The sequence below is a fragment of the Peromyscus eremicus genome, chromosome 16_21, assembly GCF_949786415.1.
Source record: "Peromyscus eremicus chromosome 16_21, PerEre_H2_v1, whole genome shotgun sequence".
Classification (NCBI taxonomy): Eukaryota; Metazoa; Chordata; class Mammalia; order Rodentia; family Cricetidae; genus Peromyscus; species Peromyscus eremicus.
This window is the reverse complement of record NC_081432.1, coordinates 977,991-1,038,938: the sequence shown is the minus strand read 5'-3', so window position 1 is coordinate 1,038,938 and position 60,948 is coordinate 977,991. Positions and strand designations below refer to the sequence as shown.

The 60,948-nt window shown below is 46.7% G+C and overlaps 4 protein-coding genes across 6 annotated transcripts; 2 read left to right on the top strand and 2 right to left on the bottom strand.

Moving 5' to 3' along the window:
- Positions 1 to 2,773: 2,773 nt before the first annotated feature.
- Positions 2,774 to 16,180, top strand: Trim31 (tripartite motif containing 31). Its single transcript, XM_059243853.1, is given in 10 exon segments — positions 2,774 to 2,811; positions 3,738 to 4,144; positions 4,964 to 5,058; positions 8,020 to 8,253; positions 9,432 to 9,454; positions 10,188 to 10,303; positions 11,636 to 11,710; positions 14,117 to 14,236; positions 15,677 to 15,925; positions 16,122 to 16,180. Coding segments are annotated over 10 exon segments (1,416 nt in total).
- A 28,666-nt stretch (positions 16,181 to 44,846) lies between these two features.
- On the top strand, positions 44,847 to 50,981 carry Rnf39 (ring finger protein 39). The gene is made up of 4 exons (XM_059281398.1): positions 44,847 to 45,633; positions 47,389 to 47,411; positions 47,634 to 47,725; positions 49,635 to 50,981. The coding sequence occupies exons 1-4, from the start codon at positions 45,271 to 45,273 to the stop codon at positions 50,213 to 50,215; spliced, it is 1,059 nt and encodes a 352-aa protein (XP_059137381.1). The 5' UTR covers positions 44,847 to 45,270; the 3' UTR covers positions 50,216 to 50,981.
- An 868-nt stretch (positions 50,982 to 51,849) lies between these two features.
- Positions 51,850 to 54,371, bottom strand: Ppp1r11 (protein phosphatase 1 regulatory inhibitor subunit 11). 3 transcript variants are annotated; one of them, XM_059281399.1, is made up of 3 exons: positions 54,084 to 54,371; positions 52,503 to 52,611; positions 51,850 to 52,118 (listed from the first exon to the last, which is right to left on the bottom strand). In XM_059281399.1, exons 1-3 carry the CDS (start codon positions 54,150 to 54,152, stop codon positions 51,916 to 51,918), a joined length of 381 nt encoding a protein of 126 aa, XP_059137382.1. In that variant the 5' UTR covers positions 54,153 to 54,371; the 3' UTR covers positions 51,850 to 51,915. The 3 variants fall into 3 exon arrangements, with proteins under 3 accessions (XP_059137382.1, XP_059137384.1, XP_059137383.1); XM_059281401.1 differs by lacking the exon at positions 54,084 to 54,371 and adding an exon at positions 53,716 to 53,841; XM_059281400.1 differs by lacking the exon at positions 54,084 to 54,371 and adding an exon at positions 52,722 to 52,775.
- Positions 54,372 to 56,174: 1,803 nt separating this feature from the next.
- Polr1h (RNA polymerase I subunit H) lies at positions 56,175 to 59,996 on the bottom strand. The gene is made up of 5 exons (XM_059281403.1): positions 59,940 to 59,996; positions 59,711 to 59,858; positions 59,377 to 59,477; positions 59,107 to 59,216; positions 56,175 to 56,368 (listed from the first exon to the last, which is right to left on the bottom strand). The coding sequence occupies exons 2-5, from the start codon at positions 59,844 to 59,846 to the stop codon at positions 56,344 to 56,346; spliced, it is 372 nt and encodes a 123-aa protein (XP_059137386.1). The 5' UTR covers positions 59,847 to 59,858; positions 59,940 to 59,996; the 3' UTR covers positions 56,175 to 56,343.
- Between the last annotated feature and the right edge of the window lie 952 nt (positions 59,997 to 60,948).

The following is a 60,948-nucleotide window of genomic DNA, read 5'->3' as shown; positions in this document are numbered from 1 at the left end:
CCCCCACACCTCCACTCCCTTCCCCACCATTCTCTTACCCAGAGATGGGACTGCAGATGGGTTCCACCACGAAGTAACCCAGTGCTGGGAACAGACCTCAGATCTTCATGCATACAATGCAAGCTCTTTACTAACTGAGCTACACTCTTCCTAGCCTTTATATTTCCCTTTTAAAATAAACATATCAACCAAGACCTAAGAAGAAGTTATAGATAAGGGTTGGAGAGATGTCTCCGTGGTTTAGAATGCTTCATGCTCTTGAATAATGCCCAACTTTGGTTCCCAGCACTCACATCAGGTGTTTCACAACTGCTTGTAACTCTGTCTCCAGGGTGATCTGATGTCCCTGGCCATCACAGGCACCCACACTCATGTGTGTATACTCACACATGTACATACAGTTTTAAAAAATAATAAAATAAATCTTAAGGAAAACACTAGATGGAACTTAGTCTTTCCAACACGTGGATTCTTTTGTGTATTTGGCTTTGAGTTTATATAAATACTTCACATCATCTTATAGCAAAATTAAATTATTCAGAGAGAGGGGCTGTCTTGTGGGTAGAGAAATGAGACAAAATGAACCTGTCTAGGTAGCTGGCAGTTTACTACATACCACAGAGAAGTTATTTTAACTGGCTCTGTGGTGTCAGCATGTAGTCCTAGCTAATCAAGTAGCTTCAGACAGGAGGTTCTATTGAGTCTTCAAGTTCGAGACTGGCATGGTTAGCAAAGTGAGACTCCATCTACAAACAAGCAAACAAACAAACAAACAAACTGGACTCAGTGGCTCACTCCTTAATTCCAGTACTCAGGAGACTCAGTCAGGGAGCTCTCTATCTGTGAGTTCAAGGACAACCTGTTCAAAATGGGGGAATTCCAGGCCAGCAAGGGCTACATAGTGAAACCCTATCTCAACAAACAAATAAAAAATCGCTTTAAAATGCAGTGATTGACTCCATATCTTTAATGGAATAAGGACAAAAACTTACAAATCCTACCTTTCAGTGATATCAGTAATGATATCAGTGTGTTCTATGGATCTATATGTTATGGGCACATGTATGGCAAGATAAAGCAAAGGATGGCCTGTTAGGGTTACTAAGAACCAAGAGATCTGTCATTTTAAAAAAAATTGCTGGGGAACAATACAGACTAGAGGGGAACAATACCAACTAATGCAGTAACAGACTTGTTTTGCTTCTGTCGTGAACGAATGATGCTAACTCAGTTTTAAAAGTCCAAGACAGAACAGGTGAGTGTCAGCTGTACACTTCTGGGAAGGAACTGTGCATCTTTAAGTATAGCAGTTGTTGGGCTGGAGAGATGACCCAGAAATTAAAAGCACACGCTGCTCTTTCAGAAGACCTGGGTTCTGTTTCCAGTATCCACATGGTGTCTCCTAATGAGCTATAATGGCCTCCATGAACACTAGGCACTCATGTGATATATACACATGCATGCAGGCAAAATACCTATACATGAAAAGATAAAAAAAACCTTAAAAATTATGATTGAACTTTTTTAAAAGAATTTTTTAATTTAAAATTTATTTTATCATTTTGCCTGCGTGGATATCCATGTACACATGTGCCTGGTGGCCAAGGAGGCCAGAAAAATAGTGTGAGATTTGTTGGTGCTGGAGTTACAGATGGTTGTGAGCTACCATGTGTGTCTCAGTCCTCTGGAACACAACCAGTGCTCTTTATTTTATTTATTCTATGTGCCTTTTACATCATGTATCTTGATCCCATTCATTTCCCTGTCCCTTCACATCCACCCTCTACCCCTGCACATACCCTAAATAAAACAAAATTTAAGAGAAAAAAAAGAGAAGAGAAAAAAATAAAATAAAAAGAGAAAAACTTAAAAACTGTGTCATGTCGCAGTGTGACACCATGAGTCACGCTGTGTACACCTTTGTCCATTTATCTTTACTTGCAAGTGTTCATTGCAGAGAGTCGCTGGTCTGGTTTGAGGTCGTCTGCTGCCCTATCAATGCTGGGCACTCACTAGGGCTCCTCCTGGATACCCTGTTGTTGCCCTGTGTTGTGTGTTGTGGGGTTCCTGCAGCTTTGGGTCTGCAGGTCAGGTCCCTTCATGTGCTCCAGCAGATCATAGATGGGGTGGATGATGGGGTGGGCCAAGTCATATCCTTGGATCTGGGTCTGGGCAGCTGTAGGGTTGGTCTCCAGATGTGAAATGGGGACAGCTCTCCCATGCTTCCAACTTTGGGACTGGCTTACCCACACCTGCACTAACAGGGCTGGCTCTCCCACTCCATGCTGCCACAAGACAGATCACCAGTGCTCTTAACTGCAGAGCCATTCTTCAGCCCTGTCTTAGTTAAGTTTTCTATTTCTGTGAAAAGACACCACGACCACAGCAACCCTGATAAGGAAAACATTTAATTGGGGTGGCTCACAGTTTCAGAGGTTCAGTCCACTGTCATCATGGCCAGGAGCATGGTGGCATGCAGGCAGACATGGCTGAGAGTCCTATACCTTGCAGGCAACTGCAGTTGACTGAGACACTGAGTGTTATCCTGAGCATAAGAAACCTCAGAGCCTGCTCCCCATAGTGACACACTTCCTCCAACAAAGCCACACCTCCTAATTAGTGCCACTCCCTATGACATTATGGGGGCCAATTACATTCAAACTACCATAAGCCCCTTTAAAAAATACTTTGCTTTCACTTTTAATTCTATGTATTTGTCTCTGTCCAGGTGCTGTTATGTGAACCTGTGAGTTCAGTGCCTACACAGCCCAGAATGGGCTTTGAGTCCACTGGAGCTGGAGTTACATGCAGGTGAGTCTAATAATGTGGAATGATGGGAACCAAGCTTGTTCCCTGTGTAAGAGCAAGTCGTGCTCTTAGCTGCTGAACCGTCACTCTAGACCCAGTTGTAGATTTTTTTAAAGGTTTTTGTTTGTTTTTGAGACTGGATCTCATGTAATCTAGGCTGCTCTTGAACTTCTTATCCTTAGATCTAAAATATTAATGGTTTGCTTAGTAAGGTGTAGTGGCAGAAGCAGGAAAGGAGGTGAAGGGAGAGTTGGGAAAGGAGGAAAGATTAAAACGTGAAGGTCTGGAGCTAAAGATGGGAGTGTGAGTGACAGAGTGACTTTCTCTGATATTTTCTTTCTCTAGACAAAGGCCACAGGCCAGGCAAACCAAGGCTCTGGAAAGTACCGACACAGGAAGAAACAAACCAAACAACAAAGGATGGCATAGAGATGCTGGGGTACTGACTGATGACTGACAGACAGGAAACTCAGCAGAAGACAGAATGTTCAAGGGGCTTTGAGGGGACTTCCAACAGAGTCAAGAACGCTTTTGCAGCTGCCAGTCAGTGGCTCCACTCCTGACCTGCAGCTGCTGGAAAATTCTTTTTAAGTGGACTTCAACCACCTACACTCCTGTTCTCTGTTGCCTTGTAAAGATATGCTTAATTCAAGGTTCAGGAACCTTCCCCCATTTCTATAGACAGCATATATTCACCATATCTGTTCTTGAGAGTCGCTTGGGTAAGGCTAGCTGTCTCTCTCCTCTCTACAACATTCCCTACATTTGAGTTTTATTCTTTTCTAATAATTATTTAATCCCCACCCTCTTAATCATTTCCTCCCTTTGCCTTCTAATTGACAGAATCTTTGACTTCAGTTTCCTCTTTCTTTCTCCTTCCTATAGCCAGCGACCCCAACAGACAACTAGGCTTCCATCTCTGGGAGTAGCCTGGCAGACCAACAGAATATCAGCAAGGTGCAGGAGGATGTGACCTGCCCCATCTCCATGGACTTTCTTCAGAATCCTGTCACCATTGACTGTGGGCACAATTTCTGCCTGAAATTCATCAGTCAGGTTGCAGAAGCTTCAGCCAGCTTTCTTGAATGCCCACTCTGCCATGCTTTAGTCAGAAGGAACACACTCAGGCCCAGCTGCCTGTTAGCCACTCTGGAGCTGAAAATCCAAGCTATGGAAGCAGAAGAGAAAGAGCTGAGGTGTCTGAGGCATGGGGAAAGGCTACATTACTTCTGTGAGCATGATGGGGGATTCCTTTGTGTGGTGTGTCGTGACTCTAAGGACCATAAATCCCACAATGCCATCTTGATAGAAGAGGCGGCCCAGAGCTACCAGGTAGGCACCCGGACCCTTCTCTGTCCACAGCCCAACAGATAGCGTTCCTTGGGGATTCGGAACTGCCGCCTGCTCTAGCTGGCTGGCACCGACTCCCTTACTCCTGGCACTTGTTTTGGCAGTTTGTAGCCCGGCCTAGTGGGCTTCAAGAACAGGATTCTTGGGTGTAATAATCTGTAATCCACGGCGGATGGAAAATAGTTAGAATTGGAACTGTGACACCTGGATTTACTGATGACCTTCAGGGAATGATTTTCCCTCTCCTGCCAGCCACTGCCACCTTGCTGGAGATATAAAGCATAGAGTGGGACACCTAAACATACATCTGGGCCTTGCCTTGCTTCTCTGTGAGACAGACAAAAATCTATCTCTTAAAGTTGATGGTAAAGGTTAGAAAAATGTCTCAACTGGCTGCCCTTTCATAGGGTTCAGTTTCAATTCCCAGCATCCACACACTGGCTCACAACCACCTACAACTCCAATTCCAGAGGATACTTCACCATGTTCCTGCCTCTATGGGCACCAGGAACAAACGTGCCCAGACATACATATAGCCAAAACACGCATACACATGAGATAATTTTTTAAAAGGCTTTGAGATGTTGGAGGGACAGAGGAGGGCAAGTTGTCCCTGACAGCACCAAGGCACTGTCCAAACAAGTAGTCTTCAGTAATGCTGTTTTCTTAGCTCTCTGTAGAGGTCTGGATTTCTCCCTTCCCCTCACTGTTTGCCTCAGCATGAGAAGGGAAGGGGGCTATTAACTGATTCCAGAACCCCAAGAGAGCTTGCCCAGCTCTTCTGAGAGGCAGAGTCTTCCCTAAGCACAGATTCAGTCCCACGTTGAAGTCTTGGAACAGAAAGAGAAGGAGACAGTGCAAGTGACAGCGTAAGGCAAACAAATGATCTGGATCTTTAGGGTAAAAAAACACTTCCTGCTCCTAGGAAGCAGCAGCATCTTCAGGCCACTACAGTTCCTGGCCTGTTACACTGAGACCTGACTTGAAACAGGACACAGTCCTGGTGACATGGTGACCAGGACACCATCTGGGAAAGGGGAAGGAGGTGCCAGGCTGAGTTGAGCTTACACGGGGCTCCTGCTGCTCTGTCGTCGGTGGAGCACGAGTGCTGTTCTGCTCCTCCACCCACCACAGCTTTGCAAGGAAATCCACGCTGGCCTGAAAATCCAAATTACAGGTCTGTAAAATGTTCTGCCCTTCCCAGGTATCAACTAAAGACATTCCCCAGTAGAAAAGGGAGACATCCAATGCCTCTGGCCTCCAAGGACACCTGCTCTCACAGGCCTACATACTAAGGAACAGACACACGTACACATGCTTAAAAATAATAAAAACAAATCTTAAAAAGAAAAGAAAAGATATACATTGTAATACCATCCAACATCCTCCGGCATTTGTGGGGAGGAGTTGTTGGTTTTCGTTGTTGTTTTGGTATGCCCAAGAAAACTGGATGTAAAGGCAGACTTTAAGTTGAGAAGCCTTCTGGAAATAAGAAGGGGCTGTGTTGTTGTTTTAAATGGTCCCATATAGCTCAAGCTGCCTGGAAATCATTGTGTAGCTAAAGATGACCTTGAACTTCAGATCCTCCTGCCTCTGCCACTGGACTCCTGGTACTGTGAGACCAAAACAGAAAAAAATATGCCTTGCAGGTTTAGAGTTTGGTTTGCAGTTAAGAGTAAGTTCCTGTTTGTCCTGTGTTCATTTGACCCATCTCCACCAGATGTGCTTGATGTGGGCAGGAGGCACATGGGCTGGAAATACATCTGGATGTAAGCTTGCCCGATTGGATATAGGTGGGAGGTATGTGGACAGGAAGTAAGTCAGAATATATGCTCACCCCAGATTGGATCTAATGGGAAATGCAATGAATGTGGGTTTTGCCTTTTTAAGCCTCTGCAAAATGTGACTTGTGACCATTTCCTGGGAATCCAGGAGTGGACCTGGTCAGAGTTTATCAAACTGGTCAGTATTTAGTTAAAGCTTGCTTCAAATTTGGCTTTAAATTATGGTAATTTATAGTAATGGTCTTACTGGTTGAGAGACTGGTGGGATTAACAGAACCACAGGTTTGTGGCATAAGTCTAAGTCAGCTTTATGGAATGCTGGGGATCAAACTGAGGAATTCACATACAAGGAGCAAGCATTCTACCAACCGAGCTATGTTTCCAGCCTTGTTTTATTTTTTTAAAGATTATTTTATTTTATGTGTATGAGTGTTTTGCCTGGTGTATGTATGTGTATATATCATGTATATGACTACAGATGGTTGTAAGCCACCATGTGGAAGCTGGGAACTGGATCCTGATCCATTGTAAGAACAGCAAGTGCTCTTAACCACTGAGCCATCTCTCCAATCCTCAGAATTCTCTCCCCTCCCCCCCCCCCCCCGTGTGTGTGTGTGTGTGTGTGTGTGTGTGTGTGTGTGTGTGTGTGTGTGTGTGTCTTTGGTGGCTCATCTGCCTGTCATATACATAAAACTGAGAATTGAATCTTTAAGCTGTTTTAATTAGAGAACCAGCAATCTTAGAAGATACTGATGTAGCATCCTAAAGATCTCATCTTGGGGAGGACATATAAAGTCAGTCACTTTAAATGATTTGACCTTCTAGTCAGGTGGTCTACTTAGGGTTTCTATTGCTGTAGCGAAACACCATCCATGACCAAAGAGCAAGTTGAGGAGGAAAGGGTTTATTTGGCTTACACGTCCAGATCATAGTGCATTGCTGAAGGAAGTCAGGACAGGAACTCAGGCAGGGCTGGAACCTGGAGGCAGGAGCTGATACAGAGGTCATGGCGGGGTGCTGCTTACTGGCTTGCTTCTCCTGGCTTGCTCAGCCTGCTTTCTTATAGAACCCAAGACCACCAATTCAGGGACGGCACCACCCACCATGGGCTGGGCCCTTCCTCATTGATCACTAATTGAGAAAATGCCTTACAGCTGGATCTTATCAAGGCATGTCCTCGAGGCTCCTTCCTCTCTGATGACTCTAGCTTGTGTCAAGTTGACACACAAAACCAGCCAGTACAGGTGGTCTCTCTTGCCTCTGAGATTTTGGGTGTTGGTGCCTTTCTCCTTACAGTCTCTTTTGTAGCAAGATGACAGAAGGAATTCCCAAACACCAAGACCCTGAGTCTTGCATTCCTCCTGAGCCAGTTCTTTGGATGACCTCTGAACTGAAGATGTACTCAGAACAAAGAAACCCTTAGCAGTGTGCTTCCTACAGAATGAAGAAGGGCTGTCTTCTAACAGGGGTCAGGCAGTGCCCCTGTCATTGAACCCCAGCAGCTGTTGTTTCTAGCATAGGCAGGTCCAGAATTGGAGGCTGGCCTTGAACTCTAGTCTTCCTACATCCACTTCCCAAGTGCTGGGATTACAAGTGTGTGTACCTCTGCACATGACCAAAATGTGAGTTTTAGACACTGGAGTCCTTGATGGTAAGATGATAAAACATCACTTATCCTGAATCTGAGAACAGAGGAAATGCTTGGAAGTAGGGTTCTCCTCCCCTGTTCTTGCCTGCAATTGTGACCCAGGTTGACCTATTGCTACTTAGTATAAGCTTTATTGACTTTTTAAAGATTTATTTTTATTTATGTGTATGTATCTGTGTATATCAGACTGTCTAGATAACAGTGAAGGGAATTCAGAGGGCATTGGATTCTCAGGAACTGGTGTTACAGGTTGTGATTCAGCTGAACTGGGTACTAGGGTCCCAACTTGTGTCCAGTGCAAGAACAGCAAGTTCTCTTAACCACTGAGACATCTCTTCAGCTGCTCAGTATAAGCTTTACACAATGAAAAAGCAAACTGTGCTCTTCGAGGATCAAGCTCATCTCTGGATCCCTCTTCCTTGTCGGCAGATCCGGGTGCATTTAGAGAAACTAAAGATCCTTGAGGAATTCAAGAGCCTGAGACAGAGCCTAGAGGAGGAAGAGAGATTCCTACTGTCAAGGCTGGGCTCGCTGGAGCAAGAAGGAGCCAAGCAGATGGAACAGTATGTCACCATCACAGAGGGGCAGCTGACCTCCCTCAGGAAGCTCAGTGAGTCCCTAAAGGCTAAGTTGCAAGCCATGCAGCCCAGAAAGCTGCTGGAGGTAAGTCCCTTCAGAGCAGAACTGTGGGTGGCTACTATCCATCCTGGTGTCAAACCAGAGTGTGAATTACCTGGAAAGGTGCCTGGAATTGTCTAGATGAACCCAGCACTAGCCCAATGCTGTCCAGTTGAAAGTCTCTCACGGCGGTATGCACCAGTAATTCCAGCAGTCAGGACACTGAGGCAGGAGGATGACTGCCAGTTTGAACCCAGCCAGGACTAAAGAAACCACAAACAGCCAGCATGGGGGCTCCTACCTGTAATCCTAGAAAATAGGAGAATCACCTAGAGTTGGAGGCCAGCCTGGGCTACAGTGGAAAGCACCTGACTCTAGAAACCTCGACAAAAATATAAATAGTGAGGCACGTATACAACTTAGAATTCTGACCTGACCAACAGATCATTCTTCAGCGACAGGTTCTTGAGAGGGAGGACCAGGGGATGAGAAATAATAAACCAAACAGGGAAGCCGGAGTCAGATGTCTTACACAGGCTCTGTCTTATGCCTAACAAGTTTATTAAGAATTACAGCATCTCACATATACTTGGCAGGGGAAAAATAGGATAGTCAGCAGAAAGCTATCAACAATAGGATAAAGTCAGCAAGAAGCTCATTATGCAATGTTGCACAAAAGGAACGCAAGACAACTCAAGAGACAGAGCACACGGTGGACTGAGACTCACAATCACAGCCCCCTTAAGGGAAAAGACTTGTGTTCACAGGATATGAAATCAAAGCTCTCCCCCCACCCTGCCCCCAGGCCTTTATTGGCCTAGCCAAGCATGTTATTGGTTTTAGACAAGGAACTATGTTCCTTCTCCATGTATCAAGGCCTCAGAAAAAAGCTTGTCCAAAGCTCTGGCTCCCAATAGAACTTCATTGTTTTGTTTTGGTCCCTGGTTCTATATCAGAGGCAAAATTCCTCTTTAGAATGCCACGTTTTCTTTTGTCTTCATTCAGTTCCTCTTGAGATCTAACCACTGAGCACTGGCAAGTCAAGTGCTTTTGGAGCAGCCTTCCAGTGTGGGAGTGTGGATGGAGACAGAGAGAGAGAGAGAGAGAGAGAGAGAGAGAGAGAGAGAGAGAGAGAGAGAGAGAGAGAGAGAGAGAGAGAATCTGAACCCCTTCTAGACGCCTGTGACTCAGGCAAGTTCTGACGTTTTCTCTTTCTCTCCTAGGACATCAAAGACACTTTGCGCAGGTATGATGGGCATCCCGACTGACTGTGCTTTCTGTTCACTGTTGCATACAATAGGCAACACTTACCCAAAACACTCCGTGTCTTCCCCCAACCTCCATTCACACTCTGATTCAGCTGTAATCTGTTTAGGCTGTAGGTGGGAACGACTAAACTATGCATCATAGCACATAGCCCAGTGGGTAAAGAGACAAGCTCCTTGGCCTAGAGAGTTGGCTCAGCAGTTAAGAGCACTTGCTGCTCTGGTAAAGGACCTGTGTTTGGTTTCCAGCACACACATCACACACAGATCCCTGCAACTCCAGCTCCAGACAGTCTGACATCCTCTTCTTGTCTCTGTGGGCACTCACATGCAGGTACACACACACACACACACACACACACACACACACACACACAAATATTCTTTTTAAGAGAAAGAGATAAGTTATTTTATTCAGCTTCAGGACTCTTTGCTGGCACTCTGCATGTGCCCTCTAGCACAACTGAGTGGATCCTCTGTTTCTTGCTTCTCTCTATCCCCTCTCCATTCTCTCTTTTCTCCATCTATGCCCCATTCTTATTTCTGTATCTCCTCATGCCTGGCATCACTTAGCCCTATATCTCTAGTCCTTACACGCAGCTTATGAGCCCTTGATTTGTGCCCAACTCTCTGCTTCCACCCCATGCGTTCACCTCACAGGCCCTTTTCCCTGCACTCCTGAATTCATCACCTGGCTTGGCCATTTCTCCGCAGGAGTGAGGAATTTCAATTTATCAACCCAACCCCAGTTCCTCTGGACTTGGCAAAAATTATCAATGAAGCAAAATCAAGACATGTGTCCATCACAGAAAGCCTGAAAAAATTCAAAGGTGAGGAATGGGCCACTATTTTCTGCACTCACCAGCCTCTGATGGTTCTCTCCATCACTCTGAGGACTGCCACATACACAGCACTGACTGCAGATGTCAGGAGATGGGATTTCTCTCTTCTTTTCAGTGGAAGGCACCGAAGAGGAGAGTGCCCTATGGCCTCCCCACAGTGGCTCTCCAGTGCAGCTTCGCCCAGAACAAATATACTGGAAGCCACAAAAAGCCACTTTTAGATTTTCTAGTGGTCGATTTAAAAAAGTAACAAGGTGAGCAAGGTAAGGTGTCACTCATAAAGCTGAGGCAGAGGTTGTCAAGTTTGGGGCCAGACCATACTACTTAGTGAGTTTAACGACAGACTGGACTAAACACACAGTGAGACAGTGTCTCAAAAGAAAATAAAAGACGGGTGGGTGGATAAAATTAATTTTAGTGATTCATTTTCTTTATCTTAGTATTAAAACAACAACATTATTTCAGCGTGTAAAATAAAGACTTTTTGCCAAATGTGGTGGTTCATATCTGTTGTCCAGTGCAAGCTCAAATACTTAGTATCATTTGAGCTCAGCAGAAAGGGCAACATGGTCTGATTGTCTAAAATCAGGAGGGTGCTTCTTGTTAGATCACAGATGCTGGCTTTGCAGAGGGGATCAACCCTGCCCCTCTGCAGCTTCCTTCCTACCTCAGGGGCAGCAGAGAAGCTTCCCACTGTGACAGTGAGAACCTAGCTGCTCCCAGGGAGGGCAGGGCAGAATCTGCTTACTGCTACACATGCTCTCTAACCTTCACGGAGCTCCAAACATACACCAGCCTTAATTTGCCTCATAGTAAAAATTTATTTCCCGCACTTTGAAAGCCTATGAAAGGGAGGAATTTCCTTTGTTCCAGGGGCAGTTGTAGGAGCTCCTATGCCAGTGAATTCCCCTGTGGTGGCCAGTAATTACCAAAGGATATTTCACCTGGAATCTGAGTCAGTGATTCTCTACAGAAACTGAAGATATTCTTTATTACTGAAAACATTGGATGCTGGATTTGGCACTCAGGAGATAGGTTGACAGGTTTTTTTGGGGAGGCTCTATTATTTAGTGACACAGCTGCCCACATACCCACGTCCTCTCTGGACTTTTGCTCTATTAATGTTTTTCCCCCCTACTGCTGATATTTTTGTGGCCTCTTCTTTTTACTGGACTCTTTCCTTTCCCCCAGGGTTTCTGGTCCTTGTTCATCCACCCCTGCCCTTACCAGAGCCCCTGCTCCCCCTTTCATTTCCTACGTGGCTCTGGTCCCCTGCTTAATGTCTGTGCACTGTCCATTTTCTTCACTTTCTCCCCACAGACGACCTGCAGGCTGGAGGGAAGGCAGATAGAAGCACGTTTCTGGACAGGCTGAATGAAGAGGAACTCCAGAGCTGTGAGTGAGCTGGGCTGAGTCTGCCTTTAGGGGAAAGTGAGAAATGCAAAGGGAGACAAAGAGCAGACAAAATCCAGTGCGTGCGAAGAACATGCTTATAGGCTATTGTTTTATTATTTTTTAAATATTTATTTTATTTTTAATTATGTGCATATGTGCATGTATCTGAGTGTGTCTGTGCATGCAGTACCCTCAGAGGCCAAGAGGATGTTGAAGCCCTCTAGAGCTGGAGTTACAGGCAGAGTGAGTTCCAGGATAGGCAGGGCTACACACAGAAATCTTGTCTCAAAAATACCAAAAAACAAAACAAAATGTTCAAAAGGAACACAGATTTACAAATCTATTTCTGGTTGCACAAGGTGCAGGAGACTGAATCTCAGTCTTGTCTGAACTGATCTACTTGGCCCCGCTGGCTCAGCACAGCTGTGGTGTGGACCCACTGTCAGAAAGCCCCAGATGATGTCATCAGAAATGATTCTGTTACCAGAGTCGTTAGGGTAAAAGCCTGGCTCTAGCAGTCTCCACAAGGCAGGCTCAGCTGCCATCTCCTACATACCAATTAAAGAGACAGTCGCAACTGGAAGCAGAGAAAGACTTGTTCAGTGGGGTCACACTGGGAGGGGAACAAAGGGGTACAGTGACTCCACAGTCCATCACAGGCCCCTGATGTGAGGTTTAAGTTTAAGTAGAGGGCAAGTGATGTTTACAGTTAAGCCCATCACTGAACCATCACGGTCTCAGCTCTGGTCTGTCCTGCTAGGTGGTCTGATGAACTGTCAGAAACATGTGAAATCTCTTCCAGATTCCGCTGGTGAGAACCAAGGCTTCAAGTCTTTCCTCAGCATGGGATTCTGGGGAATTTTAATTCTTTGAGATCTACTTAGAAGTCTTTGAGGCCAACAGTCTGATGACCAAAGGGAGAGATATAAGTGTTTGTCTTTAGCCTATTTCTGTCCTCCTAGGACAGCTTAGTCCTGTCATCTGGTGATAACACCGGAAGTGCTATTTCCTAGGGGTCTCCAGTGAGCTGAGCACCCCACACCCAATAGCAAAACCCCACAACTGACCTCTAAGGTAGATCCTGCTATCAACTGTTCATAGTGAACCTTTCGTAGCTCTAGTGACGAGAGGAACATCTCTCAGGTTGTAGGGTGTTTAGATATCACCAGAACTTATTTATCTAGTCTTGCAGGCTTGGTGCTACATGGCCTGTTATCCCAGCACTTAGAAGGAAGAGGATTGCCACAGTTTTAAGGCCAACCTGGTCTACATAGCAGCGTCTAGGGCAGCTAAAGCTAGAGAGAGCCTGTCTCGAAAGAAAGAAAGGAAGGGAGAGAGAGAGAGAGAGAGAGAGAGGAAGGAAGAGAGAAAGAAGGAAAGAAAGAAAGACAAGACTAAATAAATGGATCAAAACAAAATAGGAAATCACTTATCCCGTAGCTGGAAACTTTATCTGCTTTGTAGAGGAAGTAGACAGGATTCAGGGCTTCTATCCCTCCAGCAGCCTTTCTGTGCATGGGGAGCTGCTGGAGGTTCTTTGTTCCTTCATTTCCCTTCTGTGGAAGGTTTACTTTCCTAAGTCTCAGTATTGTGAACCTACAGGGAATCCCCTTCACCAGTCACACACACACACACACACACACACACACACACACACACACACATACACACACACACACACAGCCAAACAATTTTCTACCCTTCCCAGTGGGTGGGGGATGGTCCCCACCTGGATCCATTGACCTGTGTTGTTCATGGTGCCTGATGTTCCTTTAGCTTCTAACTTATGCTTATCAAGACCAAAATTTGTTTTCTCTCTCCAATTCTTAGGGTGCCTGCTAGAAAAACTAATCCTGAGTCACCCACCTCAGGTAAGGGTTCTGCCTAGCACACTGGTCTTCCTGCAGAGAAGTGAGGGGACCTCTGGGTTTGCAGGTCAACATGCTCTGTCCACGCACAGCACTGGCACAGCAGAGGAAATGCGAAGGCCAGACTGAAGTGATGTCTTCCTAGCATGTGGGACACCCTCTCCCAGAACTGAATGACTGCTCTCAGTTCCCATCCCACCTGAGATGGACAGGACCAAGAATGAGGAAACAAAGAGGGATTAGAGACCTGAGTGAGGGGAACCTGGAGGAGGGGCTGCATAATCTTGCAGAATCAGGTGACAGAGATGGGAGACAAGGATTGGGGGCAGGTATCTCACATCCTCTGCTCAAAAACATGATCTCCTCCAGGAAGTGCCAGAGCTGGCTGATTGCTGATGATGGGTCCTACTCATCCCTGACCTCTCTTTTTTCCCTTTCCTTCTCCCTCCAATGGTGAGGGACCAACTAAACTGAGGTGGCCAATGCGACCTGCTCCGTGTCCTACTTCATTCTGACCCTCTTCGGGACTCTTCTGCAGGTGCACCCACTCCTTTGGCATTGCTCCAGGACCGAAGCAAGGCTTCTCATGGGGAGGGTCCAGAGGTTAGAGATTACCATGAGGCCGCCCCCCACACTGATGATCAGTTTGTGGCAGTTGGTAAGTGAGCAAGATCAGGGTGAAGGTAGTGAAGACTAGGGAGGAACTCTTTATTATTTCTTGGTTTTGTTTTTAAAAATGACACTTATTTACTTTTAATGTGTGTGTGTGTGTGTGTGTGTGTGTGTGTGTGTGTGTGTGTTATGCAGGAGCCAGCTCTCTCCTACCCCCATGATTATAACTCTGGTTATCAGGCTTTGTTCTCTACCTGCTGAACTGCCCTGCCGCCCTCCCCCCATTTTTTGTTTATTTGTTTGTTTGATCCAGACAGGGTCCCACTTTGTAGTTCTACCTAGAACTTACTATGCAGACCAGGCTGGTCTTGAACTCAGAGAGATCTGCCTGCCTCCCTAGTGCTGGGATTAGGGTGTGAGCCACCATGCCTCTCCCAACTTTTTGAGACAGGGTCTCATATGACCCAGGCTGGCCTTGAAGTCCCTGAAGAAAGGAGTAAGACATGCATAGAACATGACCCTAGCCTACCCCAGTGACAGTGACCCTGACCACTGGCTCTAATAATACACACTCCCACATCCCCCATCTTTCCCCCACCCTCCCCCCACAATCAAGGAGAACTATCATTGCAGCAAAAACTGAGACGGAACAACAAACGAGGAGCTGGAGTGAGCACGAGGAGCTAGAGTGAGCACGAGGAGCTAGAGTGAGCACGAGGAGCTAGAGTGAGCACGAGGAGCTAGAGTGAGCACGAGGAGCTAGAGTGAGCACGAGGAGCTAGAGTGAGCACGAGGAGCTAGAGTGAGCACGAGGAGCTAGAGTGAGCCCCCTTTCTAAACTTCAGCAGAACCGGGAGCGCGGCTGCTGCAGCCTTTGTAAGGGACATAGGGAGCCTCCTGGCCCTTCCAGTGTCTGAGCCGTAATACAAGGGTGGCGCAGGGTAGCAAGTTCTGAATACTCTTCTGTGTATTCCACTCCTCCTCCCCTCATTCTTATGTTTGAGGGACTTCATTTTAGAAAACTAGGTCAAGCCTTGACCTCTCCTAGTATTCTCAATCCTTGTTTGTGGTCAAGGGCAGCGGGTGAGGAAGGCATCTTGACCCACTACCACCAGGGGGAGCTGTCATCTACATGCAGAACAGCGAGGTAAAGTCAGGGGTTAATTTTAAGACAGGGAGTGGGGATAGAGCGTGGTGGCCCACACCTATAATCCCAGAACTTGGGTGGAACGACCTGAGGACAAAGAGTTCAAGGTCATCTCTAGCTGTGTAGCAGGTTCCAGGTCATTTTGGCCTAACGGGGACCAGGTCTCAGAAAACAAAACTTTAAGACTGGGAAAGGGGGCAATGCTTCCCTGGGACTTGGGTTGTGACTTAAAACAAACAAACAAACAAAAACCCGCCCCCACCCCCAGCTACAACACGGAAAGCTCAAAGGCAGGAAACTAGAGACTTGACTGTCCCTCTTTTTTTTATATCTCCACAGCCCCTGTTTCCCTGGATGTAGCCTCTGCCCATCCAGACCTCATCCTTTCTCAGGACCTAAAGACAGTCCGTCGGGGTGATTCGGCGAAGAACTTAGACCCCCAACACTTATGCCCTTTGCCCTTCGTGCTGGGCTCCCCTGGCATCTCCTCTGGCCACAGGATCTGGGAGACAGAGCTTAGGGGGTCCAGGGAAGGAAGGGTAGGAGGGCGTGGCCTCAGAGAAGGCTGTCAGAAGTCTTTATCTGAAGGTGAGGCCCATGAATGGCTTCTGGGCTCTTCGAATCATTGGCTCCAGATGTCAGCCGCTCACAGACAGCAATACCCGGGAGAATCTACTGGTCAGTTGGAGAAAAGTTGGCATCTATGTGGATCATGACTTCGGGGAGGTAGTCTACGATGTCACCCTGAACAAACACATTTACACCTTTCACTGCTCTTTCACAGGGTGGGTCTTCCCCTTTTTTCAGCTCCTTGCTCCAAATACTCAGATCACCCTGAGCTGATAGAGTTGGTCCCTTGACATTCCCTCCATCCTTTCCTCATGATGAGATGTGCTGCAGGTGATCGTGGTTCTAGGATTGAGTTGACAGAGGCCTGATGTTTCCTCTTTCCCTGAGGTGAGAAGGAAACATAATGCCCGAATATCCCCCAAAGGCTGAACATAAGGTGCTTCTTCTTCTTCTTCTTCTTCTTCTTCTTCTTCTTCTTTTTCTTCTTCTTCTTCTTCTTCTTCTTCTTCTTCTCCCCCCCCTTTTTTTAAAAAAAAAAAAAACAAAACAAAAAACAGAGTCTCTATTATGTAGCTCTGGCTGTCCTGGTACTCACAATGTAAACCAGGCTGCCCTTCAACTCACAGAGATCCACCTGCCTCTGCTTCCTGAGAGCTGGGATTAGAGGCTTGTACCACTATGTCCATTACCTACACACACACCCCTTTAAAACAAGGGCTCCCTAAGTCAGTGGTTCTCAACATGATGAGATTTGAAGAAGGGGGTTTTAAACTCAGGGTGAATGTTGTAGATGATAACCCTTTCACATTGCTAATTGTTGTTATCATCTACAACATTCACCCTGAGTTTAAAACCCCCTTCTTCAAATCTCATCATGTTTTCAGAAACTTTATGATTTTTTGTTGTTGAGTGTAGGCCTTTGGCCTTGGGGTGGCCACACCTAAGAGACAACTTCCAAGGATAATTTAAAAAGTCAGGCCATGGAGACAGCTCAGCATTTTACACATTTCACACAAGAAGAACGATACACACGGCATGTTGTTTGTGTCTGTTGTAGTTTAGGTTGGCCTTGCGGTGAGTGCATGGCTGTAGCCCATCCTCCTGGACGGCTGGGATTACAGATGTGCAGTACCATGCTCAGTCAGTGATCATTGTTAGGGATCCAAACCCAGGATTTTGTGCACACTACAAAAGCACTCTATTAACAGAGGTACAGCCCTTCCCAGTCTTATTTTAAGTAGAAGGATAAACCAAAACCTAATAAGTTACCCATAGGAAATATTAAACTAGATGGAAGGGATGAAAATTTATCTTTTCTGTATGTGTCTTCTTTGGTATTTTAAACTTTAATTCCATGTAAATATTTTTAAGTATTTTATTTTTAATTGTTGCATGTCCGTGTGCCAGTGTGGGTATGTGCACATGAGTGCAGTTTTTTCTTTTTTTACAGAGACCAGGGACATTGGATCTCATAGGGTTGGAGTTACAGGTGATTGTGAGGCCCAAACTGAGTTCTGGGAACAGAACCCAGGTCTTCTGGAAGAGCAGCATTCACTCTTAACTGCTGATCCATCTTTCCAGCCCTGATTTAATGTAAACATTTTACATCATTAAAACAAATTAAATTAGAAAAAAATTAAATGAGACAAACCCTAACCCCTAGTCCTAAATTTTTAAAGATGTATTTATTTTTATTTTTTTGTGTATATGAGAGCTGTCTTAGTCATTGTTCTATTGCCTTGACACCATGACCAAGGCAAGTCATAAAAATAAAGCATTTAATTGGAGGCTTGCTTATAGTTTTAGGAGGTTAATCCGTGATCATCGTGGAGGGATGGAGACAGGCCTGGCACTGGAGCAGTAGCTGAGAACTTTACCTCCTGATCTGCAGGCAGCAGGCAGAGAGGGAGCTAGACTAGGTCTGGGCAGGCTTCTGAAACCTCAAAGCCCACCAACACACCACCTCGAACAGGCCACACCTCCCAGGCCTTCCCAAACAGTTCCAATCCTTGGTGACCAAGCATTCAAATATATGAGTTTATGGAGACCATTCTCATTCAAACCACCCTGAGTGTTTTATATATAACGTGCATGCAGTGCCGGAGGAGACCAGAAGAGGGCGCTGGAGTTAGAGTTAAAAGGCCGTTGTGAACCGTCATGTGGGTGCAGTGAACCTAACTTGGGTTCTCCCCAAGAGCAGCAAGCCCTCTTGACTGTTCTCTCCTTGTATAGAGAAATTTTGAAAATTTCCATAATGGAAATGCACACACATGTACACACACACACTGAGTGTAGTCTCCCAGAGTCAATATTTGGAATTGAATTTGAGCCAGAACCCAGACATCTTTTCAGAGATGCTGACACAATTTTGACTGTCGTCAAAGCTTGCTTTTCACTTAGAGTGGATTAGACTTTTCATTTTCAAATACAAACCCACCTGCCGTCTCCCTTCTCATACTAGAACCCAGTGACTATCCCAGGACTGTGTGTGTTCTCCCCTGAACTCTCACAATCATCCCCAAAGCCTGTAATACTTATAGCATTGTCGTGTGGGTCTGGAAGTTGAATTTAAAAACTGTCCTGTTTTCTGGGTGACCCCCCAAAAAGGTAAAATGGGCTTGTAAACAAGGGAACCAGAGATAGTTTTTTGTATGTTTTTCTTGTTTGTTTCTGTAGTATTTGGGATCAAACTCAGGACCTCATGCCTCCTAGGCATGATTCTACCACTGATCTACAACCACCCGCAAATCAAGGGGGTTGGGGAACAACCCCCGAAATCGCAGGACTCGAGGCTTCCTTCCGCCTAGATTCCCAGCGGCAGGCTGTGAGGGGCGGGCTAATGGGCGGCCCCAGGCTCTCACCGGCGGGTTGGGTTGGTGGCTGGCCTGTGGTGGGGTGTGGTCGGCCGACCTCACGCGGCTGCCCGGCGCGTGTCTGCACCGAGGCCGGCCCTGTGTCCGCCCGACCTGAGCGCGGATTCCAGCAGGCGTAGTCAGCCCGGGCCGGCTCCTCTGTCCAGTTCCCCAAGTTGCCCGCAAGGCGCGGTGATTACATAAGCTGCAGAGGCCTGCTTGCCGAAGGGACAGTCTTGGGCTGGGGACACGTAGGCCCGAACTGGCAAACAACTCTTCCTGACTTTCAACCCCGCCCCCTGGACAGTCCAGATTCCCAGGCAAGGACTCAGGGTCGCAGTTCAGAACTGCAGCCTCCCTGCTGGCAGCAGAGACTCACTCGGCCAGTTTACCCTGAGCTCTGCTTCTTCCCCTCCCGACCCCGGGAATGAGGCGGTTGATTAACATTTATGACAGTGAAACCATCCACCAATTCTCTGCTACTAATGACCAAGCTCTTCGAAATCCCGCTCGATTATCCTGGGCCAGAAAACCCTCCCCAGGAAGGAGTCTTCCCTCCTCCCGGAGTAAGTGTGCAGCTCCCAAGCTCTAGAGCCAAGCCCCTCACAGCGCAGGACAGCCTGGAGAGACTGTTGCGGACTTGAAGACAGAGGCAACCTCTTCTTTTCGCTCCCCACCTTTCTTGGGCAACGGAGGGTCTGGGCCAGAGAGAATGTGAGGACACCTTATGACAAGTTTTAAATGTAAGTCTTCCAAGCAGGACCTGGACAAAGACCTGTCTGTATGAGTTCCTTTTTTGCTTGTTCATTTTTGTTATTTTTAACATTTTTATTATATTTTAAAGTTTGTATATATGTGTGCCACAGGGCACACGTGCAGGTCAGAAGACGACTTGTGGTTGTTGGTTCTTTCCTTTCATCATGTGGGTCCAACAGATCAAACTCAGGTAGTCAGGCTTGGTGGCCTTTACCCATTAAGCCATCTTGACAGCCCAGTTGGTTTTGAGGTAGGGTCTCTAGTCAAGGCTGGCCTCTAGCCTCCAATGTAGGCGAGGAAGACTTTGAAGTTCTGATCCTCCTCCTGTCTTTGTTTCCTGGGTGCTGGGATCACAGACCTGCAACCCATGCCCGGCTTGTGCAGTGCTGGGGAACCAACTCCGGACCTTATGCATGCTAGGCAAACACTACTAATTGAGCTACATTCCTGGCTCTGTATTGTTTACTGTGATTATCTCTGTGACCAAACTATCTGTCAGAAACAACCTCATACAGGAAAGGTTCATTTGGTCCAGGGCTTCAGAAGTTTCTGTTCATTGTGGTGGTGAGACAGAGCAGCTCACATCTGCAGACCAGGAGACAGAGGGAAGGGAGTGCTGGCTGTCAGGTTCACTTCTTCCGAGCTACCTTTTATTCAGTCCTGAACCCCAGGCCACCGGAGGGTGCCACTCACATTTGACATAGGTCAACCCCATCTCAGTTAGTTTCCTCTTGCAAATGTCCTCACAGACACACCCCTGGGTGTCCCTCCATAATCTCCCAGGTGACTCTAAAGTCAACAAAGCTGAGAATAAAGATGAACCACGATACCCATCTGGGTGAGAAGGGAGCCCCTCCTTCAAAGCCTTTCAGAAGCCCAATTTACCAGAAGAGTGTCCACTCCAGCCATTCTGGCTGGAAATGGGAAAACAAATATTTATAAAGGGCTCACCAAATCCAAATTCTGCTCCTGTACGTGGCTGACTGTTTCCAGAGCTTAACAGTTTAGTAAATGTATAGTGATTTGCTGTGGGACAGTCTTTGTACACTGTAAATATGTATTGCTCTCTTTGTTAATAAAAAGCTGATTGGCCAATGGCTAGGCAGAATTTTCTGGGCAGAGAAAAATGTTGGGAAGAAAGAGAGCAGGGTGAGAGGAATCCCAAGCCAGATGGAAAGGAAGCAGGACATGCAGGAAAGGTAAAAGCCATGAGCCTTGGGGCAGCACATGGATTAATAGAAATAGGTTAATTTAAGTTGTAAGAGCTAGTTATTAATAGGCCCGAGCTATTGGCCAAGCATTTATAATTAATAATAAGTCTCTTAGTGGTTATTTGGGAACAGCTGCTGAGACACAGAGAAACTCAGCCTACAGTGACACTGTTCTGTTACTCCTCATCACATCTTGAAGATTTAGGTATCACTACATTCTGACATTTTATATATGGCAAATTATCCCTAAACTCACCAGAAGCATATCTGTGAAAGCCATCTTGAAACTGGCCATGGTGACACACCTCTATGATCCCAAATTCAAGGGGCTGAGTACTCTAGAGCAAAACAGTCATCATCTTTCTTGGATCAGCTGTACCTGCTTTTAAGAGACTATAAGGATGTGTCTGTGGGCTGTTGATATTCCCTCATAGAAAGAGGGATGCGGAGGGTCAGCAGACCGTCACCTAAGATTCCAGCTACACCTCCCAGCCATTTGTATGTAATTCTGCCCTAATTGCATGTGGCCTTGGAGTCTCAGGAGGTGCTACAGCATATAGGCTGGGAAGGGGTGACCTAAAGGGGCCCCTTCTATGCAGCTATGGGGAAGTGATTATCCATGCTAGGTGAAGACTTGCCAGTGTGGCTGCTCTGGGGTCCTCCATGCTTCTGCAAGTAGCTCTCATATGTGCTCTACAAGCAAGCACAATAAACGCTTGGGTTCGCTGGGAAGAACTTTGATGAAATCGGACCTTGGTTTGTCATTGTGACCTTACAAGGAGGGAGTGGGTGTTGTTTATGTCTCCCCAACAAAAGAATCCTCACATTACTAAGGCAAAAGGATTGCCTTGAGTTTGAGGCCAGCCTGGGCTACAGAGTAAAAACTTGCCTCAAAATAAAACAAGCAAGTAGACAAAAAGCCATCCTGAAAAGATAAAATTCCATAAAATGTGTGATAGAATAGTTATAATGAGCAGTCAACTTTCCTAGTACCACCCCATTCTGACACCGAGAACTCCTCCATTGGCTTCATAGAATTATGGTAACAAATTAACCCAGACTATGTGACTCAAAACAACAGAAATGGATTGTCTCCTACTTTTGGAAACTGTGAGTATGAAATCACAGTATCAGCAGTGCTCTGGTTCTTCTAAAGGGTCTAAAGAGGTTCCTTTCTTCTGCGGACATCTAGCACTTCTTGGGTAGTGGCTGTATCATTCCATCTCTGCTTACTGGTTTTCTCTCCTTTATCTTTGTGTCCACACTTCCCATTTATATTACACCAGCCATATTAGATAAGTTTCTACTCTAATGGATTACCCCTAAATAAAACAAAAACAAACCCAATTTCAAATAACATCACATTCATAGATACCTTAAACTAAGTATTCAAAATACTGTGTTTTTCTGGAAGACCCACAACTCTATCTATAGATCATTTCTGAGAAAGCATAAAGAGAGTTTTAGGTCAAGAAAAACAGGACAGTTTCTGAAAGGCTCTAAAAGAGAGAATTCTCTCTGCCCCTGGAAGTGAAGAAATAGGGTGATCATTGCCCATGGTTAATGGAAGAACCAAGGCCAAGACCTGAGAAAAGTCAGACAAAAAGAAATTAAGATATCTTGGAGGCCAAGTGGTGTAGTGCATGCCTTTAATCCCAGCACTAGGGAGGCAGGTGAATCTCTGAGTTCCAGACCAGTCTGGTCTACAGAGCAAGTTCCCAAGACAGTAAGGACTACACAGAGAAACCCTGTCTCAACACACACACACACACACACACACACACACACACACACACACACACACACACACGGCATAGAAGAAGTATCTCCTAAGAGTAGGTTTGAGAAGCACCAAGGCTAGGTATGGAGGCCCACAAAGGTTTCCTAGTGAGATCCGAGCTTGCTTCACTCAGCAGGGCTGCATTAGAGGATTGCTTGACTACATGTGGTTACTAGGTGATTGGAAGGGTTTACACTTGGTTGTGCTAGGGAGAGAGGTCTTTGGTTCACCCCTTGGCATTCCTATAAAAAGCCCTTTAGAAGAGACAGTGGAAAAGGATCCAGACCCTCCTGAGGCTATTCTGTGTTTCTATCTGTCTCTCTCCCCTCTATATTTCTATCTAAATCTTTTATTGTGTTAGGGATTTAGCTCAATGGGAGAGCACTTGCCTAGCAAGCTCAAGCAAGGCCCTGGGTTCAGTCCTCAGCTCCGTGTGTGTGTGGGCGGGGGGGGGGGGGGGGGGGGAGGGGGAGGTGGACTCACTCAATATAGGTGGCTATATTGGAAAGAGAGACAGAGATCCAGTCACTATCTCCAGGGTCCTGACATGAGGGTAGTGTTTAGCCAGAAAGCAAGAGAGCAGCCCGTTCAGAATGTGGTATCCCCAGACTTTATACTTCTTTTTCTCCAGCAGGAGATTCTTGAGGTCCATTCTTTCAATAGTTTGAAAGCCCAAGAGGAGCACATGTGTCCCTTTGGAGTATATCTATCCCTGCCAGATAGGCCAGTTACAATTGAAGAGGAACCAGTACAGTGGGAATTGAGCAGACAGGTACCAGGAGGGCAAGGGTGAGAGGATAAGAGCCTCCCTGCTCTTGAGGAAGCCCAGTGAAAACTGATATCACCATTGAGAGAGAAAGGCCACAGCCCTGGGCCCCACAAGGAACCAGGATGCCCAAAATGCCCACAGACACTTAAAGGCCACAAAGTCATCTTGTTCCCTGCCCAAATCTGTTCTTGACTCCCTGTTCCCTATTCATTTTGTCAGGGGCCTCCCTGTATGGGGAGACTCAGCCCTATACTACTGTCTGTACCCTGAGGAGGTCTCCTCCTAAGGACTGCCATGAATGTGACGCTGGGATCTTGACTTACACCACAAAAAAGAATTTGATGATGAGCCAGCGTGAAGCAAGGTGGGGATTTATTGAGAAAGGATAATGTTTTAGATTTAAGTGCAGGCATTAAGAGACACACCTAGCTGTCTGAACAATGGCTGTATGTATGATTTTGTGGCTTTTGAAGTTACATTGCTCAAAGGATATAATTTTCAACCAGGTCCAAAGGTCAAAGTTTCAAAATTAAGTTTTAAAAATGATCTTGTTTACTTGTTTCTCTTTTACTAGTTTTTACATGTATTTTTGTAGGTGTGCAGCAGGGAGTTGAGTTGCATGCCACTGTGCATGTGCAGAGGTCAGAGGACAACTTAGACAGTTCTCTCCTTCCACCATGTGGATTCTGAGGATCAGACTCAGGTCATCAGGTACCAAATGCCTGTATTCCACTGGACAGTTTCAATGACTCCTGTTTTACTTATTTCTCTTAAACAATTCTGTAAGTGAAATCATAAGCTGCATTATGAAGTACATTGTTTAGGTTAGGGGGTTTTATTTTTAAAGTTTATTTTTTGTTATGTATGTGCCTATGAGTCTCTTTGTGGGCATATGATTGTGAGTACAGATGCCCATAGAGGCCAAAAAGCATTGGATCCCATGGAGCTAGTTATAGGAGGTTGAAAACTGTCTGGTGTGGGTGCTGGGAACCAAACTAGAGTTCCCTACAAGAGCAATGTGCTCTCTTCCATAGAACCATCTGTCCAGCTCCTTTTTTCTTCTTTTCTTTGAGACAGGGTCTCATTTAGCCCAAGGTGGACTGGAACTCCTGATTTTCCTGTCCACAACTTCCAAGTTCTGTGATTACTAGTGCATGTAACCACTGTAAGTGTTACAGTTTTGAGGGGGAAAGGCTTCCCCTATGACAGTGTTACAGCTCTAAAGGGAAAAGCTTTCCCAGTGGAGATGGTATAGCTCTGAGGGAAAAGGCTTCACCAATGCAGGCATTGCAGCATTTGAGGGGAAGGCTTCCCCTGTGGAAGTGGTGAGGCTCTGAAGGGAAAGGCATCCTGGCAGTCAGAAGCTAAGGAATACCACAAAGTCACACGGCACAACAAGCCTCACATAGAGATTTATTGGGAAACGCAAGAGGGTGGCTGCCTCTGCTCTGACAGGGTTTCTTGGGGGAGGTGTTTTCCAGGGCAGTGCTATCCAGAGTGGGGATTGTGAGATTTCAAGTCAAGCCCAGGTATTGGTGGGACTTTTGAGTTCAGGGATTGGTGGGTTTTGGTAGGTTTTCAAACCTGGAAGTCCTCTAGGACCTTTTACCCTACAGCCATGCCGTGCCATCTAGTTCTAGGTATGAAAGAGAAGTGCTGATAAAGTTAAACTAAAGGTCCTGTGTTCTGGCTTTACTCAGGTTTATTAGCTGTCTTAACATGCTTGAGACGTCTCGGAAAAAAAGAATACTGGTTCTGTAGGCATAGTAATAGCAGCTTAATTTTTTATCAGATGTGCTTTGATTCTTGACTGTCAGCCAGAGAAATACAAAACAGATTTGAGACAGATATGAGACACTTCCCTCTCTTCCTGTATTCCCTCAGTTCTAACCCCACCTCTCAATTTTTTTGTCTTTGATGTCATTGTTTTTAAGACAAGTCTTATGCAGCCTTGGCTGGCATGGAACTCATTCTGCAGATCAGGCTGGCCTCCAGCTTGTGGCAATCTCTCTGCATCCTGGGTGCTGGGATTTCGGGTGTGTGTCATCATGCCCCACCTTTTTTCTTGTCTTTTTTTTTTTCTCCATTTTTTAAAAAACAAAGTCTCTCTATGTAGTCCTGGCTATCCTGGAAGTGTAGACCAGGCTGGCCTCAAACTGTCAGAGATCTGCCTGCCTCTGCCTTCCTATTGCTGGCATTAAAGGCATGTGTCACCATGCCTGGCCTTTTGTTTTTTAAGTTATGTTTAAATGTATGAGTGTTAGCCTGAATATATGTCTGTGTAGTGGGTAGCCATTCCAGCTTTGGTCTGGAAGTTCCAACCCCCACTGAGGCTTCGTTAACTATCACGCCTAAAAGGCGGGGCAAAGGGAGGGCCCTGAAGACCCTAGATCGGATGCGCTGAGCTTTCTTTCTTCTTGGATGCTGGACACTAGAGGTAGACCGAGGAGAGTTCTCCAGAGAACACTGCCGGACTGTGCTGCGTCTTTCACAGAACCCGCAACCTACCTATCCCTTCATTTGTAAGTTACGCCATTAAATAAATCTCCCTTTTAACTGCGTGGAGTGGCCTTAATAATTTCATCAATATGTCTGTGTACCATATGTGTACAGTACCTTTGGAGGCCAGAAAAAGTTGTCAAATCCCCTGGGAATAGAGCTATAGATGGTTATGAGCAACCAGGTGAGTGCTGAAAATACAGTCCTGGTCTTCTTGAGGAATAGCCAGGACTGTTAACCACTGAGCCATCTCTCCAGTTTCTTTTTCCTGTCTTTCTATCCTGTCTAAATTTGCTGATAGCATCTTCTAGTGCAGCAGTTCTCAACCTGTGGGTCTTGACCCCTCTGGGGTCACATATCAGATATTTACATTATGATTCATAATAGTATCAAAATTACAGTTACGATGTGGCAAAGAAATATTTTTAGGGGTGAGGGTCACCAGAACATGAGGAACTCGGTTAAAGGGTCACAGCATTCAGAACATTGAGAACCACTGTTCTAGTGGCTTGCCTCACCTAGGAGTTGTCCTTCCTCACTCTCACAATCCTCAGGCCCTGCTCTGTCCACTGGTAGCTTCTGCTTCAGGGTTCCATCCACTACCCTCCATCCCTGCTGCTGCTTGGGTTAGGCCATTAGCTCCCATGTGGACCCTTCCTCCAAACTCCATTTTATGAACATTTTCAACAGTTTCAAGAGTGAAGAGTTCAAAGGCTTTTGCAATGATTAATGATTCCCCAGAAATCTACAACCTAGGCTGTGGCATTTGCATTTCATTACACTCAATTATTCCTGCCCAGTCCTTCATCCTAGTCCATCATATAACTCCATGCATTTTAAATTAAATTACAGAGGGCCTGGGGAGATGGCTCAAGGGTAAAATACTTGCTGCACAAGCATGAGAGTCTGAGTTTGGAACTTCAGCACCTGTGTGGGAGACTAGGGATAGCTATCTGAACTAATCCCAGTGCTGGGAGGCAGAGACAGAGAGAGCCTGGAGACTTGCTGGCCAGCCTGTTTAGTCAATGAACTCCAGTTTCAGCGAGAGACCTCATTTCACAAAACAAATATAGGGAGCAAATGATGAGAAGAACACTGCACTTCAACCTCTGACTTCCACTTCCACATATGGGTACAGGCCCAGATGTACACACACATACACACACACACTATAAACACAGTAAATTTTTTTAATTAAAATAGTACTGAAGAGGGGCTGGAGAGATGGCTCAGCGGTTAAGAGCACTGACTGCTCTTCCAGAGGTCCCAGGTTCAATTCCTAGCACCTACATGGCAGCTCACAACTGTTGGTAACTCTAAGATCTGGCACCCTTACACAGACATACCCGCAGGTGAAACACCAATGCACATAAAATAAAAATAAATAAATTTTAAAAATAATACTGAAGAGATGGCTCAGAAGTTAGGAGCACTTTCTGCTCTTCCAGAGGACTCCAGTTCAGTTCCTAGAACCTGTGCCAGGAAGCTCATTATTGCCTGTAACACCAGCTCCCGAAAAACCAGCTCTAGGGGATTGAACACCCTCTTCTGGCCCCCTGAGGCACTCGCATACATGTGTCATATATTTACATAGACACATACACATAAATAAAAATAAATCTTTAAAAGACTAAAATCAATAAAGTTACACTGAAGGGAGAGGTTCCACTCTTGACGTGGGTGGTGCATCCCATGGACTGGGGTCCTGGGGTGAATAAAAATGGAGACAGAAGAGAGCTAGCTGAGCAAAAGTGTTCCCTATTCTCTGCTTTCCAGTCTGCCAAGATTCGAGGAGTCCCAACCACACACTCCTACCCCCATGAACTCCTCAGCCATGCCTCCTCCAGCATGATGGACTCAAACCTTTAGTCAGAGTAAGCCCGTCCTCTCCTGAGTTGGTCTTTCTGGGTGTTGTTCACAGTGATGAAAATAGTAACTAATGGATAAGGTTTCAATCTACTGACTGAAGCTGAGACAGAAGACAGAGTTTAGGACAGAAATTACCACCTTACCCCCAGGTCCTCAGGATAAGCCTGTTTCTTGCTTTCCTGAGACTTGGTTAATTCCATCCTCTATGCCAAGTGTGTGAAATGGAGCTCCGGCAAGTCTGAAGGCTCAGAACAGCGACAATAAGTAAATATATATGCCAACAGGTTATATTTATTAGAATCTAATATGATCATGTCAGCAGTCTCTGGACTTGTGATGACGTCGTCTTCTCTAAAGGATAAGGTCTCAGTACCTGTTGAGGTTAGCAAGTATCTCCAACCTAATCACTCATTATTCTGTTTGCTACACTTCATCTTAACGAGACCAGATTGCACCAAATGCTCATTCCCTGCACTGTTAGATATCTAACATCCCCTTGACCTGCGTGTGTTTCTCTCCCCCTGGCACTGTTTATTGTTTGTCTGTTTCTGAGGCAAGATTTTATACAGCCAGGTCTCAGCTTCACGGTGTAGCTGAAGCTAAACTTGAACTCCTGATCCTCCAGCCTCCATCTCCCAAGTGCTGAGATTACAAGTGTGCTTTATCACACATGACTTCTTAAGGGCCTGTCATCAGCCTCTAGGGCCTCAATCACCTTCTTCTTCAGAGAGCCCTTCCTGGGTCCTGCCTCCTATCCTACATATCCTTAGATGACTCTCCGAGGTGAGCACAGAGCACATCCCAGACGCAGTGGCATATGTCCACAAACAACAATGATCTGCTTATATGTCTCTCCCTGGCATCCCAACTGAGTGTATTCTGAAAAGTTGGGAATCCTGCCATATTTACCATTGTCAGTGGCACACATTAGTGCTCTGTAAATATTAACTGAGTGGATTCGTAGCTTCTCTGTCCCTTCTGACACCATCCCCTGCTTTAGTACCATCCTCTCCCACCACCATAGGTCCAGCTCTTCTCTGTGCATCCCAGAGAATTAAAACAAAGAAACAAACAAAAACCCAAAGATTCCCCAAACATGTTTATAGTTGAGCAGGCTGGTTTTATTATTTCTTGCAGGGAGTAAGAATGCAACTCACTGGAAATTGGGGGAATTCTTAGTAAGCAGGAGAGCCTGTCTTATAGTTGGGGGTTAGTTAGGTAATTTTGTGGTGAATCTAAGCAAGAGAAGAGAGTATGTTATATCAGTACTGTCATAGAGTGACATGGACCGTATGACTATCTCAAGCAATCTTAACTATACATAGGGAAGACTAAAATGAAGATGAGGCTTAATTGGTTAAAAAATAAAGGTGGCAGTCATCTCAAAAACTGGTCAAAATATTATTTTCCTTTTGTCTGAGAGAAGAGGCATTTGGTATTTTGTGTGTGGATCACTGACCATGTGACCAATACTTTGCTATGACTGTATCATAGTCTCCGAGTAAACTTGTCTGAGGCTAATGGAGAGTTGAGGAAATGTATTAGTGTGCTTAGGACATATATGTTTATTCGTGTAGAGTAGACTCGTTTGCAAGAACTCTTCAAATAGCCAAGTGTTGGGTTCATCTATGAGGTTTCCCAACATGTCCATAAAATCTTAGGTCATAGGACAGGCATTTTTTTGTTTGTTTGTTTCTCCATGTAGTTTTGGTGCCTGTCCTGGATCTTGCTCTGTAGACCAGGCTGGCCTCGAACTCACAGAGATCTGCCTGCCTCTGCCTCCTGAGTGCTGGGATTAAAGGCATGTACCACTGCTGCCCAGCAGCATTTTCTTTCTTTACTTATTTTTTTTTATAAATGGATAGAATCAGGGTACCATATTTTTATTTTATTTATTTATTTAATGTTTATGAATGTTTGTATGACTGTGTACCATATGTGAACCTGGTGCCCTTGGAGGCCAGAAAAGGGGATTGGTTAACAGATCCTCTGAGTCTAGAGTTACAGACGGCTATGAACCACCATGTAGATGCCAAGAATTGAACCTGGGTCCTCTGCAAGAGCATGCAGTGCTCCCAACCACCAAACGTCTCTCCAGCCCCAGGACAGACACTTTCAATCCTTAAAGTCACCACTTCTAAGTTCATGAAAGGTTTCAGATGACTCTGGGAAAGCTGAGTTGTGGATATAATAGCAAGCTGCCTTGGTGGCCTGGCTGAGGCCTCGTGGACACCTCTGCCTAATGTGTCTGTTCTCCCAGGGCAGACTGTAGGTTATTTTCTTCAGAGTTGTTTGTCACAGCTCGGTGACTCCCAGACCTACTCATCTGAGCCCCAAGGAAAACCTGTCAGAGATGAATTCTTCGTTGGTTTTGTGATGGTGGCCTCTGACCAGACAGGTTCCACGCTGCAGTCCCCAAGGGCCTTCTTGTTTCTGCCTCTTGTCTTGTGGGGTGGTGACCTCACTCCGGCTGTCAGTTTCAGGGATCCAGTGACTCACTGCGGAGTAAATCAACAGTCGGCACATGCCTGGCTCCTGAGCTCCCCGAGAATGCTCTCTAAGCATGTGGGCTATGACCCGTCATCCTTCGGGGCAACACTCTTGACTATTGATAAAGCTTTCCCTAGTACAGCCCTTAAACGTCCTTTGACGTTCAAACCACACAGCTGCAATGGTGCTGCTCTGTCTTCATTACTCCTTCTACCCAAGGCTGGACTCTGGTTCTTTCTCTCTCTTCCTCCCCCCCCACCCCCGTCTTTCTTTCTTTCCTTCCTTCTTTCTTTTTTTCTTAACAAGTTCTTGCTATGTACATTAGGTTGGTCTCAAATGCACAACCCTCCTGTCTCAGTCTCCTGAATTCTGGGATTGCAGAGATTTTTGACCAAACCTGGCTCTTGAACAAATTAATACTCCAGGTTTTAGTTCCTCACATCTGTAAACCATGCAAAATAATGATCTTTTAGTATTGCTGTGTGGATTTTTTTATGTTAACTATGAGAGTAATTAATGTATACGTTCATTGATAAAGAATTTGAACAGGAAGAATGAAAGTCTCCTTGGCCACTGTCTTCCTGAATCACAATCAGATGAGGTCTCACAGGTCATTTTTCTGTATATTTTCATGTGTTCGTGTTCATGGATATGCATAAATCTGTATGCTTTTGAATAGCTGTAAGTAAGATAATGAGGATGGGTAAATATTTGTGGACTAAGTAAGGGATTTTTTTTTTTAATTTAATGGCTATCTTTCCTAAAAGTAAATCCATACGCAATGGTGAAAATTGAAAGGACCAAGTAATAAGAATATAATTCTGATAGTTACAGGCTGAGAATTAAATGCCAAGAAACCCCCAAATTAGCTAAAAGAGTTGAAAGTAGTAGAGACAGAGAACAGGGCTGGTATTTTTTTCTAATTACTTCTTCCAAATTATTTGACATTTAATTTCCACATATTACTTCTATTCAAACTCTGAAAATAATAAATTGCGCTGTGTGGTCCTTATGCCCCCCTCCCTCCCCCGAGAAATCACAACAAGGACCCACTGCCCACCCACCCCTTCGGGTGAGATTCTCACACTTCCTTCCTCCCCCCTTCTTTCCCACGGCCTATCCTGGTGCAGCCTTCCTGTTCTCTCACACCTCCACCCATCTGCTCTCTACCTGGAGCCAGAATAATCTCAGTAACATGTTTAGTCAGATTTCACCCCCACTTTAAGACTGTCTGGGCTGTATGTGGCAGTATACACCTACGGTCCCGGCGCTCAGGAGGCTTAGGAAGGAGGATCGCATAAGACCCTGTCCAGGAATTATTTTTTAATTAAATTAAAAACTAAGACTTGCCCAGGTAAAGGAACAAGAGGCACCCAGCCCTGAGTGGCTCTCGGTGCCAGGCCCAGACATGAAGTGCCACCGTCAACACACGCTAATCCTCTCCCTTCCACCTCCAGATGCACCCTCTGTCCCAGCTATCTGGGCTCTGGACTCCCTTTTTCCCACACCGAAGCCATTCCCTGTGTGTGCTTCTGTAGGATGGGCTGTAGCTCACAGCACACTGTGTTTTGCGCTTTGTTCTTTTAACCGTGCGTCCCGGAGCTCCTCTTATGTCGGCCCACATGAGTTCTCCTCACTCCTTTTTATTGGTTTGTTTGCTTTGCTTTGGTGCTGGGCATGGAGTCCAAGGCCTCACACAGTCTAAGCACCTGTTCTACCACAGAGCTCTGCTCCAAGCCCCTCCTCATTATTTTTTAACTGCAGCATAGATTAATTTGCATAATGTGCATGAAAGTACTTTACATGTTGCCTGGCGTATGGACATGATTAACAAATGTTCTTTATGTCACCAAAGTTTTCAGCATCCCATAACACTGTGGTCGTAAGTGGTTCTCCCGTCACAGCACCACACATTTAATGTTGCTGTCTCCACACCATTCCCCTAGATTCTCTATCCAGCTCCCTTCACATCCCTCCTTTGTTTTCTTTGAACCTACTCAGTTCTCCCACACACTGTGCTTGCCGGCTTTTGCCTGACAGGCCCTCTCCCGCCTCCTCCCACCATCCTCTGGTGCATTTCCCTCTTCCCAGACTTCCCCTGTGAAGCTTTCTTAAACTGCCCTCCCCCAGAGAAGCCCTCAAGCCCTGGGCCACACCCCTATCTGGTTGGCTCATTTATGTCACATCACTTCTGGACAAGTAGCTCCATCTTTGGGAGGCAAAGTGTCTTAAAATCTTAGCACTTAGCCTGTCAGCAGGTGATAAAAAGGGGTGGGGAGGAGCCAGGCATGGTAGCACACACCTATAATCCCAGCACTTGGGAGGTGAAGGCCACAGGATCAAGAGTTCAAGACCAGCCCTGGCTACAGTGAGACCAGGTCCTTAAATCGGCTGGTGGTAGTGAGACAGGGTGAGAGGGTTTAACTTCCTAGATGTCTACTCTCCCCTTTTAACAGACACTGCTGTGATAGGAAAGAGAAAGATACTTCTGCCTTTGGTTTGTTTGCTTTGTGAGACGAGGTTTCTCTGTCGCCCTGGGTGGCCTGCCTCTGTCCCTCAAGTGCTGACACTAAAGGCATGAGCCACCAGGTCCAGCTTTTTCCTTTCTTTGTTTGTGTGTATGTGCCTGCTCTTGTGAGTACAATTGTGTGTGTGTGTGTGTGTGTGTGTGTGTGTGTGTGTGTGTGCCAGAGGACAACCTTAACTGTCCTTTCTCAGGAGCTATCCATCTTGGTTTCTGAAACAAGGTTTCTTATTGGTCTGCAGCTTGACAAGTAAGCTGCTTGGTCAGCCAGTCAGCCCCAGAGACCTTTCAGTCTTCTCCCCAGAGAGAACGAGAGAATTTTCATTCTACTAGCCATGTGATTGACTTCTCCTTTCTCAGCCCCGGTTTCTCTATCTGTGATCTGTAAAAACGGGAGTGATGATAAAGACGACAGATGTGGAATGAATGCTGAAATGAAACTTGAGGGTGCTGTAACAATGTGAAACGCTTCTGAAGAATTCCCTCCCAGATTCAGCCTCTCCTCATTTCTGGTGTTTGTTGTTCACGGCCTTCCCCCTCTCCATCTGCCTTGGTGGGCACTGTCCTCCCTAAGTCCCTTTTCAGTGTCCACCTCACCTTCCTCCTTCCGGTAGCAAGCAGCTCCTCACAGCCTTGTTGAAGTCACCTCAGGAGCTTTTGTGGGCTCCTGTGCCTCTGCTTCCCTGGTGTCCCTCCCACTCCTCATGCCTCACATGCCTCCCCTGAGACAGAGACCAGCATGGGTGTGGACACAGCTACCAAGCCCAGGTTTCAAAGATGCTCACAAAGGTGTTCAAGATGGTAGATAAAAGGGTGCCAGATGCCACCTCTGTCCCGGGAAGGGATCCAGGAGGGGAGCGGGGAGGCCAAGGCAGGTCCTGGGGTCAATTTTTCCTTTTAGAGATGCAAGGTAGGGTGGGGCAGGGCTGGAGGGGTGAGTTGGGGGATCTCTGGAGGCTTGGCTCTAGAGGAAGTCAGAGGGAGAGGCTGCGCTAATTGCCAGGCTGGCTGCCAGCAGCATGCCTGTGATACTTTGGCCACAAGTCATCAGGGAAGAGGAAGGAAACAGGGAGGGAGAGTTGGTTCTTTGGGCCAAGACCCAGAGGCACATAGACTGGCTCTCGGCTCAGGAGGCTTTTCTAGGTCACTCTCTGTGTTGCCAGCTCCCTTCCCATGGGGCCTGCTCTGCCTCGATGCACTTCTTTCATGCCTCTGACTCACAGTCCACGTCCCTGATACTCTTTGAGTCATTATGTCCCTGGAAGTCAGGAGTCAAGGTTGTAACACTGTGGGGAGAAGGAGCACTCCTGGTTGCTCAGTCCCTAAGGCTGACTTCGATCTTGTACAAATGAGCTTCTTATTCTGCCTGCCCCCCCTCCGCCTCCGCCTCCCAGTTCCCCTACAGTAAGGGGGATGCTTAGATTCTTGTGAAGCAGGTAAGAGAGCAGAAAAAAATTTAAAACAACCTGAAAATTACAAATGGCTCATGTTCACAGGAACTGTCTTCGCTTTTTGGTTTCACAACGCCGCATGCTTCCCTTAGGGCCACACGGTTCATGACAGACAAATCAGCTTCACATCCCCAACCTTCAGCTCTTTGTTGCATAATCATTGTACATACTGATAGATTTCATCGGCATCATCCCATGGATAGATCATGGCCTTGGGCTACACTTACCCCCACCCATTTCTTTCCCCTCCTCCTTCCAGGGTGTTACTGTATAGTCCAGGTTAGCCTCCAATGCACAGAAATGGTTCCTGCCTCAGCTTCCAGAGAGCTGGGGTGACAGAGGTATGCCACCATGCCTAGTTCAATCTTTAACTTAAAAAAATTGTTAAAAGTGTTATGGGTATGTGTATATATGTGCCTTCTTGTCTATATGTGCACCACACAGGTTAAGCTGCCCACAGAGCTGCTGGGTCCTCTGGAACTTGAGTCTCGGGTAGTTGTGAGCCACCCCAGTGTGGGTACTGGGAACTGAACCCCGTTTTCTCAGTCCCAGAGCCACCTCTTTAGCCCCTTAACATATAAATCTTCATTCAAGCCATGGCTCATCATCTTCCTCACCTTAGCTGCTGACAGCTGCATCGTCCCTGAGCCAGGGCTGACCCACTTCTTCTCAACTCCTCTTTTGCTCTCACTCCACATCCGGTCCTCCTGCCAATCATGCCGCTGCCATCAGGACAAGTCCACAGCCAGTCCCTCTCATCACCTCTGCCCCTTGTCTCATCTCACCCTACACTAAATAAAGTCCTTACAAAGACCCTGCCTCATGTCACCTCTGATTTTTTTTTTACCATTCCCTCTACTACAGCATGTGATCTTTATGCTGAATCCTGCTGCCTCAGCAGCTTCTGCTTCAGAGCTATTGCCTGCCCTTCCCTCCATCCTGACAAGCATCCTCCAAATGAGCAATTGTCTCCTCCTCTCGCCCTCTTCCAATCTTGTTTATCACCTACTGAAATTGTGACTAAGGTGTCCTGCCCAGCATCCTTCATCATTCCTAATCCTCCTCACAAACACACAATATCTAAAATTGCAAATGCCTCCAAATTTGAAATTTTGAGTGCTGACCTAACTCCTAAAGTGGAAAATCATGAGATATTCAAGACATGGAACAGCAAAGCAGAAAAGAGTCAGGAGAAGACTGGAGGAGAGGACAGGGAGGTGGGAAAGCACAGGCAGGTGAGGCCACGTTAAAGAACATCTGCAGGAAGGACACAGTCCTTGTGCACAGCTGTGTGACAGAGACAGGAATTCCCACCCCTCGTCTCCTCTCTGAGTCCATCTAGACAGCTAAAGTCTGTTAAGCACTTCCCCTATTTCAGTCACAGCACTAGTGTGGATGCAGCTGTGGATGTAGCGCTCACCCTCTTGGGACATGGTGATGCCTCCTTTAATCCCAGTACTCAGGAGGCAGAGGCAGGTGGGTGTCCACGAGGTTGAGGCCAGCCTGATCTACAGAGTGAAACATACATACACAGCCAAGGCTATGAAGAGAGACTCTGTCTCAAAAAATAAACAAAAAGGAAAAAAGAAAGAAAGAAAGAAAGAAAGAAAGAAAGAAAGAAAGAAAGAAAGAAAGAAAGAAAGAAAGAAAAAGAACTCATCTCTCATTTTCCTTACCCTCATCCTTTGAAGATCACACATTTGTCAGCTCTATCTCTAAACTATGCTTCAGATTTAACTCCTTATTCCAGCTTCATTCACTCCCACTACCTCAAGCCAACATTCCTCACCTAAATTACAAGGATGTTTTTCTCTCTTCAGGATGACCACCCTGCGTTACTCCGAGGGCTGCTGTTAGCATGAAGGAGTTGAGGTCTTTCCCATCCTTGTCTCACGTGACTCCTTAGAACCTAAGATCTATCCCTTGCCTAAGCCTTCATTATAATCTTGAACCATCTTTATATCCTGCTCACTGAGCACCAGCTCTGCTTATACTAGCCCAGTGTCCTTGCCTCTGGGTCTTTATAAAGCTGTTCTCTCTTCCTTAGAAGCTCTTGCTTCCTCTCTGTATGTGATGAACATCTCTCAGATCTCCCCTTAGCATCACCTCCTTAGAAAAGCCTCTTTCACCCCTCCTCCACATCAACTGAGGGTCTCTTCTGTCAGTGACTGTGCTGGGTACCTGTGGAGTTCTTAGATTTATCAAATCACTGCCAGGCACGGTGTCCCATGCCTGTAATTTCAGCACTTGAGAGACTGAGGAGGAACTTGAGATTGGTACCAGTCAGAACTACATAGCAAAACCCTGTTGTAACAAACAGACCACAACAAAAACAGATAAAAATACAAGGTCTCCACTTAAATTTGAGTTTGGGGTAAACAATGAATATTTATTGAGATAAATATGTTCCAGATAATATTTCCAGAATACTCATATTAAAATATTTATTATCTGGAATTCAAATTGAACTAGATGCCTTATATCTTATTTCCAACCCTAGATAGATGGCTACTTCATTCCCTTTTGATTTGAAGAAATTAGAAAGTACAACACTTTACATCTCAGAATTCTTTGAGGCTAGAATTCTGGATACGAATAGATGAACTTCTATGAGTTTGAAAAACAGAAGTACAGAAGATGTCATTGCCCTTCAGAGGAAGAAGGACAAGTTACAGTAGACATGAGAGGTCAATGGCAGAAGGACAGTGGGACACTGTCTGACATGTTAGTAGTAGCTGCAACTTCTGAACTGTGGGGATTGATCCTGAAGTGTCCCTTAGATGCTTAGGATCTAGTCATGACCTTCTGACTTTAAATCTTCTGTACCTTTCAATGATTTTATTATCATCTAGTTCCCTGAGTCAAATCCATTCTGTTTAAAAATACCCAGTGGGCTTCTGCTTCCTGCCTTGAACCTGACCTGATACAGCTCTCACCACCTTGTACTTTCCTTCATCTCATGTGTGATTGCTTAATATCCCATACTCTTTTTTTTCTTTCATTACTGGGGTTGAACCCAGAGCCTCATACATATTTGACAAGCAGCTGTATCACTGGGCTCCATCTCCGGCTCTGTTGAGTATCTCTCTTGCTGCCTGAGCATTAAACCCAAGTGTCACTGTGCATGGATCTCTTCTTTGCTCTTTCTGTTTCCTATGAGTCTAGATGTCAACACTGGACATATCATATATTATGAATATCTAAAACTGATGCCTATGAGACAGAAGGAAACCTGCTCCTCACTTCTAATAGATGAGGATTAGGTTTTTCCATATATATATATATATATAAAATCAGTTATTTTATGATCTCTAATGATCAGGAATCAGATTAAATCAGCTGCACGTGGTAAATTTGGGGATCTTGAGCAGGTGAAAAAAAATGGTTTGGTGTAGCATGAATCTTAAAAGTTCTTATTAATAAAATCAAACCTGAGCCAGGTATTGGGGTGAACACTAGAAGATCAGAGAGACAACAAGCCACAGCCACCTCACCTCGCCAGTTCCTCAGCTGATCCTGTTTCCTCAGACTGGAAGCCTCTGAGTCCTCATCCAGAATGAATCTCAGCTGAACTGCTACTCCAAAGCCTGAAACCTTAGCCAGCTAAAAGCTTCTAGTTTCTGGTCTTCATGCCTTATATATCTTTCTGTTTTTGCCATCACTCCCTGTGATTAAAGGCTCACTTCTTGGGATTAAAGGCGTATGTCATCATGCCTGGCCGTTTCTAATGTGGCCTTGAACTCACAGAGATCCAGAGGAATTTCTACCTCTGGAGTGCTAGGATTAAAGGCGTGAGTGCCACCATTTTCTAGCCTTTGTATCTAGTGGCTGTTCTGTCTCTGACCCCAGATAAGTTTATTAGGGTGCACAATATTTTGGGGAACACAATACCACAGTTTGGAAGATGATGAGGTGGACATGAAAGAGAGATGTCTACTCTGCATGTCAATTGCGTGGGAAATGGATTTAGAAAAGGAACGGAGAGGCTAAATCAGGTTGAGCTTCCAAACACAGAAAACTTGGACCAGTTAATTCCTTCACTTAAGGCTGAGAACAAAGTCAGTTCTTATTATGACCCCAAGATCCTGCTTCTGGTATCTTATCTCTCCACTCCCATGTTGAACCTTCCTTGTTAGTTACAAGGCTGCTAGCTAGATGACTCCTCCCTAGCTCTTCTCACTATGAGTCCCTCTCATCTGTCAGGGCTCAGCTCAAATGTCACCTCCTCAAAAGAGCTTCATCTATTAACTCAATTAAAGCTACTCCATGCCTCCTCTGGTTAATCCCTTGTATATTATCCACTTTATATTCCCAAAGCAGTTATCATAATCTATAATTACCTTGCTGATTTATTTGTTTACTTGCTTATTATTAGCTCCTGCCAATAGAATTCAAATTGCCCAAGGACAAGAAACCACCGGTGACTTCTCCTTTATACCCCAGCTCCTCAACAGTGTTAGGCATACTGGTATTTAGAAAATAGTTGTTGAATGAAATGTTATGGGTGAGTGAATGGTCAGCTCTTAAAGGAATACTGCTAAGATGCTGTGAGGAAAAAAGAAGGCTTGGGAACATTGGAGAGAGGAGAATGAATAGTAGATATTTAAAGGCTGGATAAAGACGTATCCATGACATCTACAGGAAAGTTATTGGCAAGAAGAGGGCTAATAAGCATCTATGAAGACAAACACCCAACTCTTAGAGGACCTGATAAAAGGAAGGAGGGAAGATTTGTAAAGAGGCAGAAAAGAAAGCGAAGGAATGAGAGCAGGCCAGTGGTATGATGCGCCCTCAGATGCACAGCCCTGGGTTCATGTCTGAAAAGAGGAAGCAAAGTCTCAGAAGAAAAGACACTTAAGAGAAAGAGCACAGGACATTGGATAGAGGTCAGTGGTAGGTCATACACTGGCCTGACTCCCACTGAGGAACTCTGAACCTGTTCAAATTCCTCATCAAGCCATTCTAGGCTTAACTAAGAAGAAGGGCTGGATGGGTGAGATTCCTACAATAGTCCTCCACACGTGTGAGCATGAACACATATCAGATTCAGTTAGTCTTCCTACGTCTCCACCTCAACCCCAGCCCTCCTCAAACCACACATCAGTCGGAGGAGATTCTACTTCGAGTCTTGAGAACAGTTGCTCCGGAGAACTTCCAAGTATACTAAAGAACATGGAAAACTGCAGAATCTTTTCTAAAAAATAAGCAGTTATTGGAGCAATCAAGATTGAAGGGAAGGCCACCATCAATGGAAATTGAAAAAGGATTGCAGTGTTGGCCATTTGTGATTCTTTTCTCCTGGGTATTCCTTTTCCACTTTCAGCAAAAAAAAAATTCTTTGTTCAGTCTTTTCCCTGTCCTCTCACTTCAACCCAACCCTTCCACTTACAGGTCACTTCCTCCAAGAGGCTTTTCTGAAATCACTTCCACTTGTCCTCCAATCTGTCAACAGAAAGAACCCTCAATCCACCCCTCGCCTCAGCATACTTGGTCTGTCTCCTTACACTCCCTAATTTAGTAATGATAGATTTGGGGTGGTGATGGATATACTTCACCTGCCTTATCACACTCTCTAAGGGCAGGGACTATGACTGTTCCAAGATCATTCTCCCAAACACCTCTTCACGCCTACCTCCCCTCCTTGAAGGCTTAAACACTTAGGGACTGTTTAAAAAGATGAGATGTTACTGATACAGAAGAAAGACAGACTGGAGGATAAACAAAAGGAGTAAAAAAAAACCAACCAAACAAACAAACAAAAAACCAGGAAGGAGAAGGAAAAGGAAGGGGCCTGCCCCACTTTTAACGTTCCTCAGCAGCATGCAGAGGTACTGGGCTATAACACAGCACCATAAGTAGGCATCCTGAAAGGGGTGGGAACAGTTGTGTAGGAGGCACCTACTTTAAGGAGGGGCAGGATTCTGTCACAGTCAACTAGAGCAAGCAAAGCCAAGCCAGCACACACACACACACACACACACACACACACTCAACTCCACACTTCCATTTATGGTCATAGAATGAACTCTGGGGAGGATCAGGGGATCATTAATAGGTAAACTCATTAGGGAGTCTGGAGAGGGAGGGAGAAGGTCTTGAGAAGTGAAATGTTTCCTGGCAGAGTTCAGTTCCAAATGCCTTTTCCTTTACCCATGTCCTAGAACTACCAGGTGTGAGCGGTTGGAAAGCAGGCTGTAAAGGTTGAGGGAGTCCTCACCACCTGGTTACGGAAGGAAAGCAACAGCTAGTCATGAGCTTCTGCAATCAGACTGAACTCTAGCTTTTCTATCACCCAAGCATTCTCTAGGACCATCCCCCACACCTGCCAATGAGGAAGGACTACTGATTGATAAGAGTGTCTTTGTCTGGCACTTAGATGGGATGAGCAAAATCAGTCAGAGGATCTTCTCACTCTGCCCAATCAACAATGAGTAACTCAATAATTGAGTAGAGACATTGAGACACTGTGCTGGGCATTGGGCCAGGTGTGTGCCAGGCAGTCATGAACATGAAGGTTACATTCCTATTCCTGTAGGACTTATTATCTGTTGGATAGAAATAAAAACCAGTAAATGGATTATTGAAGACAAAGATAAAGATGATGAAGATAATAAATAAAAAGAACAATTCACTCCTTTGAGGAAAATGACTTGAAATAGAACTGGTATTGAGGCTGGAGATACAGTTCAGCAGGTAAGAGAGCTTACTCTTGTAGAGGCTAGGGTTTGGTTCCCAGCCCCCACACCAGGCACCTTACTTACAAACACCTATAACTCCAGCTCCAGGGGAGCAGACACCATCTGGCTTCTGGGGGAACCTGTGAATATGTGCACATAAACTCATGCAGGAACACCATATAAATATAATTAAAAAAATAAACATAAATGAATGAAGCCCTCTATAGGGCTGGAGATGTAGCTCAATGATAGATTACTTCCTAGCATGTGCATAGCCATGGCAGCCATCCCCAACCCTGACAAACAAATGTCCTCTCTGACTATATCGCCTTTGAGTTGAGACCTGAATGAGATGAGGGGAAAGGCATGTGGAGCTTTCTCCAAAGTGGAGGAACAATGAGTACAGAGTTCCTACATCTGGAACAGCCTTGGGATGTTCAAGGAACAGAAAACAGAAGGGTATTGCAGCCAGAGCAGAAAAAACAAAAGAGGAGGGGCGGGTCTACTGCAGACTCATGATGCAAGACATCATGCAAGAGCTTGAAAACTGCTGATGTCTGGCACTCATGTCCAGAGGTTCTGTTCCATTGGTTGGAGGTGTCATCTGGGTACCAGAAACTTGGTGGTTTCAAAGTCCAGGCAAGGCTGTGAATCACGGATGACCTTGAGGGCCGTGGCAAGGCATTTGAACTGAAGGGAATCAGGGCGTTTTTCTAGTACTCCAGCCCCAGATCCAGAAAAAAAAACTCATTGTTAAGAAGCTTTGAAGGCAGAAATAGACTCAATAAAATGAAATAATCCAGCTGAACATAGTGGCACATGCCTTTAATCTCCCCCACTTAGGAGGCAGAGACAAGATGATTCTCTGTGATTTCAAGGCCAGCATGGTTTACATAGTAAGTTCCAGGACAGCTAGGAACACAGTGAGACCCTGTTTTACAAGAAAGAAAGAAAAGAATAGGAGACCAGGGGAACTCGCAAAGCAGCCAAGAGAAGCAATGCAATCCAGAAATAAGAAAAAAACAGACATACTTAGTTTAATGTGATGCCACATCCCTGGGATCCCAGTATTCAGCGAGGCTATGGTAAGAGGATCGCAGATTTGAGGCTGACCTGAGCTACACAGCAAATTTTCAGTAGCCTGGGGCTACATAGAAAGATTATGTCTCAGAAAAATAAAATCAACAAGATCAAGCCACACAAATACAGACCCCAAAGGCAAGACACAAGGAGAAAGGCTACACTGAGCCACATGCCTGGCTCATTTATTATTTTTCAAAAGAATTTTTTAAAATTCTCATGGTGTGTGTGTGTGTGTGTGTGTGTGTGTGTGTGTGTGTGTGTGTGTAAATATATGCTACGTGTGGGTGTGCCCAGAAGACCTGAAGTTACAGGTAGTTGTGCATCATCTGATGTAGGTTCTGGGAACTAACTCAGGTCCTCTGTAAGAGTCGCAACTGTGGAACCAGCTCTCTAGCCCCCACATTTGCTGTCTTATAAATTCTTTAGTTCACAAATGTCTCACTGGGGTAAAATCAAGGTGTCAGCAGGATATGGCTCTTAATGAATGCTTGAGTGGGTAATTCATTCTCTTAGCTTTTGCTGCTTCCCGAGGCCACCCATTTCTTTACACCATGGCTCCCTTCTTCAGTTCTCAGTGCCAGCATTGTATGGGGCTGGAGAGATGGTTCAGTGGTTAATAGTGTGTCAAAGCTAGGATTACTACGGCTGTGGTGAAACACCATGTCCAACAGCAACTTGGGGAGGAAAGGGTTTGTTTCACTCACACTTTCATATAGCAGTTCATCGTCAAAAGCAGTGAGCAGGGCAGGAACCTGGAGGCAGGAGTTGATGCAGAGGCCATGGAGGGGTGCTGCTTACTGGTTTGCTTCTCATGACTTACTCAGCCTAATTTCTTATAGAACCCAAGACCAACAGCCCAAGGGTGGTACTCCCCACCATGGGCTGGGTCCTCCCCAATTAATCATTAATTGAGAAAATGCCCTACAAGTTTGTCTACAGCCATATCTTGTGGAAGCATTTTCTCAATTGAGGCTCCCCCCTCTTCAATGATTCTAGCTTGTGTCAAGCTGACACAAACTAGCCAGCACAGAGTGCTTGCTGCTTCTGCAGAGGACCCGAGTTAGGTTCCCAGCACCCACATTGGGTGCCGACTCACAACTGCTGTGAGTCCAACATCAGGGCATATGATGCTCTCCTCTGGCCACCACAACCCTCCCCCACACACTTTCCTACAGACACATACACATGCACACAAGTAAAAATAACATATTTTTTAAAGTCAGCAATGTCAGGCTGAGAACATCTGTGCTGATCGATAGCTCTGGTTTTCCTCTGTGTTCTCACCCTGCACATTTAAGATGCCTTGTGATTATGGTGGACACACCTATGTACTCTGAAATAGTCTCCCTTCTTTAAGCTCAACTGATTATCAAATTCATTCTCCATTTCTAAGTAAGGCAATGTATTCCAGTTCTAGGAATTAGGATGAAGTGTCTGTGGGGCATGGTACCATTCTGCACATATACTGTAGAAATGCATCTTTTGCAAAACAGATTTAGATCGTATTTGGGCCTTTTTAAAAAGTTTGGGTAGTGTTTTTTGTTTTGTTTTGTTTTGTTGTTTTTTCGTTTGTTTTGTGTGTGTGTGTGTGTGTGTGTGTGTGTGTGTGTGAGAGAGAGAGAGAGAGAGAGAGAGAGAGAGAGAGAGAGAGAGAGAGAGAGAGATTCATATGTAGCCCAAGTTGGCATGGAACTCATGGCGATCATTTTGCCTCATGCTCCCAAGTTCTGGATTATGGGCATGACCCATCATAACCACCCTCATTTTGGTAGTCTTTTGCCTGAGTTTTATCTCATTTTGATGTTGAGCTGGGAGACTGGTGAATGTGCATGTATTTGTTTGTGGAGGTTTGTTTATCATGGTGTCACATTTGAGTCCCTCTCTATTAATTATGGGGGAGGAAGAAGAAGGGTGCCTGGAGGGGGTGCCTAATAAAGTGCTGCTGCTCTGTGGAGCCTCAATGCCTTGTTTTGTTGTTATGAACAATAAAACTAATGACAAGGTTCCTCTCTGCATGTTTTGGTTGGGTATGTTCTTCTGTCCCCCAACAATCTCCTGACATTCAGTGTTACGCGAATACTGAGATTCATTTGTGATCTTTGTACTGTCTGAGTGTATCTAAAGGCTCCTAGACACTGGAGTTAGGCATCAGTGAGCATGATACATGTACATCGGTGTATGTGGTCACATGTGGGGACACACAGAAGCTTTTTCAGAAATCCCCAAAGGTATCCAGGCAGAAAGACTTGGAAGAGAGAAAGGGGAGCTAGATGAGGAAAGAGCAGGAAGACAGACCCGTCAGGAGGGAAGAGTAATGGAAAGAGGAAGAGACGGTGATGGAAGTGAGATGAAGGTACAAGGAAAGGTCAGAAAAGAGGGCAGAATGGAGCTCCCAGGATCTGCAATTTAAACTGAAAATAAATAAAAATTGGCAAGTCGATTCCCTTCAGTAGCAGAGGCAGAAGATCTAGGTATGGTCCACTTTTGAAGATCCAGGTCTCTGGGCCTCAGAGATCTGGGACGGCTGAAACAGGTAATTGTCAGGTACAAAGAAAAGGGGGGAAAGAACGTTGAAAATAAGAACACAAAGGAAAAGGATAGAGAAAATAGAAACTTCGGGCGAGGCGGGGGTTGGGGGTAGGGGAAGGACTGAGAGAGAGCCCTAACCTGAGAGGCAGGAATGTAGCTGCCGGCTTCCAGCCCTTATCCCAAAGACTAGGTGTCCCCAGACCTTAATAGGCAAGGCAGGAAGATGAGGCGCCAGGAGTGACAGCCACATGCCAACACTCAGAGGCCTGCCAAAGCCACACAGTCCAGGACCCAAGCTTCCGGGCCCCCAACCCCCAGATGTAGGTGTGCCAGCCACCTGGGATGACTCATGCCCTGGCGATGTGGGCACGCATGCCAAGAGCGAGCCTGGGCACCCTGCCCACCAAAGGCACATCACAGGCCAAGGGGGAGATTCGCGCTCCTCAGGGACTCGCTCACGGGGTGAGGGTGGGGGGCTACCAAACCCCACATTGCCACCTTGCCCATAGCTCATGCCCTGGTGCTCATCTTCTAGGCTCTGGGACCTAGGTGTCTCGGTCTCTACACCCTGCTCCCCAAAACCTTACTAGGAAAGCGGGGGAACCAGATGAGGCATTACGCAAGGTCTGCTGTTTACCTCCTGCATGGGGCCTCCTCCCTCCCTATAAAACCTGACGTGGTGAGGAGACGCGCTGAGTCCGATCTGGGTAAGCGAGGCAGCCCAGGAGAGGGGTAGGTAGGAAGTGCGAAGTGAATGAGGGAGGCGCAACGAGGGGCATCGAGTCAGCACGCAGCGGGGGTGGTCCGCCACCTGCGCCCTCGGGGGCGGCTGCTACCGTCGCGGATCAGGGTGCGTCCGGACCCCGGCTTTCCATGGAGGCTCCCGAGCTGGGCCCGGGGTTGGTGGAGCGTCTGGAGCAGCTGGCGACGTGTCCGCTGTGCGGGGGCCCCTTCGAGGACCCAGTGCTGCTGGCGTGCGAGCACAGCTTCTGTCGCGCGTGCTTGGCGCGCTGCTGGGGGACCCCGGCGGCGCCGGGCTCGGAGACGGCGCCCCCTTCCTGCCCCTGCTGTGGCCAGCCGTGTCCCCGACGCAGCCTGAGGTCTAACGTGCGTCTGGCAGTGGAGGTGCGCATCAGCCGTGGGCTGCGAGAGAAACTGGCGGAGCCTGGTGCTCGGAGTGGGAGACGACGCGGGGGCCGCATCCCCACCATGGGCTGCCTGGACCCGCATGGAGAGGTAAGGCGGTCAGCCTTCTTTGAGGGTTCCTGTTGTTGGTGAAGAAAAGGTCTATGGGTGTCCTAGCAATGTCGGGCACTCGTGCTTTTAGCTCTAAAGCCCTAATGGAAATGTAGGTAGTAGACAGCTTGGCGCTAGGAAGGCAGAGGCAGGAGGATTGCTGCAAATTCGAATCCATCTTGGTACACATAGCGAATTCCAATCCAGAGATGGCTAGTAAAAAAGAGAGAGGAATTTAAAATAAAAATTTTAAGAGACAGAGGGAGGGGGAGGAAAGAGGAAGGGAGAGAAAGAGAGAGAGGCCAAGTCTTGAGTGAATAGTTTGAGAAAGGACGTTAGGAAAAGCTGAAAGGAGTTGACACTTGGTCGGGGGAGGAGGAGAAGGCTGGACAGATGCCTGAGTCTTATCAGTGGAGATGGAGGTTAAGATGTTGTAGAGGCAGAAACACGCTGGTGATAGACAGAATGCTTAGTCCCTTGGAGATCTCAGAAGCTTCCTGCAAAGAGCATGGGAATTGGAGCCAGGACCGAGCAGGCTCACTGGTGGGAGCAAGAAAAGGATAGGGGGGCGACGCGACTAGACGCCCGGGTTAGGACGAGGAGGAGCCCAGGGAGGGTGGTGATAGGACCGAATGAACAGAGTCACTGGAGCCAAGGCTGAGACTGGGTGCAGAAAAAGCGGAAGCGTAGGGATGGAAAAATTAGGAGACTGGCAAATGGGGTGGGGGTGTGGTGGGCAGATCCAAAGTGAGGCAGGGGTTCCCCTAACAAGCTCCAGCTGAGCTGTGAGTTGTTATTGTTCTCAGCTCCTCCCAGGTCCCCAGGCGGGGGCGGAAACTGGCGGAGGCGAGGTCCGGGTGAGCAGCTGGCAGGCCTCTGGCTGGTCTCCACGTTACGGCCCCACTGTCTCCCCACTGGGCTCTCCCTGGGCCCCTTTGGACATCAACCACTCCCATTCCTTCGCAGTACCTCAAGGGATCACATCTGGTTGACTTCCCCTTAGCCGCCCTCCTGCCCTGGGTCCCGCTTCCGCCCTTTGAAGGCTTCACAGACCTAATTAGTCTAGGTGTAATTGCCGTCCTCTCCTTTCCCCCTTGCCACACTGGCCTCTCCAGCCATCCTCACTAGGCTACAGAAAAGAGGGATGGAGGAACCCCAGTGTTTGGAGGGGAGAAAACCAGCGCCCTCTTCTGGCTGCCGTGGGTCCCTATGAAATCTGTGGAGCCTCTTGGGACACTTCTGAGTTCAGGGGCCCCCGGGGTTGAGATGACATAAAACAAAGGGCCCAATAAACGCCACTGAGCTTTTAAGACAAGAGGGGAAGCAGCTTTATTGTTGGGCTTTTATATAACAACTCTTAACTCAAGTAATATGGGTGTGTTCACTTTTTATGGTGAAGGGGTGGGCATTTGTCTGGAACACACTCAAGAAACTGGGAAAGGAAAGCATTACTGAAAGAGAGCGTGGGCTGGGAGATTAACAAGATGTAAGAAGTAGGTATGTTGAGGCTGAGGAAAGGAGAACCCTTGGAGGATGGAGTGAGGAGTGTGAGGAGAAAGTGATTTTGTAGTGAACAGAGGGAAGGCTGTGAAAGAAGAGGGGAGAACAGGAGAAAGGGGAGTGGAGGAGGGAAGAGAGATCATTTTAAGAGGGGGGACGAGAATCAACCACTCAGAGCTCACCTGAGGTGGAGGGGAGGATGCCTCACCATATGAACCTGACACTCACGCCCATGTTTTCTTTTGCCCTTACCAGGATATGAGGAAGACATGGAGGCGGTGAGTTCCATTTTTACTGTTTCTTCCTTTCAACTACCTGCAACCATAGCCATCACCTCCTCTCCAGACCCAGATCTTTGTCTCCACTTACCAATAGGCCTTCTGGAGTATAGCCTCACCTGTTTCTGTTAAGAGCAAGTGGGTTAGGAAAAGGGGTCGTCAGAACCAGCATCAAAAGACAGGAATGCTGTTAACTTCCTGATCCTTCCTTCGTCTGTCCAGATTTGATGTCCCAACACCCAAGTCATCTAACTCAGAGGAAGAGCTCCCTGAAGATTACCCTGTGGTAAAAAACATGCTCCACAGACTGACAGGTGAGGAGGGAGGAAGAGAGGGATCATAATCTGTGCTCTGTTTGCTCCCTTTCAGCTGTCAAAAATGGCCAAGCCCCTTTTGGTATCTGTATCGGTTTTGATTTCCTAGGGCTGAAATAACAAAGTGCCACAAATCGGTGACTTGAGGAACCATCCACACCTCAAAGTACAGAGGTAGAAGTGTGAGGGCTCAGGAGAAGTCTGTTCCATGCCTCTCTCCTGGCTTCTGGGAAGTCTCAGCACTCCCTTGACCCATATATGACCTTACTGGGCTTCCTGTGTGTCTGTTTCTGTGCCCAAGTGTCTCCTTTTCCTTTTAAGGTAGTGGTCATACTGCATCAGGGACCAACCTAATGATCTCAGTTTTTATCTGATTATCTTTGTGAAAATCCTTTTGCCACATAAGGTAAATTCAGAAAAATTTGGGAACAAAATTGAAATTCCCCCTGCCTTTCTAAACACACACACACACACACACACACACACACACACATACACACACACATACACACACACATACACCCACACACCCACACACCCACACACACACACACCCCCACACACCCACACACACCCACACACACACCCACACACATACACACACACACACACACCCACACACATATACACACACACACACACCCACCCACACACACACATACACACACACATACACACACACATACACACACACACACACATATACACACACACACACACATACACACACACATACACACACACATACACACACACACACACACACACACACACCCATATATATATATATATGTATATATCCCAGGCTGGTGCAGAACTCTAGCCCTTCCTGCCTTCCTCTAATGTGCTGAGGATATGAATATGTAACACCACACCTGGCCAGGAGGCACAATTTAACCCAGAACAAAATCCATAATTCCTCAGATCTCAGTCACTATTCACTATCCTTTTGTGTACACCCAAACAGTACAAGATCACTCTCAGGAATCCCCACTTCCACTCTCTCCCCTTGCTTTTCCTGAGAAGAGTCCCAAGATTCCAGCATCTCCTACCCCTTTGCCCATTCCCAAGGTAGCTCTCCATTCGTTTTTACAGTGCCTAGAGATGTTCCACCCCTAGTCACACATCCATCCCACTTCATCCAATTTACTTCTAGTTCCTAAGACGTATTTCCTTAAAGCACCCCATACCTACAAGGCCAGTGGCTTTTTCTGGTCCCTTTAGCGATCTCTGTTCTCTGTCTCTCCTCTGGCCACACCTCCTATAGAAACTTCGAGGGTGAGTGGCCTGGTTTTACTGGATACCTTGGAGTCCTCCCTTTGCCCCTCCTTTAAACACTTTGGTTCCTATCAGGTATCAGTCTCTCTCAGTAGTCTTGCTGACCTGGCTCCCAAGCCCCACCCAGATGCTGCAGATTCAAAGGTTTATGCTTTGTTTTGTTCATGAGAAAGGGTCTTATATGTAGCTCTAGCTGGCCTGAAACTTGCTATGCAGGCTGGCCTCTAACTCACAGAGCTGCCCTCTCTGCCTCCCAAGTGCTGGGATTAAAGGCGTGTACAGTGCGGCTTGTAGCTGGTTGCAGTATTAGTCCTCATTCTCACTAGGTCAGCTACTCTTCCTCCACCACCACCACAAACCAGACAGCCTCCCCTCCCATCTCCACGCTGTGGTCCCTGCCCTGGACCAGCACGGTCCTTGTCCAAATCCAGTTCCACAGAGGTGCTGCATCATAGCGCAGGGTGGCCAGCCTCCGCCTGCTCTGTGTCTTAGTTCTTTCGGATCCCAGTCACACTTTGAGCTGTCCTGGGGACTCAAGCACTTGTAAGTGCACTCGCTTTCCCTTCTCCACCCTTCTCATTCCGGACCAGAAATTTGACATGTGGTATTCCCCCATGCCTCTCATCTGCAGCTGATCTGACCCTTGACCCTCGCACTGCACACCGTGGTCTGCTCATCTCCTCTGACTGCCGCGGCGTGAGTCTGGCTCCACCTGGAACGCCAGAGCCGCTGGACAGTCCCACGCGCTTCGATCAGCTCCCAGCGGTGTTGGGTGCGCAGGGCTTTGCATCAGGGCGCCACTGCTGGGAGGTAGAGACCGTGAAGGGCGCGTCCTTCAGAGACTCTACCTCGGAGGATGAGGATGGAGGAGAGAGCTGCTACGCCGTGGGCGCGGCCGGGGAATCCGTGACACGCAAGGGCCTCATCAAGCTGTGCCCATCGGAGGCTGTCTGGGCCGTGGAGGGCCGCGGCGGCCGCCTGTGGGCGCTCACGGCCCCAGAGCCCACTCTGCTAGGCGGCGCCAGGCCCCCGCCGCAGCGCATTCGCGTGGACTTGGACTGGGAGAGGGGCCGTGTGGCCTTCTATGACGGCCGCTCCTTGGACTTGCTCTTCGCCTTCCAGGCACCGGGCCCCCTCGGGGAGCGCGTCTTCCCGCTGCTCTGCACGTGTGATCCCGGAGCCCCTCTGCGCATCGTGCCGGGAGAAGGCTGAGGGTCTGGTCACCTACCTCCTAGCCTAGCCTAGCCCGGATGCCTTAGGCTACTTCTCTTCCGTGCAGAAATCCCCACCTATTTCAGTGATCTTTTCTGTACACCTGCCGCAGCAGGAGTATTAATAAGCACCCTTTACCCACTCACATTCTTTCTCCCAAAGCAAGACCTCAAACTGGCTTGTACATCCGTGCCTTTAAGCCAGTCTGGTCCTGCGTCTCCATGCCCTAACCCAACCTTTTGAGTTCCCTTTCTGTACCATTCCAGACAGGGATAGAGAAAGGCTCTGTACCACCAGTACTGGGAAACAGTCCACATTTACCTCCAATCCCAAAGGGCTCAGGGCCTGATCCACAGCAGGAAGTCTGGAGCCTCCTGCTGATGTCCACTCTGAGGATTCCCCTCAAGAAAAATAAGTTCTCCTAAAATAAGATGCTTAACTAACTCATAACTTAAGCCACTCAGACCTGAAGCTTAAAACAAATTTTGGGATGTGTATGCAAGCCAGTCCACCCTCTACATTTCTTTTATGACTGTTTTCTATGCTGATAGCCTTTTTCTTTTAAATGTCCTCTTGGAACTTCATATTGCACACAAAAGAACCAATGGTGCTACCCACCTTCTCAACCAGGGAGCAACCCAGGCATCCCAAATATCCTTGTATAGTCTCCCTATGTGTATAAATCAGCCTGTATTTAACACATTGTGCAATGTTGGGTTATTTATTTTGTGCATCTGTGGCAATAAATGAGATCTCAGTGGTGGCATGGGTTTTGCTGATCTCTGTACTGTGCACAGCTAGAGGCCTGGAGGACAATACCCAGATCCCAGCACCAGTTGGGGAGGGCTGAGAGAGCAAGACACCTGGGTTGGTAGAGACATCACAGCCTAGGCAGGAAAGGGTAGGAGTGTACTGCAGGGGCCTGTCCCCTCATCTCTTTGTTCTCTCCCTCTTTCCTTTTAGAGACCCAGGCCCCTTGGACAACAGTGCTGAAGCTCAAAGATTAAAGGCTGAGAAAATCGTTGGCTCTAAGTCACTGGTCCGAGCCAGCTTTGTCAGAAAGGTTATATTCAGGTCACAACTATTTTGGGGTCCACTTTCCATTAGAGGTGTGACCGACAAAGACCTCTCCTAACTCCTTTTAAGGGCCAGAAGGGGTATCTAGGAGCAGAAGGGCTGGGGAACCCTATGGTCTCCACACAACCTTAGATCCCACAGGCAAGGACTGATTTAGGACAATTGCGTAAGTGGAAGAACTGTAAGCCAGGGTTAATATGCAGAGCTGGGGTACAAGATTGCCTGGAATCTAACGGGTCCTGGCAGTGAAAGCTGGGACTGCTGAAAACCCAGTTTAGGTGCTTGGGACTCAAGCTAAGGGTGCAGGTGGCCAAGATAACTGGATCCCAGGACAGGTAGTTTGGCAGTGAGAACAGAAGGGACAGATTGGGGCCACGGTGCCTGGATCCCAGGCAAGGGGGCAAACTGTGGGGAAGAGGGAACTGGGAGAACCCAGAAGCCTGGGTTCTGGAACAGCAGCAAGTCAGAATTTCAGGATCTCTATCCGCCCTCCTCTTCCTCTTCTCTATCAGGCAGGAGAGGGAAGGAGGGGTCAGGAGAAGGGATCAGACCATGGGTTGAGTCCCCATGTAGCCAGATGGATACATTTGGGGCCAGGCAGACACATGAAAGGTGAGAGGGATTTAGTGCTGCATAGGTCCTGGAGGGGGCTGAGAGGGGTCAGGAGGCTGGGGGGGAGTGGTTGGGGTAGGTCCTGGGGTTGTATGACGCCGTCCTTTGCGGTGACCCCGGACACAGTGTGTATGACCACAGCCTTCCTCTTCATCCTCATCACTCTCGGTGGAACTCTCACCAAAGGCCCGAGGTTTCTCATAAATACAGCAGCCTAGATGGAGAGGGAGGAACCCAGTTAAAAAGGATGAAGAACACGCCGGGCGGTGGTGGCGCACACCTTTAATCCCAGCACTCGGGAGGCAGAGGCAGGTGGATCTTTGTGAGTTCGAGGCCAGCCTGGTCTACAGAGCGAGATCCAGGAAAAGGCACAAAGCTACACAGAGAAACCCTGTCTCGAAAAAACCAAAAAAAAAAAAAAAAAAAAAAAAAAGGATGATGCCCCCCAGACTTGGTAACGCATACTTTTATCCCCACCCCCATCTATTTTCCTTTGCAACCAAGAAGAGAAGAGAAGTGTAAACAGCACATGGGAGGCCGGGCGGGGGCCGTGGCTTGGGCTGGGGCCGTGGCCTGGGCGGGGGGCAGCAGCACTCACATTTTGACGAGCGGCGCCCCATGTGCTCATTGTCCACGGTGTCGCTTGTCCACTCCACCTTCTTCTCTGGCTTCCGTTTCCGAAGTTTGATGGTTAGGCTCCGATTCTCCTGTAAGGGTAGGAGGTATGGGCCCATCTAGCTAATCTCTCTTGACCTTTCCTGTTTCCCAAAGAACCTCCTCTGTCCTCTTCCCTGGCTCAATCCGTACCACACCACACCTCTGGAGGAGCCAGGTGCTGGGAGCCAAAACAGAACATGTTTTTAACCTGCTCATGAGGAATATGAATTCCTGTTTTTGAAAACTAGTATGCAAAAAAAAAAAAAAAGACAATTCTTAACCTAGGCCAGTAAATCTTCAGGAAAACACAACCCTCCCTGTTTTTTTTATCTTCTTTCCTCATCATCCGTGGTGGTATTAATACAGGAAAGTTATTTGCTCAGTTCCCCGTGACTGGTCTTTGGCCTCCCTTTCTTTCTCCACACCTCTTATTCATGTTCTCTCTAAAGAGATTATATGCATGTAATCTCAGCACTTAGGAGACTGAGTCAGAAGCCAGCCAGCCTCTACAACTTGGTAAAGCTTTTTCTTTCAAGAGCAAAATAAAATTTTTAAAAAAATAATAAAGCAAGGCTGCGGAGACAGGTCTGTTGGTGAAGTGCTTTCCTGAGTTTGATTCCTAGAATTCATATTTTTTTTTAAAAAAAAGTCAGATGTAGTGGTGGTGCAGTACTGGAGATGTGGAGACAGGCAGGTCTCTTGCCAGCCAGCCTAGCCAATTTGGGCAGCTCCGTGAAAAATGATTGTCTCAATTCAACAAGCAAAAAAAAAAAAAAAGGTAGACTGTGCCTGGGAAACATCTAAGGCTAACTTCTGCCCCCCACACACACACCTGAACAAACAAAATAAAACAAAAATCCAAAACCCTCCTCCTCCAAAGAAAGCCTTCATTCCCTCTCCTCTCAAGTCCAGGGCTCTCTACGTCCTGCCCACTTATTCTCTAATCCTGGCATCTCTGGTAATGATCACTAAACTACTAAGCGCCTTCAAATCCAGACATTATTACGCCCAACACATCTTTCTCCCTTTGAAAGCAATAAAACTTGTTTTTGCAAAAATTCTATTTGTTTGCTCATTGGCTTCTCTCCTCTCTGATGTCAAAATACTACCTTCACCTCATTTTGCTTCCTCATTCCCTCCACTTTGACACGTACCCACTCCATGACTATGTACTGGTAAGTACTCGTCCTTTATGTTTGCCTCCAAAACCATGCTTTCTCAAATGGCCTTTCATTTCCTCCCACTACCCTCCGTGCTCCTTAACTCAGTTTCCGTTTATTACGTACACAGACCACCACGCCAAGTCATAACACCTATACCCTAATTGTAACTGCGGTTTAAACGTTCCCTGACCAGTCACTTTTATGATTTGAGCCACTCCAAGCATCCCCAGTCTCTTGCAATTTTCCCAAGACTCAACCCCACATGTCCCAGATCCCAAACCCTCCAACTTTCCAAACCCCTGTTTCCCTCCGAGTACCTCCCAGACCCCTACACAGGCCCCCCCGCCCGGCTTTCTCACGGGCTCGGTTGTCACGGTAACCGTTGTCTCAGTGACGGTCTCACTCAGCCCGGCCCCTGCCTCCGCCATGGCTAAAGCGAAAAGCGAGGAAGCGGGATGAGACACCCTTCCCTTGTTCTGCGCCTCTGAGATCTAAGAGATCCAGTACACGATTCGGAGTAGTGACCAGGATCCTCTGGCTTCTTATTCTCCCCCTTCCTCCAGGGCCTCTGCTTCCTCACCCCTGGGGATAACCTGTCCAACCCCACTTCCGGCCTTTCACTTCCGGGTGTGACGCATCCTGCTTAAACCAGCTTCCCTTCCCCAGCACCGCTTGGGCCAAAGCGCAGGCGTCACCAGATTAGTTCCGCCGTACTGTAACAGTGCGCAGACGCCGCAGTTAGCAGAAGTGATGTCACTGTGGGGCGGGGCCAGCTGGCCCAGGGCCTAAGTTCATTGGAGGAGAGTCAACTCCGGGCTGCGGGGCACGGAGGAGGTGAGCTGTATGTGCTCTGTATCTCTTCCCCAGTCCGCTGTATCCTTAAACCTGGGTGCAAAAGTAAGTGGGACTCGGCCAAGTTCCACTTTCTTATCATTCTGTCGAGAAATGGCTTTCCAGAAACGCACTGGGTTCTAGTCCTCTCCCTGTCTGTACGTCTTAGAGGGAAGGTACACCAAACTTGGGATTTTCGGACCATGGCAGGCCCTAAGATCAAAGTATGAGATACCCAGACTGCCATTTACAAAGGCCTGGCTGCAGGGACGGGGCAGCAAATTCAAATACATACGGTTAAGTTTTGTTGAATCTCTCACTACCCGTCCAGAGGTCCCAACTTTTGTTTCCTTTACAATGAGGAACTAGATTTGGATAGGATATATGTATAATATGTCTAACTGCCTTTTTTGTATTGGCCTTGTGATGATTAACATTACAATTAGTTACTATGCTTGAGAGACCAAAAAGCAAAAAAAAGAAAAAAAGAAAAAAATGCCTCTGTCATGTAAGCCCCTAGTTTGTACAGACTGTACCCTACCAGTCCACTTCTTCTTCCCAGACATGCCCTCCCCCACCAGATACCAGGTTTATCTGTGTATCCCTGGACATCCTGGAACTCACTCTGCGGACCAGGCTGGCCTCAAACTCAGAGATTCGCCTGCCTCTGCCTCCTAAGTGCTGTGATCAAAGGCATCGCCGCCACCACCACTCGTAAAGACTGTTCTTAAACTGACAGACCTTGTAAAATTTGCTGTTATAGCAAGACGATAGTTCATAAGACTAACTGCTACTTCTGCTTTTGTAATCAAACTTGCTTACTCTGCTCAATGGCTAGGACAACTGCAAGACATACATGTAAAATTAGACCCTGCTGTAGCTGGAGAATTTTCTCTCCGGGTCCCTCCAAGCCCCGGCAGTCCGACAGCCCACTTATAAAATAAACACACAGATGCTTATATTATTTAAACTGTTTGGCCTAATGGCTCAGGCTTCTAGCTATCTAGTTCTTACATTAAATTAATCCATTTCTATAAATCTATACCTTGCCACGTGGCTCGTGGCTTACCGGCGTCTTTACATGCTGCTTGTCATAGAGGCGGCTGGCAGTGTCTCCTTCCGCCTTCCTGTTCTCTCAATTCTCCTCTCTGTTAGTCCCGCCTATACTTACTGCCTGGCCACTGGCCAATCAGTGTTTTATTTATTGACCAATCAGAGTAATTTGACATACAGACCATCCCACAGCACCCTGCCTATTTGTAGACAGAATACATGCAATCTTGTGGCCTTGGGCTGACTAGATGCTGCATCCAGTGCCATGAGTATCCAGAACCAGTATTTAATAAAGCCTCTTATTAAAATTTATTCATGGTCATCATGAATCTCTGAGTGACCCCAGGCCCACAACAGCTTCATTCCAGACTCCATTTGGGTTTTTAGGCATCTTGTTAGGTAGCTTTGGCTGGCTTTGCATTCCTTATATAGTTCATTGTCCTCAAGATTGAGACCTTCTTGCCATTGAGACCTTCTTGCCTCTATCCCCGAAGTGCTGGGATGACAGGGCCTGTGCCACCAGCTTGGCCAGGATAAGATTATGAATAACACACATGATGTCAAGGTTTCATAAAAATATAACTTTAGTAAATTCAACTGGGGGAAGGAGTGCTCTGGGGGTGAAGATCTTATTCTGAAAACAAGGCACCAGAGGGGAAGGATAAGTCATCAAAGGACCGATGTCTTCACCTTCCAAGAGGAGGAGGAGTGTTGCTGAGTTGCCAGAAAAAAAGGTCAAGAATCTTCCTTTTCCTGAAACCTATGGAAAAAGAAAGGACTCATTATACTTAACCAAAAAGAATTTCTAGCACCGTGAGATAAGATAAAAACCCCTGAAGGACTTTTTCTTATGACAGGGATGGGTGAGCTTCCCCCAAACAATCCTTCAACTCTAACCTCAAGGTAACTAATATCTAATCATTACCTTGAAGTATGCAAGATTTCCCGGGACAGAAAAAGCACTAGCCAAGAAAAGGAAAAAGATAAACTGGACCTCATAAAAACTAAAAATGTTGTAGCTGGACATGGTGGCACAGATCAATCTCAAAGAAGCCTACAGATGCTGGGAATGCAGCGTTCACCCAGACCTTAAGAAACCCGAAGTTCAAGTTCTAAGAAACTGGCATACAGTCAAAAATTACAAAGATAAAAAGTACCATGAGAAAGTCAGCAGAAATAGCATCAGACCCACAAAAAAAAATGGATATCAGAAATAACACACACATATAAATATGTTTAATATATCTAATATACATTTAAAGAATAAAAGGAGCAATTTAAAATGATTAATGGGAGCTGGAGAGCTGGCTCAGTGGTTAAGAGTATTTGTTGCTCTTGCAGAGAATCTAGGTTTGATTCCCAGCACCCACACGGTGGTTCACAACCATCTGTAACTCCAGTCCCAGGGAGTCTGACATCTCTTCTGACTATTGTGGGTACCAGGCATGCACATGGTACACTTACATACATGTAAGCAAAACACTCATACACATACAATAATAAAATAAATGTTAAATAAAATGACTGAGATTTTTTTAAATGACTAATGGGCTAAATTGTTCAGGTGATTCATGAGGTTTGAAAACAAGCAGTAATAACTGAGGGGCTGAGGAGACGGCTCAGGTGGTAAAGCGTCTGCTGCACATACGTGAGGACTTGAGTCCAGATTCCCAGCACCCCTTAAAAATAAAGAAAATGCTGGGTGTCATGGTCTACATGTACAGAATGGACTCCACTTGGGCTGGGAGGCATAGGACAATGACAGACAGGATGAATGTCTAAGGCTCATTGGGTAGCCAGCCTAGCCTGAGCTCCAGGCTCAGAGACTCTGCCTCCAAAGCTAAGGTAGAGAGCTGGAAGTGGTGGCACACACCATTAATCCCATCATTCTGGAGGCAGAGGCAGATGGGTATCTGTGAGTTTGAGGCTAACCTGGTCTACACAGAGTTCCACACCAACTAAGAATATAGTGAAAGCCTGTCTCAAAACTAAAAGAAAAGTAAAGAGAGATAAAGACACTTGGTGAAGCCACCCAATGCCTAACTCTGGCCTCCATATCGACAAAAAATATATGCATACATCCACATGAATACATGAATACACCGCACATACAACACTCTCACCACCATACACACATACAAATTGAAGAAAGAATTAATGACCTATAGGAAAGATCTGGAGAAATTACCCTGAAGAAGACAGTATAAACAATGGGATGGAAAATATAGAAGACAAGGTGAGAAATGTGAAAGTCTAATAACTAATTTGAGAACATGGGGGACAGGGAATATTGGAATGACATAGCAACTGATACATTTCCAAGGTTGATGATATAGAAATCAGTTCTTGGCTTCAGAAAGCCTAATAAGGGGCTGGGCATGTAGTTCAGTTGGTAGAGTGCTTATGCAGCTCTCATGAAACTGAGTTGAATCTTCAGCACCATAAGAAACAACTGTGGTGGCACATGCTTGTAATCCTTGCATTTGAGAGGTGGAAACAGGAGGATAAGAAAACCAAAAAAGAAAGAGGAAAAGTCTAATTAAAATCCTAAACAGGGCAAATATAAGAAGAGAGGTCAGGGTACAGCTGAGGGTAGAGCATTTCCTTAGCATGCCTGAGGCCCTGGAATAAAGCTGGCAGTACCCCAGGAAGAAGGAAAACAATAGCAAAAAGCAAAAATACAGAAAGCCACACGCTAATGTTCTGCAGTGGAGCTAAACAACCACCAAGACAAAAATTGTTTCGAACCACTCAGACCATGTTCTTTGAATCGTGCAAGATTAAGTAACCAAAGTCACCCCTTTTGCAGGGAAAGATTTCAGCATTTTGTACCACTATGCAAACCAACGTCTGTGTTTTAAAATTCCCTTTCTAGTAGCTTTTTATGTGTGTGACAGAGTCTTTGTGTAGCCCAGGCTGGCCTTGAATGAATGATTTTCCTTCCGGTCACCACGCCCAGCTTTCCTCTTATATCTTAAAAGATTTAGTTCACTGACAGTCAAAAGAGTAAGGGAGCGGTTGAGAAAGCTTAGCAGTTAAGAGCTCCCACTGTTGCAGAGGATCCAAGTTCAGTTCTCAGCACCCATATCCGATGCCTCACAACTATCTGTAACTCCAGTTCCAGGGGATTTAATGTCTCTGGCTTTGGTGGGCACCTGCACATTCAAATATGCAGATAAAAACACCTACAAATAACTACAAAAAAAAACCCCAAAAACATCTTTTTAACAAGTCAGGTAGAATGGCACATGCTTGAATCACAGCATTCAGGAAGAAGAGCTTCAGGTTTGAGGCCAACCTGGGCTGTATGGTTGAGAGTTCAAGGCTAGCCTGGGTATATAGTGAGCCCCTGTCTCAAAAAACACAAATAATAAAAAAGGGCTACAAGCCTCCCTGTTATGGACTGGACCAAATGAAATACTTAGTACAAGTCTGTCACTGCTTTTGTTGTTTACAAATACTGAAAAAGGGCAGAGGGAGGAGGAAAAAGATTCTCACTTGCAATTGATACAGGTATAGAAGACAGTCTGTCCTTCATCAGCTGAGCGCATCTGTCTGGTGTGGTATGCCATTCCCTCATGACCACATCGAGGGCAGCGCCTGTCAACCTAGGAAGAAACAGATGGGCTATGGAGACCTACGCACAATAAGGCTCTGCTTTCATACAGGAATCAAACTATTACACCCCCCAGACATTCTCCTGGAATGGAGCGCAAAACCAGGTCTCCACAATCACTGTTCTTTGGAAACCAGTCCTAATCAACTTACCACTGGTCCCTGGGATTCAGGTCCCTCGTCCACAGACGTAGGTATGGCTGCCCCCAGTTTGTGGAACACAACTGAGGTCTTCACAACTTTCCCTTCGAAATCTGCACAGGGAGTAAAAAATTAACAGTAGAAAAGGCCGAGGAGGCAACAAATCCCAGCAACACTCTCGCAGGTGGGTCACATCCTCCCTTCGGGTTTCTTCCCTGGGTCAGTCTGACAGACAGATTCCAGTTCTGGGTCTCGCCTCCCTAATCCCAACCAGGGCTGAGGTCACGCTCCACCACCGACCTCTCCACTTGGACCCTCGGCTGGGTCCAGCCTACTAACCCCTCACCTCGCACGTCTATGCAGAAGCCACAGCGAGGGCAGACGACAGTATCCTGAGCTCCAGGCAGCGGCAGCACAGAGCCGCAATCTGGGCAGAAATCCAAGTCTGATTGAAAGCTGGAGCAGGGGCTGGTCAGCTCCATGGCGGATGAGACCTGGGGACGGAAAGACGATTAGTGAGAGGCAAGAGTCTTGCCTTGGAGGTGGTTCCTCATCGCGTCCCCGGCAGTAATTACCTGAGTCCACCACCCCCCTGGTCCTCTGACAGCTACGTGTGCAGTACGAGGTGTCCGGAACTTGTGGGGAACCGTGCGTGGTGGGACGCAAGCTGGAAGCGGCGAGAGCACAGACCCCAACCGCGGGCCAGAGCGGCCGATCGCAAGGGCCGGGCAGCGAATGCGCTCGGCGGGCTAGAGCGCCCTCATAGCCTGGCGGCCGTTGGGTCGTGACGTCATAATTAATGGCGCACTTAGTCGAGCGAGCTCTAGAGAGGGAGCCTAACTTCTAACGAAAGGGAATTGGAGGCCCCACTACTACTGTGACGTCGATTAAGCAAAGACAAGTAGCCAGTGTTAGGCCACCCGCTGCTTTCCCGCTCCGCACAAATCCCTGCTTTCGTAGGGAATCCTACACTTAGCAGGGGAAGGGGCTTGGGAACGTCCCCCTAAAGCTACTAGTTTTTCCAGAGCAACTGATTCCGTCGGGTTCAGACAACGACAACTCCCGCCGGTTCCTGAGACGTTTTTTGTCTTTTGCGGCTGCTCAGTGGCTAAAAGCAAAGCTAAGGAGCATTCTTGCGCATCCCCCCCCCCCCCCCCCCCCCCCCCCGTTGTCGCTCTGAGCCCTTGAGCGAGTCGGCTTCCTAAGGAGCGCAGAATGGTGAGGGTGAAAGCAGACGGCAGATGAGACATTTGAGGAGGATTTTAGGGATTTGGAAGTGGTGGAACACCTGAGATTAGGGCTCTTACCTCCTTGTGTTCTTGCCGGATGACAGAGGCTAGCATTAATCAAAAGCACCTCTTTTGATTTACTAGGGATTAGATTTGGCTTTCTCTTGCAGACCATCTTCCACTCCCCTAAGCTCCCATTCACCCGGGTTTAAATACTCGCCAACCACCAAGTGAACAATAGGGTAAGTATTTCACTCACTGGAAGCCTACAAAGGAAGGAAAACTTGTGTGCTGAAGGACGAGATTGAAGATAGCGTTCCCAGCCCTCCTGCCGCCAACCTGAATACCATGCTAA

Coding starts and splice junctions, on each gene's coding strand:
- Polr1h (XM_059281403.1), bottom strand. CDS start 59,846: ATGGAGCTGACCAGCCCCTGCTCCAGCTTTCAATCAGACTTGGATTTC. Junction 59,478..59,710: donor CTTCTGCATAGACGTGCGAG/GTGAGGGGTTAG, acceptor CTCCCTGTGCAG/ATTTCGAAGGGAAAGTTGTG. Junction 56,369..59,106: donor TATACCTGTATCAATTGCAA/GTGAGAATCTTT, acceptor CTTTTTCCATAG/GTTTCAGGAAAAGGAAGATT.
- Rnf39 (XM_059281398.1), top strand. CDS start 45,271: ATGGAGGCTCCCGAGCTGGGCCCGGGGTTGGTGGAGCGTCTGGAGCAG. Junction 47,412..47,633: donor ATGAGGAAGACATGGAGGCG/GTGAGTTCCATT, acceptor TCGTCTGTCCAG/ATTTGATGTCCCAACACCCA. Junction 47,726..49,634: donor CATGCTCCACAGACTGACAG/GTGAGGAGGGAG, acceptor TCTCATCTGCAG/CTGATCTGACCCTTGACCCT.
- Ppp1r11 (XM_059281399.1), bottom strand. CDS start 54,152: ATGGCGGAGGCAGGGGCCGGGCTGAGTGAGACCGTCACTGAGACAACG. Junction 52,612..54,083: donor TTACCGTGACAACCGAGCCC/GTGAGAAAGCCG, acceptor CTACCCTTACAG/GAGAATCGGAGCCTAACCAT. Junction 52,119..52,502: donor GGGGCGCCGCTCGTCAAAAT/GTGAGTGCTGCT, acceptor CTCTCCATCTAG/GCTGCTGTATTTATGAGAAA.